We start from the raw sequence: 72,089 nt of genomic DNA, 5'->3' as shown, positions 1-72,089 counted from the left end.
CTTCTATGAATAAAATTCTAGACATTCTAACAATTAAAGAAAAAGAAACAAGTACCATAAATAATGGAAAGAAAAAACAAATCTATTATTATTTTCAGATTATTATTATTATTTATTACATAAACATCTATGTAGGAAAAGCATAGTTAAATCTGCTTCCAAATATTAAAACTAATAGGAATCAGCCAGTTACAAAACAAAAATACAAAAATCAACAGTACCCCATTAATCAAGAATTAACTGCTAGAAAATATAGGGTTAACAAAAGATCCTAGTAACAATTCCAATAACAACAAAAACAAAATAATTTCTGGGGAGGAACTCCGTAAGAAACTTGGGCAAAGATCTATATGGAAGAAAATTATTAAAGTACAATGTTAAACATTAAACAAATATTGAGTTGAGAGATATTTCATGTTCTTAAAGAGGCATAATGTAAATTAATGCATAAATCCAAGGCAGTTCTAATCAAAACACCTTTAGAAATTTGTTGAAACTTGAGAAATTAATGAATAAACAAGGAGAGTTAGGATAGTATTGGGGGAAAAGTATAATAATTATAATAGTAAGGGGTAGGTCATATTTCCAGATGTTAAAACATGTAAATTCAGGCTCAGTTGTGACTCTTTATGACCCCGTGGACTGCAGCCCACCAGATTCCTCTGTCCCTGGGATTCTCCAGGCAAGAATACTGGAGTGGGTTGCCATTTCCTCCTTCAGGGAATCTTCCCGACCCAGGGATGGAACTGGAGTCTCTGTGGCTCTTGCATCGGTAGGCGGATTCTTTTATCACTGAGCTACCTAGGGAGCCCCGTTAAGACATAGAGTATAAAAATATAAACAGTGTTTATGCCCAGATTTGTGAATGCTTTTTCCTATGCTTTTTTTTTTTTGGCATTTTAAAAATTTTACTCAAGTATTTATAAACAAGAGAGTCTTTGAAAATGTAAGCTGTATACAAAATCCTAAACCTCTCTCACTGTGTGCCCTGCTTGAGGCTCCCACTCACTCCCTTCTATTCACCCTCTGCTCACTCACCTCTCAGCCTCTCCCTCATTCCGGCTTTATGCCCTGGCTCCAGTTTGATAAGGGGTCACATTTCCCAGAAAGTTCTCCCGGCCCTCCTATCCCCCATCCTCACTGCTCTTCTCATGTCACATTAAAATCATGTGTAAATAAGAGAACTGATAAAAGAAAAAACACTCAGATTGAAGCTGGTATTTCCCTGGATGAAGGAGGTATACTTTATCTTATGCGGAAAACTCTTCCGCTTATTTCTTAATCAGATTATTTTCAAGATTGGTTGTCTCATTCGTGTTCTAATCTTGAAAGGGAAGAAAAATAATGCTCCTTCTACGCCTCTGGGTTCTGTAACCGAGTGTCCCCAACCACCCTGACACACACACAAAAAGATTCACAACAGAAAAACAAACTAAAGTTGAATAACACGCACACCTTCTGTCTGTATGGGTGGTACCCAGGAAATCTTAGTAAAGTCCCTGAAATGACCCAAGTTGCCATGGTAAATACCACCTCCAGCTCAAGACACAAGAAAGATGTTGAGGGTGGGGGACAGTTATGGGAAGTTATCAGTAAGTGGACAACGAAAAAGGGTAAGGCTGGTAGGCAGATATGACCAGGTGCCTTTGCCCTCGAGCAGTTTCTCGTGATGTACAGTCACCTTCTTTCTGGTACTGAGGGTAGATTTACAAATGGAGACTTCCTTTATGAATGTAAATTTCTCTTTGCTGCTAAGTCACTTCAGTCATGTCCGACTCTGTGTGACCCCATAGACGGCAGCCCACCAGGCTCCCCTGTCCCTGGGATCCTCCAGGCAAGAACACTGGAGTGGGTTGCCGTTTCCTTCTCCAATGCATGAAAACGAAAAGTGGAAGTGAAGTCGCTCAGTCGCATCCGACTTAGTGAGCCCATGAACTGCAGCCCACCAGGCTCCCCCATCCATGGGATTTTCCAGGCAAGAGTACTGGAGTGGATTGCCAGAAAAGGCTAATTTCTACTCTGCTCAGAGCCTCTCCTATATTGCCATGACTTAAAAATAATCTGCTCAAAATATATTCTCCTTAAGCCAAACAGGCAGGTTTTGAGATGGTATATTTTGCTCCTCTCCAACCCTGGGACTTAAAACTAGCTTATCATTCTCAATCAAAGTATCTTTTTTAAACACGAAGTGGTAATGTGACAAGGGATGTTTCTAGCTCTGTTTTTTGGGCAGATTTGTTGTCTGTTTGGAAATAGGTACAGAGAAACTTAAACTAGAGAGGTGTTTAAAGTCTTTATAAAATAACCCTTTGTTGAGATCTCTAAGGAAGGCAGAAACAGTTCCCATCGCAGCCTTCACTAATTTTCATGTTTTACTGTTCAAAAACTCTCTGGTCTCTGCCCATTCTGTTTATGTTTTACCCTTTCACATCAATGATCCAAATCTCTTTCTGATCTTGGGTGGTTTCCTTTTGAACGTCCGCCCATCAGTGGGGATCTTACAATTCTTCTTTCTTCTCTACAATATTTGCTTGTTAGTTTTTTGTTTGTTTTCCTCTTTTAAAAAAAAGCATCATATTAGTAAGCCCAGCCTGGGAGCAAAACATAAACCAACTCTTTTGTTCAGGAACAACTAGGAGTAAGCAGACTTGTCTTTTCACCTGTGAATTCACACAAGGTAGAGGTGATGAGCTGGTAAATGAATCAGAGCTTCCTGGCCAGAGAAAACAACTGCATGTTTTTCTGTAGAATATATCTCTGCAGTTTATCCTGTACATGGTAGGGAGCAACATCAGAGAAAGAGAGACAGAGAAAAGAAGATGAAAAAGACAAAAGATGAGTAGGAGGAGGAGAAAAGAAGGAGAAAGAAAGAAAGGAAGGAAAGGAGGGTAGAGAGGGAGAAGGAAAGAAAGGAAGGAAGAAAAGAAACTGCATCGTGCCCTGCTAATTCTATCTCACGGTTTCAGCTAAAATAAAAGGCACAGTTATCAAAGCCATCGCAGACAGCAGCTCCCTTAAGCTCCCCTCCTTGAAACAACCCGAACAAAAGCCAGCACACCAAGCCATTGGCATGATCAGCGCCCGATTCATTCTGGCAGGTCACCGCTGCATGACGCCCTATCTAAAGCCCATGATTTAAGTGGTCTTTACATCAGGCATTGGGGAAAATACAGAGAGAGGGAGAGAAAGAGGCTTCATCTCTCTATTTGGTTGGGTCAAGTATAAAAAGGAAAATCCAAGAGCCCGGCTAGCTCAGTCGGTAGAGCATGAGACTCTTAAAAAGGAAAATCCTTCAGCATCCCAACTGGCCCAGTTGGCACCAAGATGGAAAGGGCTCACAGCTGGGACATTCCTCTTTGGGACCTGTGAGCTGGCCTGGCCTGTGATGACAGTCATGCCTCTTACAGTAAAGCCTCCCTGTGCTCAGCCCTCATTTCCGTGGCTGATTGCCTGTTGCCATTCGGAAGCTGCGGCATTTGATGCATGCTTGTCCTCCTGTCTTGCAGCATCATTTGGACCGCCCAAATATAGCGGTGACAGTGCTATTTCTCTCCTGGGTGTGCTGTCCCTTACTTGCCGGCCAGCTGCCCAGAGAAGACCCACTAATAAAAGACCCATCTGCTGCAAGCTGCTGGATGAGTAGCAAGGACCAGCTCTTACTCATTCACTCCTGACTTGTGGTGGGAAGGCATACTGAAGGAGGGCCAGGGAAGCATGCCATTGGAGGCTCAGCTTTCATCTCATTTTACTAACTATCAAAAGCATTTATGAGGTTTTCTGTTGTTGTTGTTGTTCTTTAGCTGCTCAATCACGTCCAGCTCTTTTGTAACGCTATGGACTATAGCCCGCCCAGCTCCTCTGTCCAGGGGATTTCCCAGGCAAAAATACTGGAGTGGGTTGTCATCTCCTTCTCCAGGGGATTTTCCCAACTCGGGGATCAAACCTACATCTCCTGCATTGGCAGGTGGATTCTTTATCACTGAGGCACCCGAAAAGCCTATTTATTTGGCTAGCATCACTATGAACAAAGCTAGTGGAGGTGATGGAATTCCAGTTGAGCTGTTTCAAATCCTGAAAGATGATGCTGTGAAAGTGCTGCACTCAATATGCCAGTAAATTTGGAAAACTCAGCAGTGGCCACAGGACTGGAAAAGGTCAGTTTTCATTCCAATCCCAAAGAAAGGCAATGCCACAGAATGCTCAAACTACCGCACAATTGCACTCATTTCACATGCTAGTAAAGTAATGCTCAAAATTCTCCAAGCCAGACTTCAGCAATATGTGAACCGTGAACCTCCAGATGTTCAAGCTGGTTTTAGAAAAGGCAGAGGAACCAGAGATCAAATTGCCAACATCTGGTGGATTATGGAAAAAGCAAGAGAGTTCCAGAAAAACATCCATTTCTGCTTTATTGACTATGCCAAAGCCTTTGACTTTGTGGATCACAAATCTGTGGAAAATTCTGAGAGAGATGGGAATACCAGACCACCTGACCTGCCTCTTGAGAAATCTGTATGCAGGTCAAGAAGCAACAGTTAGAACTGGACATGGAACAACAGACTGGTTCCAAATAGGAAAAGGAGTACGTCAAGGCTGTATATTGTCACCCTGCTTATTTAACTTACATGCAGAGTACATCATGAGAAACGCTGGACTGGAAGAAACACAAGCTGGAATCGAGATTGCTGGGAGAAATATTGATAACCTCAGATATGCAGATGACACCACCCTTATGGCAGAAAGTGAAGAGGAACTCAAAAGCCTCTTGATGAAAGTGAAAGAGGAGAGTGAAAAAGTTGGCTTAAAGCTCAACATTCAGAAAATGAAGATCATGGCATCTGGTCCCATCACTTCATGGGAAATAGATGGGGAAACAGTGTCAGACTTTATTTTGGGGGGCTCCAAAATCACTGCAGATGGTGATTGCAGCCATGAAATTGAAAGATGCTTACTCCTTGGAAGAAAAGTTATGACCAACCTAGATAGTATATTCAAAAGCAGAGACATTACTTTGCCAACAAAGGTCCATCTAGTCAAGGCTATGGTTTTTCCTGTGGTCATGTATGGATGTGAGAGTTGGACTGTGAAGAAAGCTGAGTGCCAAAGAATTGATGCTTTTGAACTGTGGTGTTGGAGAAGACTCTTGAGAGTCCCTTGGACTGCAAGGAGATCCAACCAGTCCATTCTGAAGGAGATCAGCCCTAGGATTTCTTTGGAAGGAATGATGCCAAAGCTGAAGCTCCAATACTTTGGCCACCTCATGCAAAGGGTTGACTCATTGGAAAAGACTTTGATGCTGGGAGGGATTGGGGGCAGGAAGAGAAGGGGACGACCGAGGATGAGATGGCTGGATGCATCACTGACTCGATGGACGTGAGTCTGAGTGAACTCTGGGAGTTGGTGATGGACAGGCAGGCCTGGCGTGCTGCAGTTCATGGGGTCACAAAGAGTTGGACATGACTGAGCGACTGAACTGAACTGAACTGATACCAAATAGATACATTAAAAATTGCTTCTGAGCCATTGAGTCATTTTATAATGGCTCAAATCCCTTTCATCAAAGGAGATTCAAAGCTAATACAGCTCTTTTATCCTTTTTTTAAATGGAGAAATAGATACTATTCTGTAGGAAAACTTGCATTGCTTGCGGTTGATATCAATAAAAACATCTGAAGAAAAAGGTGAAAATATTGAGGAGGCTTATATTTGTCAGAATTTTTTCAATTGCAAGAAACAGACATCCACCTTAAGCAGAAAGGAGGAACATCTAATTCCTGAACTTGAGCATTCTAGGGAATTCAGGTGCGGCAGGATCCAGCATCTCCAACAAGGTCATGAGTCAGGCTTTCTCTTTCCAGCTCTCTTTCTCCTTCTCTGATTCTGCCTATCTCTGTAGCTCTTCACTTTGGGCATTATTCTTTCTTAATTCTGACAATTTCTATGTTTATGGGAAGAAAATTTGCTCCTGGCAATCCACTTCCAAGAGAGAAAGAAAGGTGGAGAGAGACAGAGAAGAAAGCAGACAATTTTCCCCCACTTATTCCAGCTGAAAAGAACCATGGAGGATTCTGGTTCACCCATCCTGGGTCTCAAGACTGTCTCCAAACTGTGCAGACAATGGTTTATTAGGATTGCCTGAGCCTGGATCATAGACCACAGGGTCCAGTTACATACAAGTGGGAGTTTCTCAATGGGATCAAAAGAAGGGTGAGGAAATGTATAGAAATGCATAGACCCAAAGTGTGGTCCACCACAAACCCAGGTCCTGTGTAGGAACAAGAAATAAAACAGGAGGAAAACCATCATTTAGTGACATCATGGCATATTGAAGTCTTAAGTCAACCAACACTGCATTCAAATACTGTTGTGTATTTAGGAAAAATATTTAAACTTTGAAGCTCAGTTTTAGCATCTGCAAAATGTACCTCACAAGAATGGTGTGAGCTAAGTGACTGGAACATGGAAGATACTCACTGAAACTTAACCCCCACAGTCATTGAAGTTACCAGGTGTGCCCTGCGACATGTTTACGTGTTTTTACAAACACCCAGTCATTTAACTTTTCCCTTCCTCTTATCTGCAAACAGCATATACTGCACCCCAGAGTGGTGCCATGATACCATCTCCCCACAGCAGCCCACACTGAATGTCGGTCCCTTGTCCCTTTCCAGTAGCCAGTCTCCCCTTTTAGAGCTCTGCTCCTTCTCAGCCACTCGTCCCATTGTGACACAATCAGCTAACTTTCCCCCTGCACGTGTGTGAATCAAGCCCCTGGGGACATCTTATTTTAAAGAACCATTCTTCTTTACACTGCATGCGTGGGTGCATGCTAAGTCACTTCAGTCGTGTCCGACTCTTTGTGACCCTATGAACCGTAGCCCACCAGGCTCCTCTGTCTGTGGGATTCTCCAGGCAAGAATACTGGAGTGGTTTGCCATGCTGTCCTCCAGAGGATCTTCCCCACCCAGGGATCAAACCTGTGCCTCTTATGTCTCCTGCACTGTCTGGCAGATTCTAAAACCACCGTGCCACCACAGAAGCCCAAATTCATTCTTTTTAAACTGGGAATAAGACTTGATCTGGGGAGAACATACTACAGCTTTGGTGTTCTCCTATATGTGTGAATATTTCGTTTGTTCCCGAATTTCCATTCTTACAAACAATGCAACAACAAGTATTCTTTTAACGGGGGAAGGGTTAATTTTAAATTTACACTGGCTCTACTTCTGAGCCTTTAACCCTTTTTTGTTTTCATAAGCCTACATAATGGCCTGCCTTGGGGAGATAACCTGAGCTGCCCACCTGTGAAGGACTGTACGGAAGCGAAACTAACACCTTGCCCAGCCTGAGGCTTGCCCTTCTAGGGGATATTTGCAAGATTGAATAGTCTTTTTACATTGTTTCCTCCCCTCCCCTCCTCCCATTTCTGATCCATAAAAGAGCCTGGCAACCAGACCCTGACAAGATGGTTATTTTCAGGTGCCTTCTTCTCAGTCAGCTGGCTTCCCAAGTAAAGGCTCTTCCTCGCCTCAACCCCTTGTCTCTGATTCATTGGCCTGTCATACGTTGAGCAGAGCGCCCTTGGACTCGGTAACAGTCTCACACGTGGGTCTTTGTTCACACATGAGAATTTCTTTAGGTCATACCTGAGACAGCTATGCTGGCTTTTACCAAACTCTCTCCACGGTGATCTCAACCAGTTTGCAGCATCATCAGAAGTGGAGGAGCACTCCCTTCCCCCAGCATCTTGCCAATGTTGTCAGACTGTTGGCGCTTTGCCAGTCTGTTGGCTATAAGGCAACATCTCGCCATTTCATGCGTTTCCCTCACTGCTGTTGAGACTGGGCTTCCCTGTGGGTCTGGGCCGTTTCATTTCCTGTCCTGGTTTGGTTTTCCTGTTTATATCACCTTTCTATTTTTTTTCCCTCTCTCTCTCTTTAATATTTAGGATTTCTTTTCATAGTTCGGATATTTATCTTCTGTTATTTTGTGCAAATAGAACCCGCCTGCCAATGCAGGAGACACAAGAGATGTGGGTTCGATCCGTGGGTTGGGAAGATCCCCTGGGGGAGGAAATGGCACCCTACTCCAGTACTCTTGCCTGGGAAATCCCATGGACAGAGGAGCCTGGTGGGCTACAGTCCGTGGGGTTGCAAAGAGTCTGGCACAACCGAGCACACAAGCACGGATCTTCTTTGATAGTTAAATTTCTAAAATGTTTCATTTAGAAGTCTTCCTCCTGATCAGTAATTTTTAATATACTTTGTAATATAATTTTATATTGTAATGTAATTTTAATTTTAAGGACTTTGGGGAAATTTTCTATGAAAGTCGACTTTTCCTTTGGATGACGTTGCAAAGATCAGTAACATTTTCCACCAAGCGTCCTTTGTCCTTTCAATTATGGGTGCTAAAGCTAATCTTCCCAGGGCGCTGCAGGGTGACACATTTGTCCCGCTGTTACAGATGGGGAGACCAGTGCTCAGTTTTGATAAATGATTTGTCCAAGGTCACAAGGCTAAGTGACCACCCAGAAGACAGATCCGAGACTGTGTTTCTGTAACTTGAAAGTCAGATGCTTGCCATTCACAAGCTCTTCACTTTGTCTTTTTAAGAGCTCTCTCCCATTTGAGCCTGTTCCAATCCGTGTCAGGAAGACCCCGGATCTGACTTTGCCTCTGACACTCCTTCTCTCTACCCTTTCCGTCTCCTTTCTTCCCCCAACACTGATTCACAGAGCTGAGTGAACAGAGGGAATGGGCTGCCTCCAGGTCCATGCCTCAGGGCAGTAGGGCGAGGGTGGGTGGGGGGGTGGTGATTCTGGAAAGAGCGCTGGATCAACAGACCTAGGTGCGGCCTCGGCACCTGAAACATTTTATCTTCCTTGTCTGAAAATCTCTGCCAAAGGGAATCTAAGCAGGATCTTTTCTCCTGTCTCCAATTTTCAACTGAGCCTGAGACGGAGGGAAGAATGTGCTTAGTTCGCCCTAACCTAAGTGCAGACAGTTACAGCCATGGGACCACGGAGAGGCAGGGGTGCTGCAGGGGACGTAGCCTTGTTGCTGGCCAAACTCTTGGCCTCCTCTGCCCACCAAAGCCAGATGAAAAATACGGAGACAGAGTTTGGAGGAGATAGAAAGGTGGCTTTCTTAGCCAGCAGAGAGGGGAACACATAGGCTTGTGCTACAAGAACTGGACCCCTCCCTTGAGGAGTCTAGGGGTGTACATGAGGGCTGGCAGTCAGGTGTTGGTGATGAGGAACAAAGGGGATAGGATCTTGATTTTTTCTCTTGCATTGTTTCAAAGACAGTTGTTGAGGCCTGATAGAGGCCGTGACTAAAATAGGCTGGAGCAAGCATCCCGGAAACAGCTGAGACACTGCCCAGGCGGGATCAAAATTAATTACCCCCGACGGGAGGACTCAGCCTGTCAGCATGCTCCCCGTAGCCTGGTCTGTGCCAATCGGGACGAGGAGAGATATCTCCTAAGAAAGCCCGAACGTGTGAAAATCTAGCCAATTAGTAGATGCAAAGAAACCCTTGTAACCAATCCAACCTTGCCAATTCCCTTTGTCCTAAACCTATAAATACAACTGTAATCCAGGGCTCGGGGCTCTGGCTCTATTCCACTGTGCTGGATGTGGCCAGGGCCCTGGCTCGAGCCAGCAATAAATTCCCTTTTTGCGTTTGCATTGCCGTGGATGTCTTGTTTTCTCAGCTGTGGGGACTTGGACTGCAGGCATAACACAGTCATAGGCTGGAGTCAGTAACCCAGTAATCGTGTCTGGCAGTCCGGTGGCTCTGGGGCCTACTTTCTGACATGTAACTACAAGGGGAAGGGCGTTGTAAAGCTAAACACCAAATACAGGATGTATCAGCCATAGAGTCCAAGGATAATAGGTGAAAAGTGCAGCTCCTGCAGAGTTGAGGGGCAGAAAAGCAAACTCAGTTACAGACATGGAGAGTTAGGAGCAGTTAAAGTAAAAAATATAAAAATAAAAAAACTAGGAATGGTCAGGCCTGTTCAATGTTCTCTTTATCTTCTTTGTTCTTGGGGAAGGGACAGAAAAAAAAAAAACTCCTTCTTTAAAAAAAATCTTCTTTTTCCTTTTCACTGCAACAGCCTGACCGCTTTCCTCCCCACTCCCCACCCCAAGGAGCAACCACCCCAAGTCTGAAGAGACTCCATGGGCCACCTCTGCTAAGAGTATTTGCTTCATGGAAAGAGCCTATTCCTTCTCCACTCTCCTGGTGGGGGGAAGCCCAAGAGAATTGTCCCTGAGTGAACTGTCAGACCCGACTGAGCAACAGAAGCATGAGATGTTTATTGCTTTGTGTCAAATCAACATTATAATTCTTCACAGAAACCCTTTGAAATGGAATTTTTTAAAATGCCAGGTCTCCCCCTGCAGGACATTTGGAGCAACCACCGATGCTTCGAGGGCAGCCTGCACCAGCCCCAGGTTTGAGGTGTGGGTATATTCCGGCTGCTTGTCTGTGTACTGTCCTGTGCTTAGGCACTTCAGTCGTGTCTGACTCTTCAGTCGTGTGACCCCATGGACTGTAGCCCGCCAGGCTCCTCTGTCTGTGGGATTCTCCAGACAAGAATACTGGAGTGGGTTGCTATGCCCTCCTCCAGGGGATCTCCCCCACCCAGGAATTGAACTGGGGTCTCCTGCACGGCAGGAGGATTCTTTTCCAGCTGAGCTACCAGGAAAGCCCTTGTCTGTCTGCTGCTGCTGCTGTTAAGTCACTTCAGTTGTGTCCGACTCTGTGTGACCCCACAGACGGCAGCCCATTAGCCTCCCCCATCCCTGGGATTCTCCAGGCAAGAACACTGGAGTGGGTTGCTATTGTCTGTCTACAGGGGTGTTTAAAGTCAGTTCTGGTTCTTGAGTGCAGACAAGGGAGGTTCACAGAGAGACTGTGCCCCAGTGGCCTGCCAGCCGTGATTGGGGGCGGGACAGGGGGCTGGGGGTCGCCCTGGGATGGGGACAGCAGCCCTGAGGACAAGTCATTCTCTTCCAGATTCTCTGTCATCAGCAAAGCGGAACCTTCCCCCGATCTGGGACCACCACCCTCCATCCGAGTCAGAATGTGGATGCTTTCTTTTCACCCTGAATGAGATGGACAGAGCCTGCCTCTCTCTCATTCAGTCGTGTGTGGGGATTTTCCCAGCTGACTGATGTTATCCGAAATGGAAAAGATGGAAACCTCAGAAGGGAATGGTTTTCAAACACGGAGGCCAGGAGTACATGTCCTGCTACTTTCCACCCACCCCAGGAAAGGATTTTGCACTGTTGACTTACTCCAACAAGCAGATTTTTAAAAATTAATTTGTATTGGAGTAGACTTGCTTTACACCATTGTATACATTTCTACCGTACAGCAAAATGAATCAATCATACATACACATATATGCCCTCCTGTCCAGACTTCCCCATTCAGGCGACCACAGAGCATTAATAGAGCTCCCTGTGCTCTACAGTATGTTCGTATTAGTCACCTACTGTATGTGCCAAGTCACTTCAGTCGTGTCCAACTCTGTGTGACCCCATGGACTGTGGCTCGCCAGGCTCCTCTGTCCATGGGATGCTCCAGGCAAGAACACTGGAGCGGGTTGCCACGCCCTCTTCCAGGGGACCTTCCAGACCCAGGGATCGAACTCACAGCTCCTGAGGCTTCTGCATTGGCAGATGGACTTTTTTTTTTTTTTCTTTGTTTTACCACCGAGCTACCTGGGAAGCCCTGTCTATTGTATACACAGTATCAATAGTGAATATGTGTGAATCTCAATCTCCCAGTTCCTTCTATCCCTCTTTCCTGCTTGGTGTTCAAACACTTGTTTTCTATATCTGTGTGTCTATTTCTGCTTTGCAAATAGGATCACCTGTACCATTTCTCTAGATTCCACATCTGTGTGTCAATATATGATATTTTTTTCTCTTTCTGACTTCATTCTGTATGACAGTCTCTGGGTCCAGCCACATTTCTACGAATGACCCAGCTTCCCAACAAACTGATGTTAATACCTACGCACAAGACCTATAGCCTCCCCAAGCGTCTCTTCTCAGGAATATCTGTGCCTGTCACCTGTGCTATGCGAAATTAACTCAGAGCGAGTGACATCAGAGCAGGGCAGGGACATCCTCCAATCACAAGCCTCCTCTTAATTTTAGGGGATCACAGTCCTCACAGGGGAGCAGCTCTCCATGGCAACCCATCTGACTCACCTTGGTCCTCTTCTCTTAAAACCAAAAGCATCGGCCTCTTTCACCTGGGCCGCAGAGGGAAAGGAGAGAACACAATAGAGCTGTGACATGGCTGTTGTGTAAGTAACTTACTCTACTGGGGTGGGTAGCAGGCAGACTAGATGCCTGGCTGCCTCTCCCCATCATTTGTTTGGAGCCCTGCACTTCTCCTCGTCTCTATACTACGGGTTGTCAAGGTTTTAGGACGCAACTGGATGGGGCAGCAAGAGAGCCCAGACCTGCAGGAGTGGCCCCGCCACCAAGTCAAGGTACTGCTGGAGACCGCGCCCCCCAGGACCACCAGCATCAGCGTGCACACAAACCCACAGGTGCACGCACCAGGGAGACAGACCTGTGCTGGACTGCAAGGAGGTCCAGCCGGGCCATTCTGAAGCAGACCAGCCCTGGGATTTCTTTGCAGGGAATAATGCTGAAGCTGAAACTCCAGTACTTTGGCCACCTCGTGCAAAGAGTTGACTCATTGGAAAAGACTCTGATGCTGGGAGGGATTGGGGGCAGGAGGAGAAGAGGACGACAGAGGATCAGATGGCTGGATGGCATCACTGACTCGATGGACGTGAATCTGAGTGAACTCCGGGAGTTGGTGATGGACAGGGAGGCCTGGTGTGCTGCAATTCATGGGGTCGCAAAGAGTTGGACATGACTGAGCGACTGAACTGAACTCCTTTACACAGGTTACACACTTCCTTTACACAGGTTACACACTTCCCCCACCCCGAGAGGTGTGTAACCTGGCCCTTCAAGACCCCAAATATCCCACCCCATCTTGTTGATCATCTCTTTTGAAGCATACACAAATGTATGAAACAAGAAATTTTCCATTGCTATGACCAAAATAACAATTCAAACATGAGCCTGAGATTCTTCACCTATGAATAAAGATTTCACTCTCTGGTATCTTCAACCAGTATGGTATGAGTCACAACCACAAGCTTTCTGAAGGGGAATTTGGAAGGATGTTTCAGATGTCTTAACTGGGAAATTCTATTTCCAGTCACCTATCCAAGGCAAATCACCAGATGAATGCACCACATTTGCAAAAGAAACAAATTGGAAAAAACCTAAAGACCCTTTTTTTGTAAAATTTTTTAAAATATTTTTTTAATGGACCATTTTTTAAAGTCTTTATTGAATGTGTTACAGTATTGCTTTGTTTTATGTTTTGGATTTTTAGCCATGAGGCATGTAGAATCTTAGCTCCCTGACCAGGAATCGAACCCCCATCCCCTGCGCTGGGAGGTGAAGTCTTAACCACAGGACCACCATGGAAGTCCTGAAAGATCCTTAAATCAAGGATTAGTTTAAAAATTATAATACTTCCATCCAATGGGATGTTAGTGTTAGTTGCTCAGTTGTGTCCAACTATTTGCAACCCCCTGGATTGTGGCCCTCCAGCCTCCTAAGTACTAGCGTGGGTTGCCATTTCCTTCTCCAGGGGATCTTCCTGACCACGGATCCAACCCAGGTCTCCTGAATGGCAGGCAGATTCTTTACTTTCTGAGCAATGAGGGCATTCCTATAGGATGCTAGGCAACCATTCAAACTGGTGGGTGGGGAATATAGTTAATAATCCTGTGTTGTATGTTTGAAAGGTGCCAAGAAAGGTGATCTTGAAAATTCTCATTACAGGAAGAAAAATGGCAACTATGTATGATGAGGGATGTTAACCAGACTTACTGTGGGGAGCGTGTCACAATAATACAAATATCAAATCATTATGTCGTAACCTGAAACTTGTATAGTTATATGTTAATTATATCTCAACAAAAACCATGTAGTTCTATCTTATTGGACTGTAATTATGTCCACGATATGCTGGCATGCTGATATATTAGTCTGTTATTGGGGAACAATTAGGTACAGATTGTGAGATCAGATCTATATAAATATTCATATATACACAAAATATTAATAAATATTTTTAATAATTTCATATTTTTACAAATGTTTCCAATGGGCAAATAATCAGGAAAAGGAAAAGCTCTTTATATTTTTGAAAATAAAAGAAAACCACATGCCTTTTCCCTTAGCTAGAAAAACAAATCTTTTTCTTTTTTCATAGGCAAATTTGCTCAAGTGTCTGAGAGATAGTTGTTTTTTTTTTTTAATCTCCTTTTAACCTACTGGAATGTTCAAACTTATTTTGGAGAAAAGTTCACATATATACAAAAATAGAGAGAATAATACCATGGGCCCCCATGAACATCATTCACGGTCATCTTTTTTCACCCATTCTCTAAAGGGTTCCTCCTCTGTCTATGCTGAATTATTTTGAGGCTAATCTCTGACATCCTGGTATTTCATCCATAAATGCTTCATTATATCCCATCCAAAACGCAAGGACTCTTTTGGAAACATAACAATGCTATTATTATCACATCAAGACATTTAAGGGCAAAGCTACAGTATCATTAAACACTTAGTGATGCATTTCCCTAGGGCCATTTCTTGCAGCTGCTTACTCCTGGGTGACCTCTTATATCCTTAACTTCTTCATTTTTAATGTGGAGAAAATACAAGGTCACTGACAGTAGTAAATGAGAGATTATATTAAAGAGGTTAGTATAGGAGTCTGGCACACTGTAAGTGTCCTAAACTTGTAGCAACAGGTGACTTGCCATATTTTCCATTTTCTCTTCTACTAGGCATTTGTAGGCATTTGCCCTTATTTTATGAATTTCCTGTTCCTATCTTCTGGCCCTTTTTCTAGTGGGCATTAAGAATAGCAATCCTTATCTTTCTTATTCTTGCTCACATTTTTTTCAGTTTATTCTATGCTTTTCTATTTTACTTACAATTGTGTGGGAAAATATGTCCTTCCTTTCCTTTGTTTGGATCCAATATAATATATATCTATATTTTTTCAGTGTTTTGTGTTTTTACATTTTTTAATTTGGTTCATATAAACTTTGAGAGTCACTCACTAAAGGAGCCTCATAACCTATTTTCACTAAAAAAGCAAAAATATTGGGTTGGTCAAAAGCTCACTCACGTTTTTTCTGTAAGATGTTATGGGAAACATTGAATAAACATCTTAGCCAACCCAATATAATCACTCACTGAATTCATGAGCTTATTTTTTATATATGTAAAATCAGGTTTTTCATAAGGTGGAACTACTCTGTGAACTCAATTATATACAGTAGTCTTGGGTAAACTATATTCACAGTAATACTGATTAGCAGTTGTGTGTAGGACTTCCAGCCCTTTCCACATATTGCACTTAATATTTACCAGTCCCTATCAAGAAAGTATTACCATCACCTGGATTCTAGAGATGGCTCACTGGGCTAATGGAACTGAGAGACTAGCCACCCGGAACCCAGGTTCTCTGCCTCCCAAGCCCCTCTAACACCAGACCAAGCCTCCTTCCTCACTTGCAAAGTGGAAATCCTTAGGGTGCCACCTCGCAGCGCTGATGATGAGCCATTATGTACAAAGCACGTAGAAAAATGTCTGAAATGTTGTGAGTGCTCCATAAATGTTACTTATTGCTGTTATCATTAGTGTGGCAACAAAATTAATAACTGCAAAATAATGGCTATAGTAAAAATGACGTCACAGTAAAAATAATATGAATTATTATTGGTGTTGTTTAGTCACTGAGTCATGTCCGACTCTCTTGTGACCCCATGGACTGTAGCCCGCCAGGCTGCTCTGTCCATGGGATTTCCCAGGCAAGAATACTGGAGTGGGTTGCCATGCCCTCTCCAGGGGATCTTTCTGACCCAGAGATGGAACCTGTGCCTTATGCATTGCCAGCTGAGCTACCAGGGAAGCCCATGAATTATTGTAACAATGTAAGAATATTAAAAGCCAGCGTTCACTGAGGTCTCACTAGGCACCAGTTTTACTGGCTGGTTGTTCTGCAGTATTGATACTTGTATTTCTTTCTTTCTTTCTTTCTTTACAGAGGAAGAAACGAAAACAGAATATGTGACTTGCCTTGAGGGACTAAGAAGTCACAGATTTAGCAAATGAACTCAATTAGTAGGTGTGGAGTGTGGTTGGAACCCAGGCAGTATGTGGCAGGGCAATCTTTCAGGAACCACCACCTCAGACCCCTGCCTGTAGGCATAAAAGCGCAGCCTCCTGGTCCTCATCACAACTCGTGGACTGCAGGCTTGGAAGCCCAGGGTTAGAAACTCAGTGGCAAGCTTAGAAAATGGCCCTCTCTCAACCTTTCCCACAGCCTAAGAAGGAGGAGACAAAATGGCTTTAAGGTGGAGACCCCGACAGGCTGCACGGGCACCTGCGAGGGTAAGGATGCTGCGTTCTCAGTCCGGGATGCTGCAGGCTCCCACGCAAGGGGCGCATTCACTCGGATTCGCCAGCAGAGGGCGCAGTAGCGCCGCGGGGAGACCGTTGATGTCTCCAGGCTGGGGCGTTAACCTCCGTTCCCCCTGTTTCAAGAGAGGAAATGCTTTTCTCTTTCACAAGATCCTTCACCCACGGGGCTACTTTCTTTCCCTCTTGATGTCATCCTGTTACACAGGCAGGAAGTTCTGTTGGCTCAAGACTTGGCTATAGGGAAGACTTCTGCTGCCCTGCGGTCACAGAAGAACAAAGTCCTTTGACCCAGACGTTATGCAACCCAAGAGGAGCCAGACTCACCACTTGATACAGCCTGTTGATGGGGGTGAAAGGGGAGAGTGAAAAGGCTGGCTTAAAACTCAACATTCAAAAAATGAAGATCATGGCATCCATTCCCATAACTTCATGGCAAATGGGGGGAAAGGTGGAAACAGGGACAGATTTTACTCTTTTAGTCCCCAGAGTCTCTGCGGACAGTGGCTGAAAAGTGAAAGTGTTAGCTGCTCAGTCGGGTCTGACTCTTTGTGGCCCCGTGAACTGTAGCCTTGCCAGGCTCCTCTGTCCATAGGCTTCCCCAGGCAAAAATACTGCAGTGGGTTGCCATGCCCTGACCCAGGGATCAAACTCGCACCTCCTGCATTGGCAGGCAAATTCTTTATTGTCTGAGCCACCAGAAAAGCCTTGCAGATGGTAACTGCAGCCATGAAATTAAAAGTCACTTGCTTAAAAGCTATAGTAAACCTTGACAATGTATTAGAAAGCAGAGATGTGACTTTGCCAACAAAGGTCCGTATAGTCAAAGCTATGGTGTTTCCAGTAGTCACGTATGGATGTGAGTTAGATCATAAAGAAGGCTGAGCACCGAAGAATTGATGCTTTAGAACTGCGATGCTGGAGAAGACCCTTGAGAGTCCCTTGGACAGCAAGATCAAACCAGTCAATCCTAAAGGAAACCAACACTGAATATTCATTGGAAGGACTGATGCTGAAGCTGAAGCTTCAGTACTTTGGCCACCTGATGCAAAGAGCTAACTCACTGGAAAAGACCCTGATGCTGGGAAAGATTGAGGGCAGGTAGGGGATGAGAGAGGATGAGATGGTTGGATGGTATCACCGACTCAATGGTCATGAGTTTGAGCAAGCTCTGGGAGATAGTGAAGGACAGGGAAGCCTGGTGTGCTGCAGTCCATGAGGTCGCAGAGTCGGGCACAACTGAGTGACTGAACAACACTATTTCATTGTGGACAGAGGGGGGTCAGGGGTACACAGTCTTCAGGCACAGGCTTTGAGTCCACCGGGACCGCTAGCTCTCACCCCATCCAGCTCTCCTCTGTGGCAGAGCTCAGGTGGGTCTAAGAATCCCACCCCAGCGCCTCCTGCATCAGGAAACTGGAGGCAGGCAGGGAAGAGGAGACAGAGCAAACCACAGCAGGAGCTGCCCCGTGAAACATTTTAGTGCCACCGTTTCAGCTGACGTGAGTGCAGCCCTGTTCCCCCACAGCCCCATTCTGCACCTGCGTTCAGAAAAGATGCGCTTTCTGCTCTTCCCAGGGGCTGGGAGGTGGGGGCTGGGCAGCCTCCTGGTAAAGACAAGAAAACCACCTGAGGGCCTGTCCTCTGATGAGTCTCCCTGTGGATTCCATTCTCCTGCTCGCCCTTCTCCTTCAGTAAAGTCGCTGAGGTCTTTGCAGATCAACATCTGCTGTGCTCCTAGGAACAGTCAGATCAGAGCATCAGAGGGGGGGCGTGGCAGTTGTTGTTAATAAGAGAGCCTCTGATCAAGACAGCTTAAAATGCAAACCCTCCCAAAGCAGTCGAGAAAGGCGGGAAAACCAAACAACCACGTGCCATATTAAAGCAGCTTGTTTATATCCTGCCAAAGTAGCAAAAAGCTAATTTTTGTGTTTTGTCAGACTGTTCCTGAAAGGCGTGGTGTGGGTCTGACTGCTCGATGCCCAAAAGCCAATAAACAGGCCAAGTTGGTGGAAAGGAAAGTTTGCTTTATTTCAGATGCCAGCAACTTGGGGGTAAGGGCAGACATCTGTCCAAAAGCCAACTTCCCCCACAGAAGTTTTAGAGGCTGGGGTTGGGGATGCATGCAGAACAGCCGAGTCAGCTTGGCAGTCATCTTCAGGTTGTCACTGGTGGCCTGACCAGTGCCATCTTGACTGTTTTAGGTACAGTTAATCTTCAGTGCCAGGGTCCGTTTGTTTCCATTTCTCTGAGGCCAGTTCTTGGATTTGTGGCAGCTTATGGCCTCTGTACGATCTTTTCTTCATGTAGTTAACTTCTCCCATCTGCTGTTTCAGTATCTATAAGACAGCTCACGGGATACAGCTGAGAATATTATCTCTAGCCCTTGACAAGAAACTAAAGATCCTTGACTGCGCTTAACAACTACTTCATTATTATTCACTTTCCTCTGACTGTTTCCCTTTGTTTCTGCATTTCTCATTTCTCTGATTAAACTTATTCATTGACTAAAGTTTTCCACGGACAGAGGGGAGGCAGAGGACCTGCTGGGGGAAGGACCATAACGTCCTCTGTTTCAAGAGTTTGAGTCAATGGTAGACCAGAACCAACAGATTATTTAGGGAAAAGCAGACACATTCCTGAAAAATCTACCTAAACAGATTGGCAAACGTGCAGGTCTCGGAATCTGTGTTTCCCTTTACAACTCACAGGCAGGAACTGTACTGGCTTTCTCGATTTTGTGGATTTGATTTTAAAAATTAAGAAGAATAAAAGAGCCTCTGGGGAGAGGTGACTCACGAGGGCAAGAGCCAGAGCTCACAGTCTGCTTCCGCCTTCCTCTAGGAGGAAGAAGAGGAGGGTGAAGTTTCAGTTTGACTGCAACCAACACCAGCGTCCCTTAGAAGCTGCCTGGGCTTGGCAGGGGAAGAGGGACAGAGGCACAGTTTCATCCTCCATCACTCAAGGGCCCTAGGAGAATTCTGTTTGAGGTGTGTGGCCTCCAGGACTTCGTCCCAACGTCCTGCAACTCTGAGGGCTCCCCAACCCCCATCATTTATTCCAGATGTTGTGGGCTCGTCATCTGTAGAGAAGTCTCTAAGAAGGAAACCAAGGAGGAATTTTCCACTCTCTGAACTTTGCACACACACACACGCTGGATAAATCAACCACAGGAATGAGCGTGGAAGGAAAGTTTATAACTGTGAAGTGGGATGGAGTTCTGGGGAAAGGTCAGCTGCCTGGGGCCAGCAGGAAGCCTCTGAGTCACTGTGGGGGGCAGGGGGATGGAGGCGGTGCCAGGAGGCACTGAGGAACCGGCCCTGCCACCCACTCCCTGTTGGTCAGACAGCTCCTCGTCGGACCTCAGAGCGTGCCAAGCACTTTCACGTGTGTGTCTGCGTCTCAGTCTTTTGGGGAAAGACCAGCCCTCTCTGGACCCTTTGTTTGACATGACTCAGCCTTGAGGCTGCCCTTTCTCGGGGACAGATGCATGGTGTTCGAAGGGAGAGACCAAAGGAAGTGGGTTTTGTGGGCGACTTAGTCATTACAGGAATGAACCAGAAGCTAGAGGGGTGTAGCACCTGCATGTCACCTTGACTGACCTCTTCACCTCTCACTGCAAGGGAGCAGGACCCCGTGGGGCCTTCCCCTGTTTCCTCCGCTTGACCTCCTCGCTGAAGCACCTGGATGACAGTATTTGGTGCACATTTCCTGAGGTTTTTTGTAGATAAAATAAAAATCTCCCTCTTCAACAAATGGAAAATGCTAACTACTTGACAACCAGCCCCAGGCCTCTTGGAGCCTAAGGACTGATAATGTTTTGTTTTTAAATATTTATTTTTCTGCTCCAGGTTTTAAGTTGCAGTGGCACATGGAATCCAGTTCCCTGACCAGGGATTGAACCCTGGGTCCCGTGCCCTGGGACTGATGATGCTTGCCCCTATGACATCACCTGCTGCCTCACCATCAGCCAATCAGAGTCGTGCTCGAGCTGATCACACATCTGTGATCTTCCTCTCTCATCAGGCTTTTAAAAGGATTTTGTTGAAACCCTCAGGGAGTTCGGGGCTTCTTAGGGCACGAGCCACCCATTCTCCTTGCATGACCCTGAAATACACCTTTCTCTGGCCCAGTCTCTGATGGTTCAGCTTGTTTGACCTCACTGTGCACCAGGCGCATGAACTTGTGTTAACATCACCCCTACCTCCAGGCCAGCTTCTGTCCCCTGAGGTTCGCCCAGGTGACATGGGACCCACCCCCAAGGACGGGGGACACAGCGCCTTTCACCTCACCAAGCCCAGCTGCTGAAATGGATGAATGAACCAGGCCTTCAGCTCTCCTGCAACCTGCCTTTTTTTTTTTTTTTTTTAAATTTTATTTTTTTTTATTTTTTATTTATTTATTTATTTTTAATTTTTACTTTACAATTCTGTATTGGTTTAACCTGCCTTTTTTAACCTTCTGTTTTATGCACATTGAGTGTGAGCTCTTGTCAGCTGAGTTGCTTCTCTGATGGCTCAGAGTTAAAGAATCCATCTGCAATGCAGGGTTCAATCCCTGAGTCAGGGAGAACCCCCGGAGTAGGAAACGGAAACCCGCTTCAGTATTCTTACCAGGGAAATCCCATGGACAGAGGAGCCTGGAGGCCACAGTCCATGGGGTCGCAGAGTCGACACCACTGAGCGACTACATACACCCGCACGCACGCCTTGTCAGCTAACAAATGAACATTCTCAGCCCTTTACCGGCCAACCTACATTTCAGGGGCAAAGCCGGTCTAACTGAATTATTTGTCTTTTCACCTTTTGCTTTCCTACAATTTCATTAAAAAAATGAGTGGAAATTAAAAATGAAAGTGCTGCGGCTGCTAGTAATAAAATAGAGAGAATTTGAGAATTCTTGGGTATTCACAATGGCAGATATTTCACTTGAGGTTTATGCTTTGTGATCTTTAGCAGCTTAGAGATGTGTTCAGCTGCTGAGATAAAATATTAAAGGATGCCCCCAAACTAGTGAAAATGCACACATTAAGGACTGCCCACAGGCCGACCCCCTCCAGCCTCTATGATGCTTCCTCAGGGCCATATTCTCGTCTGCTTGGCTGCTGTAACAAAATACTATAGACTGGGAGGCTTATAAGCAACAGAAATTTATTTCTCAGTGTTCTAGAGGCTGGGAGTCTGAGACCAGGGTGCCAGCATGGCTGAGTTGGGGTGTCCCCTTTCCAGGTGGCAGATTTCTTATATTCTCACGTGGCAGAAGGGGCAAAGGAGCTGTCTGGGGTCTCTTTTATTTTGAGCACTGATTCTACCCACCCAGGCTCCACCCTCAGGACCCAGTCTCCTCTCAAAGGCTCCACCTCCTAAAAGTATGACGCCAGGAGTTGCTGTTTTTTAACCGCTCAGTCATGTCCGAGTCTTTGCAAGCCCATGGACTGCAGCACGCCAGGCTTCCCTGTCCTTCATTGTCTCCTAGCACTTGCTCAAACTCATGTCCATTGAGTCGGTGATGCCATCCAACCAGGGCATCCTCTGTCGTCCCCTTCTCCTCCTGCCCTCAATCTTTCCCAGCATCAGGGTCTTTTCCAATGAGTCAGCTCTTCACATCAGGTGGCCAAAGTACTTGAGCTTCAGCATCAGTCTTTCTAATGAATATTCAGGGTTGGTTTCCTTTAGGACTGACTGGTCTGATCTCCTTGCAGTCCAAGGGACACTCAAGAGTCTTCTCCAACACCGTAGTTCAGGTGTTAGCATTCAAATATATGACTTTGGGGGACAGGAAATCTCCAAGCACAGCAGCCACCTTTGCAGGCTGCTGTTGTCAACCACAGTCTGGAGAAGGCAATGGCACCCCACTCCAGTACTCTTGCCTGGAAAATCCCATGGATGGAGGAGCCTGTAGGCTGCAGTCCATGGGGTCTCGAAGAGTCGGACACGACTGAGCGACTTCACTTTCACTTTTTACTTTCGTGCATTGGAGAAGGAAATGGCAACCCACTCCAGTGTTCTTGCCTGGAGAATCCTAGGGATGGGGGAGCCTGGTGGGCTGCTGTCTATGGGGTCACACAGAGTCAGACATGACTGAAGTGACTTAGCAGCTTAGCAGTTGTCAACCACAGAATAAGAGCTGGACTGTATCTAAGCTCCTCCATGTCAGGGTTTGAAACTACTGATAAGGCTTTATAGTCGATTTTAACATCAATGACCCTTCTGAGTTGTTCACTCATGAACTGACCTGTGAAGAAGGCACGCTGGCTGGGTGACTTTGTCTGCTCAGAATGGAGCTCCATCCTCTTGGTGTGGTGACTGTGTCCACCACAGGTGGCTCAGAGTTCTGGCTTCCAGAGGCCAACTGGGAAAAATAAGGGCCTCGTGACTTGTTTTGGTTGGACAGGCAAAGCAGGAGGCCCACCAGCGGGGGGATTCACTGGCAACCAGAGTTGGTCCCCACAGGTCTAGGTGACTTCCAAGTTGCTTCCAGTGTCAAGGTGCCCAGACTGCAGTGTCACAACTGTTTATTTGCACAAGAGGAGTGAGAGGGGCTGAGGACAGGGCCCCAGCAGACTGGTCAGGCGTAGCCTCTGCCAGCCCTCCCCAAGCCCACAGCGTCCCCCTGTGGATCTGACCACCCAGGCTCGCGTCTCCAGCCCCATGGGGGTCAGACCATGTGCCAAACCTCCTGACAGCTGAACCACAACTCTCAAACCCTCCAAGGCTCCTCCCCAGGGGCTCAAAGGCTACTCCTCCATGTTCACAAGTCTTTATGAGTGCTCAGAGCCAGCCAGTTAATGAGGGCTTCTCGAGAGGTGCTGTCTCCCCCTAAAGAAATAGCTCTGAGCAAAGGCAGCAGATAAACCCAGGTCTTTCCATAAGGACACAACAAGAAACAGTAAGCTTCAAGCAAACAGCCCAGATGCAAGGCTTCCTTGTCTAACTGTGCACAACCCTTGGGATGATATTCTTTCCATCAGGGGAGATGAACCCCGCATGGGCCTCCGACTTGCTGGCTGTGAGGTCAAAGGGCGTGTGCTTCAGCAGCTGGACAAGAAGGCGGCCACCTCTTGGGAGGCATGCGATATCTCACTTTTTTCCAGAACTTGGTCTTCACGCACTGGGACTGTTCTGTGAAGTCTCCACTCCACTGGACGGCCCCGTGCTTCTGTTTGATATACTGAATGGACTCCGGCAAGGCAGTGTAGTCCTTGACCTTCCCCAGTTCAATCAGGATGACCTTTATCCCATCCTGGATGAGGGCACTGTAGATGGCAATTTGTTCTTCCGACAGGTTCTTTAATAGGTCAAAGCTCAGCTCATCGGGATCGATAATGATGATCAGTCTTCTGCACAGCCTAATATTTTCATCGATGACATTGACCACAGCTGGAAATTAAGAAAAAAGATGTAAAACAGCTCACAGTGAAAGCAGCCCCACAGGGACTTTCCTGGTGGTCCTGTGATTAAGAATCTGCTTTGCAATGCAGGGAACAATGCCTGGTTGGTGAACTAAGATCCCAAATGCCTGGAGCAACTAGGTCCGCGAGCCACAACTCGAGAGTCCATGCGCTTTAACAGAAGATCCCACATGACCAAATGCAGCCAAATCAATAAATTTTAGAACTAATAATAAAATAGTAAATGAAAAAAAAAACAGCCACTAGTTATGAACTACTCAGAACAAGGATCTTATTATGTCTGTTTTTTTTTTTTTAAGGTTTCTGTCTTTTTTATTTCCCCAAAACAGCATTCCTATGGGAAGTACAGGGCTTCTAGAATTTTCTCCACCTGAATAAATAAATTTTTAGTAAAGTGTTTTCTTTATTGACTAAGATCCATAATATCTAGAATCCACTGTCTGAATTAAGTATTCTGGTGAAAAGTCTATTATTGTCTGTTTTATAGGAAACCACTGGGATCTTTAAATTTTCTGGATTAATACAAAACTTATTAAGCTCATAGTATATAATTTACTTGTGTATGTATAAATATTCAGTATTTGTTATAATTCCCATTTTTATCATGTCTGACTTTGTATATCGAAACTTAGCTAAAAGTCTGGTATATATTAGAGGATAAATGCTTTTCTTTTTTTAAATAACAGACTTTTAAAGGATAGGACATATGTACTCAGTTCAAATGTACTAATCTTATTTGTGTTTCCCTCTTGTGCTTCGTGGCTATTTAAATGCCCAGGACTTACAGGACTAACTTGAAACCAAATAACATATTCTGCTGACTTGGGGAAGGGAGATAAACTTGGGATCTTTTAGAAATAAAGACCAAGTTTTATATCTTCCTTATCCTTAGGATATAAGAACAGACTGTAACCTCCCCAAGAGCATGTCCTTCTTCTCTTTGGTTTATTTTATTTTTATTTATTTATCTTTTTGATCTTTGGTTAATTTTAATATTTCTAGTGCCTACAACATTGCCTGGCACACAGCAGGGGCTCAATAAATGTTTGTTGAAGAAGTGAATGAATGAACCGTTATTGAAACATGAGCTCTTCTGCATGTTTGTAACAAGCCCTGGATCACACTTTCATTTCTTTCTGGAGAAGGATTTCATAACTTGAAAAGATGTGATAAGCTGTGGATAGGAGCAGCCTATGAAACCAAGGTACTTAGAAACCTTTTATTTATTTATTTAAATTTTATTACATATTTTTGTCTGGGCTAGGTCTTTGTTGCTGCAGGGGTTTTCCTCTGGTTGCAGCAAGCGGGGGCTACTGTCTAGTTGCGGGGCCTGGGCTTCTCATTTCGGGGGCTGCTCTTATTGTGGGGCACGGGCAGTAGGGCACAGGCCCAGTGATTGTGGCACATGGGCACGGCGGCTCGGTGGCATGCGGGATCTTCCCAGACCAGGGATTGAGCTGTGTCTCCTACATCGCAGGTGGATTCTTCTACCACTGAGCCAACAGGGAAGAAGCCCTATTCATTTTTTATCAAATTATTTATTTATTTGGCTGTGCCAGGTCTTAATTGTGGCACATCGGATATTTGATATTTGTTCTCACATGTAAGACTTTTAGTTGAGACAAACTATTTGATCCTAAAGGAAACCAACCCTGGATATTCATTGAAAAGACTGTTGCTGAAGCTGAAGCTCCAATACTCTGGCCACCTGATGCAAAGAGCTGACTCACTAGAAAAGACCCTGATGCTGGGAAAGATTGAAGGCGAAAGGAGAAAGGGGCAGCAGAGGATGAGATGGTTAGATAGCATCACCGACTCAATGGACATCAATTTGAGCAAGCTCTGAAAGATAGTGGAGGAGAGAGGAGCCTGGCGTGATGCAGCCCATGAAGTCGGAGTTGAACACAACTTATTGACTGAATGGCAACAACAAGGGGAGGACTGGAGGAGACTGAAGCTCATAAAAACCAGCTTTAAACATGTATTCATGTACATATTCAAACCAACAGAAAATACTCAGTGATTAGTCTCAAGGATTCCACAGCCAATGACCAGTTGTCTGTTTTGGGTCTCTTGGTCAAGGCTAGGGTCATACAAATGCATCAACCATATCCATACCCAACCAGGAATCACAGTTATCCTGTCAGAGGAATGAACCTAAAGAAAGAAGAGAGATTGATCCTCACCTCCTCAGCTTGGGGGCTGTGGGCAGAGGAGGTGAAGGGCTCCCTGTGGTTCCAGATGGAAGGCAATCATACTTCCCGCCATTTGTGAAGTAAAGGAAGAGAGAGATCCCTTTTCATTTTCTTTTTCTTTTTTTTTTAAATTGAGTCTCAGCATGATGGATCTTAGTTCCTGGACCAGGAATAGAATCCATGCCCCCTTGCAGTGGAAGTGAGGAATTCTAACCCCCGGACCACCAGGGAATTCTGATTCCTTTTCATTTTCTTCATTTCTTATTTTTATACCTCACTGAAAACATACCTTCTCCAGGAAACTCATCCCTGCCAAATATGAATAATTTGTATCCACACTGCTTCTCCAGCACCTCAGGAAGAATTTTCAACACCAGCGTGTCCACATCATGACTCTGGCTTTCTCTCTGAGGCTTAGGATATAAAACATAAGCATCGTACAGCTTCCCATCTGAAAAGGAAACAGAGCAAGCTCGTGAAATTATTCCTACCAAATTGTGTGTATGTGAGTTGCTCAGTTCTGTCCAACTCTTTGCAATCCCATGGACTATAGCCCACCAGCCTCCTCTGTCCATGGACTTCTCCAGGCAAGAATAATGGAGTGGGTTGCCATTTCCTCGTCCAGGGGATCTTCCTGACACAGGGATAAAACCCCTGTCTCCTGCATCGGCAGGCAGGTTCTTTACCACTGAGCCACCTGGGACACCTCCCTAATGCAAGCAGCTTCTTGAAGATATAAAATATTGATAGATGACTAATGAGAACCCACTGTACGGCACAGGGAACTCTACTCAGTGCTCTGTGGTGACCTCAACGGGAAGGAAATCCAAAAATCTTGCAGGAGGCCCTTTTGTCCTGTCACTCAGCAAAGCTATATTTCAATTTAATCTTTACATCAGGCTCCTCCGTCCTTAACTCATCTCTGTCTGAAGCACACCTTTCAAATATTTGGATCACATAATACCTGCCTAACCTGTTGACTCCTTTCTTAGATTAAAGAAGCTAAAATGAAGAATAAGTAATTTGAGATGACCAGATCTCTTCCCCAGCTTCCCCTTCAGTCAGCTCACAAGTTCACTGTGTGAACAAGAGAGCTTCTAAAGAAAGACCCCAAGGAGTCAAGGAGCCTGCCTGCAGTGGGAGATGGCAACCAGCCTGGCCCCCATCTTGATGATTAACTAAAATTACTTCTCCTTTTCCCTTTAGAAACGTTCACGGCCAAGCAGAATCTTAGGAAGTAGTTTTGGGACATTAGTCCACCCTCTCCCAGGTTGCCGGCCTCCTGAATAAAGTAGCCTTTCACTTTCCAACCAATCCCAGTCTCCTGAATAGTGGCTTTTGAGAGGTGAGCAGTTGGAGCTGAGTCTGGTTACACGATTGCTACTAGGGCTTCTCCGGTGGGTGAGACAGTAAAGAATCTGTCCGCAGTGTAGGAGACCCGGGTTCAGTCCCTGGGTTGGGAAGATCCCCTGGAGAATGGAATGGCTACCCACTCCAGTATTCTTGCCTGGAGAATTCCAAGGACAGAGGAGCCTGGAGGGCTACAGTCCATGGGGTCGCAGAGCCAGACAGGACTGAGTGACTAACACAGCACAATAACAGGCTACCAGTCACAAGTCCAGAGGGTCCCCTTTGCTCCTGACCACCCAGCTATAAACGAGATTCCCATGACCCCCGCCTTGGGTTTGATTATTTTGCTAGAATAACGCGCAGACTCAGAGAAACATGCTACTATTAATAACGATATCACTGATTTATTATAAAAGGGTTTTTAAAGGATCTGAATCAAAAGGCAGATGAGAAGATGCACGGGGCAAAGAATGGAGAGGCTCAATGCCCTCTCCAGGGCCCCATTCTCCCTAGCGTCTACCTGGTCACCAGCCCAGAAGCTCTCCAAACCCTGTCCTTTAGGGTTTGTATGGAGGCTTTGTTATATAGACTCGTTTGATGAAATTAGGAAACGGAAGCTTTACAAAGTTCATCCCTGAGTCATTATGGGCAGCTGGGTCAGATTGTATTTTCCAAAAATAGCCCCAGAAGTATTTCCAGTCCCGCAGGCTCTTTTCAAACTTCGCCACACCCATAAAGAGAAGGATTCAATTTCCCCTCCCTTAGCATTGGGTAAGACTCTGGAGCCACCTTGATGCATGAATGTGGTAGAACTGACACTAGGAATCCAAGGTCTGAGTCATTTAAAAACTATGTGGGTGAGAGGGGAGGGCTTCCCTGGTAGTCCAGTGGTTAAGAGTCCGCCTGCTGATGCAGGGGACATGGGTTCAATCCCTGGTCCAGGAAAATTCCACGTGCTGCGGGGCACCTACACCCGTGTGCCCGTGGGCCACAACTATTGCGCCCGTGCTCCATAACAGGAGAAGCCACCGCAGTGAGAAGCCTGCGCACTTCAGTGCCCACTCCAGTATCTTGCTGGGAAAATCCCATGGACAGAGGAGCCTGGTGGGCTAGAGTCCATGGGGTCACAAAGAATCGGACACAACTGAAGGGAGTGAGCAGGCACGCATAAAATATTGATCAATAACCAATGAGAACCTACTCTACAGCACAGAGATCTCTACTCAGTGCTCTGTGGTGACAGACCCTAAATGGGAAGGAAATCCAAAAAAGCGGGGATGTATGTACACATATAGCTGATTCACTTTGCTGTACAGTAGAAATGAACACAACATTGTTAAGCAACTGTACGCCAAAAAAAAAATTTTTTTTAACAGACAATACATAGAACTTATGGACTTTAGCCAAGGCCATCCAGAACTACTTAATAAAACTGTGAATTAGACACACCTCACTATGAATCACTTCTGCAGCCTGACTAATCTGCTTGGAATAAACTTATCAGGAGAAGGACACACTTTCTCTTCTTCATTGGTATTTGCTGCCGCTGACTCCGCATGTTCCCAAATAACCAGAGAATGTCCTCAAAGGACACAAAGCTGGGAACAGCATCTGGGTTCACCTCAAGAGTCTCATCACTCACTCACTGTTCAAGTCACACTCAGAGGGGAATCAGCGACTGAGCTGGAGGAAATGTAGCCACAAAGGACGCGTGCACTTTGCTGACTTAAAGAAGAAGAAGAGAACCCCTGGCTGACTGGCCATTCCCGTCTCAAGTCCTCAGCCCACTGGCTCCGATCCTGGTCAGCAGCCCCGTCTGAGCAGAGGGCGGGGCTCCCTGAGTCGCTTGTCTGCCCAGCTTCCGCCGCTCGGGATGAGACACCATACAATTTCTTTTCCTCTTCCTGCTACATCTGACTTCACCCGCAGCAGCTACACCATGCACTTTGCACTCACGCTCCCTGGAATCCCAGTGAGTCACAGAGATGGAGCTCTGGGGACACCCCAACAGGCCCCTGTCCGTCAACACATGAAGCAGCTCTCTGTATCAGGAAAGACAAACAGCTTTGCTGCCCTGAAGCCTCTTCTCAGATGGATGCAGGAGGACCACGGGCAGAGATGGGCTGACACAGAACAGGCTCTCCAGGGACCACAGCCCAGCTCAGCCCAGCCCACTGCCCACAGCGCTAAAAGAGTTTCACGGCATACATAGGGAACAGACGTGAGCACAGAGCTGGGGAAGGAGAGGGTGGGATGAACATGCAAACATACACATTACCATGTGTAAAACAGATAGCCAGTGGGAAACTGCTGTGTGACACAGGAGGCTCAACCCAGTGCCCGTGACAACCTCGAGGGGCGGGGCGGAGTAAGAGGTGGGAGGGAGGTTCAAGAGGGAGGGGATATACGTCTGCCTATGGCTGATTCATGCTAATATATGGCAGAAAATAACACAATACTGTAAAGAAATTAACCTCCAATGAGAAATACATTTAAAAGAAAAATCTTAAGAAAAAAAGAGCTTCAGGTTGCACTGGTCACACACAGCCAATTTCCACAAGTGAATTTTGCTATCAAAAAAGAATTCATTGCTTCCCAGGTTGCTCAATGGCTGCTGATTTTGAATTCTGAAATTTCATTTAAACTCCAAGTTAGTACACCTCTGCTTCATCAAATCTGTGCACAAGCATGTGTTTTTTTTTTTATGCAAAGGCAGGCACTTCATGTGAATATCGCCCTTCTGTGCAACAAGGATTCTTAACGTGTGCCTGGACCCCCCAGCCCCCTGAGTTCCCATCAGCATTGCAAGTCTGTGGACCTGAAAGTGATGCCTCCATGGATCTCCGTGCAGAAAGCTGCACAGACAGACCTCTCTCAGCCGTGTATGCCTTTTCCTATCCAATTAAGAGAGATTAAAGCAGATTTAATGATAATGAAGCTGAAGCTCCAATACTTTGGCCACCTGATGGCCCTGATGCTGGGAAAGACTAAAGGCAAAAGGAGAAGAAGGCAGTAGAGGATGAGATGGTTGGAAGGCATCACCAACTCAATGGACATGAGTTTGAGCAAACTCTGGGAGACAGCAAAGAACAGGGAAGCCTGGTGTGCTGCAGTCCATGGGGGTTGCAAAGAATCGGACATGACTTGGCGACTGAACAATAGCAAGTACACTCACCTTCTATGGGCCCTGCAGAATGGAAGGAACTTCGATACCAAAGTACAATGTCGATCTTAAAAATGTTGTAGATACACATGGCAGACACCACTGCACCAGTCAAGATGAGAAGCCCTCCTATCAAGTAAGCTCGAAAATCTGGAACTGCAAATGACAGCAAAAATAAATTAATAAAAATACTACAAAGAGTCAATTATACACTTTACTTATACGGATCCCATTACTTATGCCAAATAGAAATGTATGGAATGTTAATGAGAATAACACAAAGACTTCTTTACAGTTAAATAATAGGTTTTTGTGATGGCTGTTTAGTCACTCGTCATGCCTGACTCTCTGCGACCCACGGGCTTGACTGTATGTAGCCCACCAGGCTCCTCTGTCCATGGCATTTCCCAGGCAAGAACACTGCAGTGAGTTGCCATTTCCTCCTCCAGGGGATCTTCCCAAGCAAGGGATCAAGCCCACGTCTCCTGCATTGGCAAGAGGATTCTTTACCACTGAGCCACCTGGGAAGCCCAAAAATCTCTTTACGGTTAAATAATAGGTGTGGGGAGCAGATTAACCTGGTCTTGGCCATGAATCTGAGGAATAAATGTGCTCCTAGGAACTTGGAGAGGGAAACTCTGTAGACACCTAGCTCCGGATGGTAGATGCCGTACGGCTCTGACTGCAGAAGACTGCTCACCTGTCAAAGCACACCTGGCCAGGTAACTCCTTACTCATAGCTAGACTCTCCAGAGGCAGAGCCTGAGCACATTTATTGGCAACGTTCTTCAGGTGATTCTGTTGCACAATTTTTTTTTTAAGAAAATGATTTTTTTTAATGTGAACTATCTTTAAAGTTGTTACTGAATTTGTTACAGTATTGCTTCTGCTTTATACATTGGTTCTTTGGCTGCAAGGCAAGTGGGATTTTAGCTCCCCGACCAGGGGTAGAACCCTCACCTCCTGCTTTGGAAGGTGAAGTCTTAGCCACTGGACCGCCAGGGACATCCACTCTTGCACATTCTTCTTATTATTTTTTCTCTTTTAGCTGCTATTGACCATCTTTACCTATTGTTGTTTAATTTAACTTTTTATTTTATTTTAGTTAATCATCGGGCTTCCCAGGTGAAGAACAGGGCAACCTGGTGTGCTGCCGTTCACGGGGTCAGGAAGAGTCAGACACCACTTAGCGGCTGAACCAGGTGGCACTAGTGGGAAGGGATTTGCCTGCCAGTGCAGGAGACACAAGGGACCTGGGCTCGGTCCTGGGTGGGGCAGACGCCCTGGAGCAGGAAATGGCAGCCCACTCGAGCAATCTTGCCTGGAAAATTCCATGGACAGAAAAGCCTGGTCATCTTAGTCCATGAGGCAGCAGAGAGTCAGACAACACGGAGCACATCTATCTATCCATCTATCTACAGCTGATTAACAATGTTGTATTAGCTTCAGGGGGACAGCAGAAGGATTCAGTTACACATACACATGTATCTATTCTTCTTCAAATTCTTTTCCCATTTAGGTTGCTACATAATATTGAGCACATTCTTAATTCTGTTCTATTACTGCTATAATCACCTTCCCAGTGACTCAGAATTGAGCAGCAGGACCCCCATCGTGGGGCATCCCAGGTGGTACTAGTGGTAAAGAACTCGCCTGCAATGCAGGAGACATAAGAGATGTGGGTTCGATCCCTGGGTCGGGAAGATCCCCCTGTAGAAGGAAATGGCAACCCACTCCAGTATTCTTGCCTGGAGAATCCCACGGACAGAGGAGCCTGGCGGGCTATGGTCCATGGGGTAGCACAGAGTCGGACACGACTGAAGTGACTTAGTATGCATGCACACACCCCCATCATAGATGAAGAACCACCAGTTGCCATCCCTGGAAGCCATCCCCATGGCTGCACAAGAGTGGCCAAGAGCCAAAGTCCAGCCTCATCTGCCCTGTTCACCAGCAGCAGCCGGGGAGGCGCCTGTCTGCAAGACACTAGCTCAGGAAGGGCGTTTACACCTGGTTGTGTTTGTGAGCACCTTGCTGAGCAATTAAGGCAAAAAGCAGTGGGCAGATGTCCAAGGAGCAGAACCAGTTTCTCTGGAACTCCAAGTCCCTGAGAACATGCTTCTACGTATCTGAGAAGAGGAACAGCCCACAGCTTTCTGCCTTACCATGGCCCAAAGTTGTGCTGCCAAAGAAGGAGGCTCCAGGAGGGAGAGAATCAGAAAAGAGGAACCAGGAGAGGGGAAGAGAAATTCTGTCCATTCTTAGAATCCACCGCACGTCTACCACTTCCTTCATCCTCCCTGGACCTCTGGTCCCCACTGGAAAGTGTGTGTGGGTAGGGAGTGGGGGTGGGGGAAGGGGAGCTTACTAAAGAGCCAATCACAACCTGCACCAGGCCACACCATGTTGCAAACATTTTGCAAAGAAATCCTTATGCACACTTGTATGTCTTCAAATACATGGCACAATAAAGCATGATAAATAAAAACACCTTCTGTACCCTAAAATCAATCCACTGATGAAGTCCCAGCCCTGCCAAGTGGAGCTGCTCTGCACGCTGGTGCCGTTGGTCCTGACCTCTTGTCTGAGCCTCTAGCTCCTAACTATTCGATGGATTCTCCTCCTCCTCCCTCCCACCACCCCCGATTTCTTCACCCTTTACCAGCTCTTGGACCAACTGTACCACCTGTCTCTTTAGGAACACTGCGTCTGGGGACCTTCACTGTACCGGTCAGGGATATTGGCATTATAAACGATCATGATAAAGAGATCAGGCCCACAATATTTATGAGATTCAAAAAGCCCCCGGTAAAGCAGACAGGAGTGATGCCCTGAAATTCTTGGATCGATCACTCACTGCAATCAGGAGTGTCGATTCCCTCTGCTCTAGAAATGAGCTAAAAGACGATGACATTCAAAACTGGAAACTAATGAATACGTTCAAAGGAAGTATTGGCTTTGAAACTGAAATAAGTGGGAAACTCTCTGTTGAGACATCAGGTATCCGAGTGAAAACTCGGGATTTCTCATTTGGGTCCACATGGCCACCACCAGCCTTAAGCTGAGATGGTAACCCAAGAACAAGCGATTAAAAGAAATTTATAGAAGGGCACACCCAATCCAAACAACTCTCTGGAGATCCTACTTCTCATAAACGAAATCAGATTCACACCTATAGCTGTCTTCAAGAAAAATCAGGAAGTCTAATGGAGAAGCTGTGATCTTACCTCTGGTTTCAAGTAAACCAAGATGAGGCTTGAATTTAAGTTCCTAAGAATTTAGGGAAAACAAAACGGAGTGCACCTGTCCAGAAATACCTTGCATGTGAGATATGAAATAAGCGTTAACAGCAACAGTGATGAATTCAGGAAGTGTAGGTTTCTTAACTACAAAGCGGACAAAGGACCCTTTCCTTCTCCTGTATGATCAAGCAGGCGTTCACAGCTAGCACCATTCATTTGTTTTGAGCCTCAGAATCCTTCTGAACACAGTGCTTCCATGATCAGTATCTATAAGTCAGTATTGACACAGAAATCTCACTGCTCATCCTCAGTCTAGTTGAGGCAGATTTCAGTCATAGCCATTTCAGGTCTTGAGTGAGCTCCAGGGTTTCCCACAGTCAGATTGCCCTCTTTTCTCTGGGCTGGACACTGAGGTACACTGTCCAACAATTCCACTCCTGACGATGGACCACAGAGAAACGCTTCTACAAGAGTACGGCTGCCAAATCAAAGCCTTCTGTCTTGTATGAAGCGATCTGAAAACTAAAGAGTTGATATTAATAGGATTATTTTGTAAAAAGCTGTCCTGGGAAACCACAGGCCAGTCTCCTACAAGGTACTTCAAACCCTGCCTCTGACTTTTCTCCAGATGATTTCACCCTTCACTTTCCACTCTCTGATTCCATTGCCTTCATTAGACGATGAGCACACTCTATACACTGCTAAGTGCACTATCCACACACACACAGGGAGGCAAAGTCCAGGCTCCAGGCAACTAACGATGTTAGCAATTCACCCCTGCTGATGACACAAGAGAAGAGAAGGGTCCTTCCTGCTCGAATACCGGAGTTTGGCCTCTATCGATAATTTTACAAAGCTACATGATAAAAATATACATTGGCATTTTGCATCACATGACTTCTAATAAACAACTGAAAAGCTGAACATCACAAGCACATCATTTTAAAAGTTGAGCAAGTCAGGTGTAATGAAGGAATACCTCTGCTTCCTGGAGTGTTGATGCATAAAATCTCAATGTATGTTCAGAAGGAGCTTTCTAAGGACACTGCAGTGTAAAAACAGCCTGACCCCGAGAGCATTCAGACAGGGTATCAGTTTTTCATTAGATTTCATATTGAGTTTCCTTACTCAAAACCACTCTGCTGTCTCACAGCAAGCATTTAATGCTCTTTCCTGTGTGCTTCCTTGCCATCATCTGGAACTCTCTGGGCAGTCACACCCTAGCAGGACATTACCTGGGAGCTTCAGTATAAAGTAAGCAGCAGACACTCCAGCATGGCACATGAAAGGGTGGCCATAATCTTCCATTTTCACTTCTAAGAAGGTTATGTTCACTGTGTAAAAAATATGTTCTGGAAAAATAGTGTAGTTTCTATAAAAGAAAAGAGCCCATCATTAATACGTACATGAGCTGTCTTTACCCACCAGGTTTTTATGAACTTTTGTCTGGAGGATAAAGTTCTCTCTTGGAGTACACTTGGAACCATTATTTTACCCTGAGAATACCCTGCTGGCTCAATGAGGCAATGGGTTATGTAGCTCCAAATGTAATGTGGATTTTCTCTCAGACAGTGACACAAAAGTGCGCTCCTTCTCATTCGAGACACCGTCCTCAGCCCTAAGGGGTCCTCCCCTGTTCCTCTCCACCCATTCTCACTTATTTACACTGTAACACCCAACACACATTGGTCTGTCCTTTGACTTCATGCACCTTCTTTTCTACCACTCGGCTTAAACCATCATCAGTTGGGTTTGTACCACTCCATTAGCTAATGATCACGCACCATCTCCCCCAAGAATCCCCATGTCACTGTCCACTTCACTGTTTAAGCCTTGAAGGCCCATGGCTCATGATATAACTAAGTAGGAATGAATGAGACTGACTATAAGGCCTAGCTAAGGATGCTTTAAGCCATGCTTGATTTTTTGCCTCCTTTCTCTAAGATGTAAGCAGGATTGGTAGCATGAGCATCTTTTTAAAAATTATTTTTACTACTGATTGATTGGCAGCCCTGCGGGACATGAGGGATCTTAGTTCCCTGACCAGGGATGGAACTCGTGCCCCCTTCGGTGGGAGGTTGGAGTCTTAACCACTGGACCACCAGCAAAGTCTCTGAGCATCTTCTCTGACCCAGATGCTTGGCTCTCTGAAACATACCACCAAAAGGAGTGAGGGAGAGGCTGTGAGAGTCACCTAACAAGCAGTACCAGCACCAGTGTTGTTTAGATGGGGAAATTCGTGCTAGGTTGTAGAGAAGTCAGGAGAGCAAGACACCCACTCAATTCCTTCCTGAGAAGTCAGGAGAGCAAGACACCCACTCAATTCCTTCCTGAATGCGCTTGGATTCCCCGTAGTAGTCATCGACCAGGGTATTGTTGACCCTCCAGCAGCGTGGGTTTGTGTTATCCCGTGTGTCTGTTATGTTGCAGTTGACAATGAGCATGGAGCCTGTACAATCAAATTCAGAAACGCTTAGTGAGATCCCAACCTGCATCACAAAGGCCCCTTGCTTCTGAACCTTGAATAGCTTTCAATTACCAAAAATATCCTCCCTGAGGTCAACATCCATCTGCTTTATTCTTTCCATGGACAGAGATGAGGAGGACACGAAACCATGCAGGATGTGTACTGCACAGACAAGAATAAGCAGCCAGACATCACCAGCTTGGGGCCAGTGTTTGTCACAACATCAGGGGCACAGATACTACTTCTACTCTTAGCAAAGGACATTACAATTTAAAAGGTATTTCACACATGTTTTGGTCTTCATCTCTAAAACACTCCTACAGAGCAGAAAAGGAGTGGTGCTATTATCCCCATCTTACAGATGAGAACATTGAGGTCCAGATAGATCAAGTGACTTGCTCAAGGTCACACATTAGAGGAAAGAGCGAGACATGAACTCTGGTTTTCTAATTCCAAAACCAGTCAGATTAAGCACATTACGTTTCATTTCTAATTTTTAAAGATTTTTATTTTTAAGTAATGAATTCCTAGTTCAAGTTTTCTAAATGACTTTTCGGTATCTATGCAGTAAGTGTATCATTTTTGTTCTCCTTAAGCTCGTTTATGCAAAAGAGGAATTATCAGACTCACGTCCATCGAGTCCGTGATGCCATCCAGCCATCTCATCCTCGGTCGTTCCCTTCTCCTCCTGCCCCCAATCCCTCTCAGCATCAGAGTTTTTCCAATGAGTCAACTCTTCTCATGAGGTGGCCAAAGTACTGGAGCTTCAGCTTTAGCATTATTCCTTCCAAAGAAATCCCAGGGTTGATCTCCTTCAGAATGGACTGGTTGGATCTCCTTGCAGTCCAAGAGACTCTCAAGAATCTTTTGAACTGTGGTGTTGGAGAAGACTCTTGAGAGTTCCTTGGACTGCAAGGAGATCCAACCAGTCCATTCTGAAGGAGATCAGCCCTGGGATTTCCTTGGAAGGAATGATGCTAAAGCTGAAGCACAAGTACTTTGGCCACCTCATGCAAAGAGTTGATTCATTGGAAAAGACTGTGATGCTGGGAGGGATTGGCGGCAGGAGGAGAAGGGGACGACCGAGGATGAGATGGCTGGGTGGCATCACGGACTCGATGGACGTGAGTCTGAGTGAACTCCGGGAGATGGTGATGGACAGGGAGGCCTGGCGTGCTGCGATTCATGGGTTCGCAAGAGTCAGACACGACTGAGTGACTGAACTGAACTGAACTGAACTGAAACAAGTTTGCATTGCTCCATGTAACCCCAGTTTTGCCTTTTACGTACATTGTTAAAATAAATTTGCTCGCAATTTGCTTTACATTTTTCATCTGTATTTATGAATGATTTGGTCTGAAATTTTCCTTTGTAATGATGTCCTTTTTGGGTTTGGGTGTCAAGGTTTTCCTGACCTTCTGAAATGAGATAAGAATTATTTCCTCTTTTTCTTCTCTCTTAAACAATTTGTTGAAAATTGGTGTTAATTCTTTATTAAATATTTTTCAGAATTCACCAGGAAAGCCAAATAAACCCTGATTTCTGTTTGTGGGAAGATTTTAAATTAACTTATATGATTTTTTTGCTCTGCCAAGGCTTATCTTTTCTTTCTTAATTATCTAAGCACAATGACTAGAATTTTCAAAGACAGGAGAGGGGAACAAAGTTAATTGAGAGTTAATAACAACTATACTTATCTTGTCTAGGTGTTTATAAAATCCACAAGAGTATTCACATGGTAAGTGATTTGTAAACAAATATCCTAATTGTTATTATTATTATTGAACTTTCCTTGAAAATTTGAAAGAACTAAAGAACCCTCCTTAAAACATGTGGGTCCAGAGGCTTTTAAGCAAATGGGCTTCCCTGGTGACTCAGATGGTAAAGAATCTGCCTGCAGTGCAAGAGACCTCAGTTTGATTCCTGAGTCAGGAAGATCCCCTGGAGAAGGGAATGGCAAACCACTCCAGTATTCTTGCCTGGAGGATCCCATGAACAGAGGAACCGGTGGACTGTAGTCCATGGGGTCATAAGGAGTTGGATATGACTGAGAGCACACACACATCTGATTTCCTATTTTGCTTTATAAGCTTTCTCATCTCTGTCTTTACCATTTGAGTTTCTCTGCATTTGAGAGATTCAGTTTGCTGGAGCTTCCTCTCCCTCTTTTATTCTGCCCCATACCTGCCCCAAGCCTTCAGCCCTTAGCAACTTCAGAGGCTTCGATAAGTCTACTCACCAAGTTTTACTTCAATTGAATTGTTTTTTGGATAAATGATCTTAGGGATTCTTCCTCCATTCCCCACTTTTTCGGCTAAAAAAATCATAACACATGAGATTGTGTTAGAAACATACTCAACTACTTGAATGCAATCATAACATAAACATGGTAGGCCTTCAATAAACATTGGTCAAGAAAAAACAAAACTCGTAGTGCCACAAAATATCACTCCATAAATGCATATTTTTCAACCAGGTTATCATTGAATTGTTAAGGGAAAAATCTGAAGGCTGTGCTACCAAGAGAAGTCATGTCACTGTTATATATAGGACATAAATATAAACGGATGAGATTGTGTGATAAATTCTCACTGCCTAGTCATCCAATATACTTCCTAAGCAGTGGCAATAAGTGAAGCTCTGACCTGAGTCCTAGACAGGGAGAAATAGTAACCCTAACAATCTATTGCCAATTCCATTATTCCATTCTCCGACTCTGCCCTTCTGTACTCTTCATGCCGTTTGTCCCCTGTGTCCCTCACCTTTTTCATCCCTCTCCCTCACGTTATAACTGTCTTCCTTGTGTTGACTCCCCAACCCTTTGACTTTCTCCATGTCTTCCCTTCTCCATTTGTCTACCATTATCTAGCAATCGGGCCTCAGCGCTAAAGAATTCACCTGCTCAGGCAGGAGACATGGGTTTGATCGCAGGTCCAGGAAAATCGCACATGCCGTGGAGAAACTAAGGCAGTGCGCCACAGCTGCTGAGCCTGTGCTGTGGCAACCATAACTGCCAAAGCCTGCACATCCTAGAGCCTGTGCGCCACAACAAGAGAAACCACTGCGATAAGAAGCCTGCACACTGCACCTAGAGAGTAGTGCCACTCCCCACAACTGGAGAAAAGCCCACGTGCAACAAAGCCCCAGCACAGGCAAAATGAAAGAAGTGAAAAAATTACCCGTCTCATTCGTGAATTGTCTGATTCATCTCTGCCTCTTTCCCGCTCAGACTTCAGGGCTCAGTCAGAGCAGCAGTCACGGCTCTTATCATCATGATCTCCCTGCCCGGCACCGGACCCGACCTTGATGAGTACCCAGCAAAGGGTCCATACATGACTGCCTGAAGAGCAGTCTCCCACCACTTGCAGCCAAGTGCAGACGATCACACCCAGAAGATGCTATGGCAGCTTCCTAAGCGGTCTCTAGATCTCAAGACCCTCTTCAACTCCTTCTCGAACATCTCAGAGCTGATCTTGTCCATCACGAGTGCAGCCTTGGGGCTCTGCACTTGCATGCATTCAAGGACTCCTCAGTGGCAACTTGGTAAAGCCAGTGTATAATCAGCCCCCTTGACCTTGCCCCTCTTTAACTCCCTGACCTCAACTCCCATCACTCCTCAGCTCACACTTCTATATGCCCTAGCAAGATTACTCTTAAAGCCAACATGAACCATGATGGTACACATTCTATGCATTGTCTGAGGCGCTCATCTCTGCCTTTCCCCTCTCTTCTTTTCTTCTGTGAATCCTACTCATCCTTCAAACTTCAGTAGAGAAGATACTTCCTCTTGGAAGCCTTCCAAGACCATTTATTTATTTGCCACCCATGCATCTACTTTTGATTTTTTCCTGCTTCCCCAGACCCTGTCTATAACTCTCTCTTTGCCACGTAATGTTAAGACAATCCATGTATATCTCTAGCTCCACTACAATGGGGCTGATAGCTCCTCAGTAGAAGAAAGAATTTAAATTTTTTTCTTATTATCACATTTTAACAAGTTTTGGCACATAACAGATTACAAGTAAACGTTTATTGCAAAGATGTGACCTATGGATGATTGGACTCAATGATTCCTTAAGGTATTCTTCATTTTGCCTTTGAAATTTCACCTTATAAAGAACTCCCAATGTAATACTAAAGCATAAGAGTGGTCAATCATTCAGTTCATTGATAGATTTGTGTGTAGTCTCAGTCAGGCTCTGGAGTACGTGTTGGGAATTCAGTGCTGAACAAGACAAGGATGGTGCCTTGTTCTGGGGAGACATAGTTGCTGTTGTTCAGTTGCTATCATGTCCCACTCTTGGAGATCCCGTGGACTGCAGCATACCAGTCTTCCCTGTCCATCACTATCTCTCTTGAGTTTGCTCAAACTCATGTCCATTGAGTTGGTGGTGCCATCCAACCAACTGATCCTCTGCTGCCCCCTTCTCCTCTTGCCTTCAATCTTTCCCAGCAACAGGGTCTTTTCTAATGAGTTGGTTCTTCGCATCAGGTGGCCAAAGTATTGGAGCTTCAGCTTCAGCATCAGTCCTTCCAATGAATATTTAGGGTTAATTTCCTTAAGGATTGACTGGTTTGATCTGCTTGTTGTCCAAGAGATTCTCAAGAGTCTTCTCCAGCACCACAGCTCGAAAGCATCAAATCTTTGGCACTCTGCCCTCTTTACAGTCCAACTCTCACCTTTACTGAATATCTATACTTTTTCAGGCACCCCATGAGCTTCTCTATAGACACAATCTCATTTAATTTTCATGTACAAACCAGGAGTTTTGAGTCTTCTATTTTTTCAGATGAGAAAATTAAACTGCTCATGGCCTTTCACCCCACTATCCCTAACCTCTGATCCTAATAAAGACATATTTGAGAGCCTGTTAATCCTCAGGAAAATCAAGATGGAGAAACCTTCTGCCCAAAACCACTCATCTCAAGCAAACCCACGAGCAGTCAAGGTGAAGGGTAAGCGTGTACTTACTGACAGTCACAGAGATGCTGTTGAAAACAGTGTGTTGTTTCTTTGCATGTGTGAGGCTGGCTTGACATTCATAGTTCCCTCTGTCCTCCACCGAGACATTCTTCACTAACAGCTTTTTTCCCCGAGAAATAAACCGTTCTCCTTCTATCTCCATACAGTCCTTAAAAAAAAAAAACACACTTCTTTTCAATTCAAAGAGTATCTTAGGGTATCAGTTACATTCCTAATTAGCATCAGTCCATGAACCATGGGGAGACAAGAAATCTATGTGATCTCTAGACCTTAGGTAATGTATAAGCTAATTGAAGACATGTATATTTATATAGTAAAGCAGCTCAGTAGTGTTTGACTCTTTGTGGCCCCATGGACTGTACAGCCTACCAGATTCCTTCTCCAAGGGATCTTCCTGACCCAGGGATGGAACCTGGGTCTCCTGCCTTGCAGGCAGACAGACATTTTATTGTCTGAGCCACCAGAGAAGCATATATTTATATAAGATATATATTTTATAAGATACATATATATTATCTCCTGGAGAAGGGAATGGCAACCCACTCCAGTATTCTTGCCTGAAAAATTCCATGGACAGAGGAGCCTGGTGTTACAGTTCATGAGGTCACAAAGAGTTGGCCATGACTGAGCATACCAGTATATATATATATATGAAACATATATCCCCAGAAAATTTGACAAAGAGTATTCTACAGGCTAGAGTGAGTGTTATAAATATGAGTTGAGAGAAGAGAAGCCTGCATAGACAGGAAGTAAGACTTCATGGGGAAGGATTACACCTGTTCCATAAAGGAGTTTCGTAGGAGGATGTGATCAAGCAAGAATGTCCTCTACCCACAAGAGCCCAAGTCCCCCAATGCACCACCATCCAATGGCACCAGGTAAGGCTGCAAGCCCAGGTGAGTAAGGAATGCCCCCTCATTCCATCTGCTCTACTTCACACACTATCTCGATGATCCCCACTTCCTAACTCAATTTCTCAAATAGCCTAAAGATCAATGTGGAACCATACTCAAGTCCTTCTGACTGATTCACCAAGCGAGGACTTGACTGAAAAAGCAGGCATCAACAAATGAATGGATAAAGGAGATCTGAGGTATATATCTGCAACTATCTATATTTCAATATCACTCAGTCATAAAAAAAATGAAATAATGCCATCTGAAGCCACAGGGATAGATCTAGAGATTATCATACTGAATGAAGCAAGTCAGACAGAGAAAGACAAATACCATATGATATGACTTATACAGGGAATCTAAAACATGATACAACTACTTATTTATAAAAACAGACTCATGATATATGATTGTCAGAGGAAGGAATAAATTAGGAGTTCGGGACTAGCAGATATAAACTGCCATATATAAAACAAACAACAAAGACCCACTATACAGCACTGGGAACTAGAGTCAATATTTTGTAAGAAACCATAATGGAAAAGAAAAAATACAATAAAAGGCAGGGAGAAGGACATTCATTGCCACATTCCTGTGAGAGAAGAAAACAGAAACAAACTCAATGAATGTGAAATATATAACAGAGACGATCAACAAAGGCGAAGACTGGTTCTTTGAAAGGAGTACTGACAAATCTCTTACAAGACTGAATAAGAGAGAGAGTGTGTGTGAGAGAGACAGACAGAGATACAGAGAAACACAGTGTAGTAGGGAGTAAAGGTAAACCTTACTATAGAAGGGGACATTACAAGCAGAGCATTGAAACTGTTTAGCAATTTCACACCAGAGCATCTGCAACATTTAATGAAAAGAACAACTTCCTAGAAAGCAAAATCTTAGCAAAACCCATTCAAGAATAAGCAAGAAATTTGTATAATCCTATGGCCATTAAATAAATGGAGTCAGTAGATGGAAACATTCCCACAAGAAGAACTTATGACCCAGATGGTTGTACTGGTAAGGGCTAATGGGCAGAGGCAGGGAAAAACTAATTCAAATATTAAGTACTATGCTAGCCTGTCCTCCTGCTTGCCCAGGATTATGCCTTATACATTATTATCTGCCGATACGGTCAAGAAAGGAGAAAGTCTGAAGGTGAAAACACAAGGTGTAGAAGGGTGAGTATATGATGCCCTATTTCCATAACAAAGGAAGGACTAGGGCATATGGCGACCTTCTCCAAAAGGACTTAAGCCAGCATGCTGAGCCTCCCAGGACGGCTGCTACCAGTATGCTTGCATGGGATTACACAAGGATGATGCAAAGCCTGCAAGGAACTAATGATAGCAGCCAACGAGCCCAGGAAATATGGATCAGAACTGAGAAGGAGACTTTCCAGGTTGTGCCTTCCGATACTTTGTGATTCTTGAATCCTATGCGTGGACTGTGCATGCAAAGAAACCATTATCCATTCAGTGAAACGACTTAATTAATCTTAATGAAAAAGAATAATGAAGGATAGTCTGAGAAGCAAGAATAACTGGGGGAGGGGTGGATACAAATAAGCAATTACCAAGCTCTAATAACTATAAATTAAAAATAAGTAATTTGAAGGGTTAAATTATCAGTTGCAATTAGGTCACAAATCTCTCTCTTTAGCAATTTTGCTTTAGAAGGTACAACGTAGGGTTTCCCTGGTGGGAAGACCTGGGTTCGATCCTTGGGTTGGGAAGACCTGAAGGAGTGCACAGCAATCCACTCCAGTATTCTTTCTTGGAGAATCCCCATGGACAGAGGAGACTGGTGGCTACAGTCTATGGGGTCGACAAGAGCCAGACATGACTTATCAACTAAGTACAGCACAACACAGGGCTTCCCTGGTGGCTCAGTGGTAAAGAATCCACCTGCCAACGCAGGAGACATGGGTTCAATCCCTGGTCTGGGAAGACCCCACATGCCACAGAGCAACTAAGCCAGAGCACCCCAACTACTGAGCCCACACACCCCAGAGTCCATGCTCTTCAACAAGAGAAGCCACCGCAATGAGAAGCCTGAGGACCACACTGAGAGTGTATCCCCTGTAGCCACAACCAGAGAAAAGCCCACGCAGTGGCAAAGACCCAGGACAGCCAACGAATAAAGTTATTTAAAAAAAAAAGTAACTTTAAAAAAACAAACAAAAAAAACCCCCGAGGTTTTAAAGAATAGGAAGGAAAATATCATCAGGATTTTTTTTTTTTTTACCTTATACCACTTTACTGAATTCAAATAAAAATTGTTTGGGAAGTTGAGATGACATATAAGGATGTCATCTCTTCCGGCCTGCAGAATCTGCTTGTACTCATGAGGCATGTTCAGTTGACTGTTTCTGGAAGCATCACACCAATATTTTTCAAACACAGTGAGGTTGACTCGCATTCTGGGACAGATGTCCGTATCACTGTAAGAAAACAACAGGTTGTAACTTCAGGAACTCAGACAGTCACAGAACCAAATGATTCCGTCCATCTCCAAAACTTTCCTGATCCTCTTCCAGGCACTGTGCCCAACCCTTTACCTCAACAAGACAACATACATCTCACAAGTCATTCATTACAGATGGAAAAAAAAAGTATTTGGATTGTAGAAACATGGGAGGACACCTTATCCAAATAATCAAAATGAACATCCCCAAGAACAAGCACGTGAACAAGAAGCACCTCTGAGTATGCTGCCGGAAAAGAACGCAAACCACTTCCATAGCGTTCCAGCCAAGGAGGCTCAGCCTGAACTGACTGAGGAAGAAATATATGGCAAACCCAAATTAAGAGATGCAATATAAAATAACTGCCTATACTGCTTAAGAATGTCAACATCACACACACACACACACACACACACACACACACACACACAACAAGCTGAAGATCTTTTCCCAATGAAAAGAGATTAAAAATAAATAAGTCCATTCTATTCATCTGAGTCTCTATTCCACAAATAGATTCATCAGTACCATTTTTCTAGATTCCATGCTGCTGCTGCTGCTGCTAAGTCGTTTCAGTCGTGTCCGACTCTGTGCGACCCTATAGATGGCAGCCCACTAGGCTCCCCCGTCCCTGGGATTCTCCAGGCAAGAACACTGGAGTGGGTTGCCATTGCCTTCTCCAATGCATGAAAGTGAAAAGTGAAAGTGAAGTCGTTCAGTCGTGTCCGACTCTTAGCAACCCCATGGACTGCAGCCCACCGGGCTCCTCTGTCCATGGGATTTTCCAGGCAAGAGTACTGGAGTGGGTTGCCATTGCCTTCTCCGACTAGATTCCATATGCATGCATTAATATACAATATTCATTTTTCTTTTTCTGACTTCACTTCTGGATATAGCTGGGAAGGAGAGGGTGGGACGAATTGAAAGAGTAACACTGACATATTCAGATACCATGTGTGAAATAGACAGCTGGCACGAAGCAGCTTTATAGCACCAGGAGCTCAGCTCAGGGTTCTGTGATGATCAAGAGGGGTGGGATGTGGGGTTGTGGGAGCGAGGCTTACCAGGAGGGGACACATGTATACTTATAGCTGATGCACACTGTCGTACAGCAGAAACCAACAAAGTGTGTGTGTGTGCTCAGTTGCTTCAGTCATGTTTGACTCTTCGTGACCCCACAGACTGTAGCCCGTCAGGCTTCTCTGTCCGTGGGATTCTACAGGCAAAAAATACTGGAGCGGGTTGCCATGCTCTCCTCTTGGGAATTTTCCCTTCCCAGGAATCGAACCCGTGTCTGCCTGCGGTCGTCTCCTGCATTGTGGGTGGATTCTTTACCCACTGAGCCAGCAAGGAAACCCACCAACACAACACTGTAAACCAATTATCCTCCAGTTTAAAAAAAACAAAGAATACAGCTAACTGCAATGCAATGATCCTGAATTGGATCCTCTACAGGAAAAGGAAGAAAAACACTTATAAAAGTCATCCTGTAGAAGACAGATAAAACTACTATATGAATCGGGGAGTAGATAAAAGTATTGTGTTGGTTAAATTTCCTGAATGTGATAACTATTTGGTGATGATGTAAGAGAATATTCTTGTTGAGAGAAAATACATATTGAAATGAGAGAAATACATCAGGGTCCCTGATATCTCAGAAGTTAAAGAATCTGCCTGTAATTCAGGAGACCAAGATTTGATCCCTGGGTCAGGAAGGTCCCCTGGAAAGGGGAATGGCAACCCACTCCAGTATTCTTGCCAGAGGAACCTGACGGGTTACAGTCAATGGGGTCGCAAAGAGTCAGACACGACTGAGCAAATAAAACTTTCACTTTTCATATGTATATGTATGACTGAATCACTTTGCTCTATACCTGAAACTAACACAACATTGTGAATCAATTATCCTCCAACAAAAATAAAGAAAACTAAAGCCCCAGTTAGAGTAGAAAATGAATAAATCCAGACTGGACAGCCAGATTCACGTGACATAAAATCTCCAACTCCAGTTAATTAATAACCTAGAGGAAACGGGAAATCAGACCCCATAAGACAAGGGCGGCTGGTCTGCAGAGAGTGAAATTGTGGGGATGGGACTACCGGCCCTTGCACGTGTGTTACTGAGTAACAGCATACCCTGAGTCAGTCACACGGAAATGAGGAATCTGGCAGGAATCAGAGAGGCATGTGGTCATCTGGAAACGCAGAAAAGGACCTAGAGACCCTAGGGACCATGAGAGAGGAGAGATGCAACTGCATTTCTGGGGTACTTCACTTGAGATCTGGGGTAATGTTTACTTCAATCCTATCTGGCCTGATTTCCACTTTACAGATAAGAAAGCCAGGCTCGTGGAGGTCAAATAATTCATTCGGGTCATGCCCATTGGCTGCTGCTGCTGCTAAGTCACTTCCGTCTGTGTGACCCCATAGACGGGGGCCCACCAGGCTGCCCCGTCTCTGGGAGTCTCCAGGCAAGAACACTGAAGTGAGTTGCCATTTCCTTCTCCAATGCATGAAAGTGAAAAGTGAAAGTGAAGTCGCTCAGTCATGTCCAACTCTTCGAAACCCCGTGGACTGTAGCCTTCCAGGCTCCTCCGTCCATGGGATTTTCCAGGCAAGAGTACTGGAGTGGGGTGCCATTGCCTTCTCTGGCCTGTTGGCAAAGGAGGACAACAAACTGGGACCCTCAGCCAAAATTAGGTCTGCAGAAGTGCTTTAAAATTGACACACATACAAAGCTTATTGGAAAGGTAACCACATACACACTCATTCTAATTTCCAGATTACCTTGACAATTTGGAAGATGTCCTTGAACTGAATGAGTATGTGTGTTAGTCACTCAGTTGTGTCTCACTCTTTGAGACCCCAAGGACTATAGCCTGCCAGGCTCCTCTGTCCATGGGATCCTCCAGGCAAGAATACTGGAGTGGGTTGCCATTCCCTTCTCCAAGTCATCTTCCCAATTCAGGGATCTGGGTCTCCTGCATTGCAAGTGGATTCTTTACTGCCTGTGCCACCACTGAACTGAATAGTTTGCCGATTTTGGTGAGGCATATGTTTTTCTGTTCACCGCAGTCCCCGCCAGACTCAATTACCTCCCACCAGATCACTCACTCACGTTACTTCCTAGCACAAGCCTTAGCGTGAGGTCTGGAACACACCTGATACTTGGACACTGTTAAATTCCTACAACAGATTCCTTACAAGAAAGGGGCTTAAAGAAGGCATATACCTATCTGGATGAGCTTCCAGTCACAAAAACTTTTATTTCAAGAAAGAAGGCAGCGATCATATTGGGTAAATAGGCTTTATAAGCTGGGCTGATCTTGGGCAGCATTTCAATGAGAAAAGATGCATTTCCTGTTTCAGCAGCTGATTTACAAATCTCTTCTGTTTAAAAGCCTGTTCATTGAAACCATCTCATAACAATCACAAAAACTATATTGTTCTCATTGAGTTTTTTACATTGATTAAGAGTTTATCAAGAATTTTTCTAAAAGAATTATACCCATATGTATATACACATATATACACAGGGTTTCCCCGATGGCTCAGTGGTAAGAATATGTCTGCCAATGCAGGACACTTGGGTTCAATCCCTGGGTCAGGAAGATCTCCTGGAGAAGGAGATGGCTACCCACTGCAGTATTCTTACCTAGGAAATCCCATGGACAGAGGAGTCTTGTGGGCTACAGCTCATGAAGTTGCAAAAGAGTTGTACACAACTTAGCGACTACTCAACAACAACAGCATATATACACATACATATATGAGTAAGAGAGAGCTCCATTTTGAATGAGGAACTTACTTTGTATAACACTGGTAGATCCCAGAGTCCTCCCCTTTCACGGGGAGAAACAAAATCCAGTTTTGGTTCTGGTAAATTCTAGACTGTGTGTTTTTGGATATTGGGATTTTGCTAGGATATTTATACCATGTTGCATTTACTTTCCCCGATGTTGGCAGAGAGTCGATGCAATTAAAAGCTGTAGGCTGGTCTACTGATGCCATATCTTGCAGAGTCAAGTCCTCGCAAGCATCTAGGGAAGGAAAGGGAAAAAATAATCACCACTGAGAGTGCTGGTGTTGGTTTTTATTTATTTGAACAAACACCTCAATTTTCTCGCTGATTTGAAATTGTATTTATAAATTTTCTCAGCATGAGAGTTTCCTAAAAACAGTCTGCTGATGTGGAAGTATAACCCAGACTCCTTCCATCTGTCCCTAAGAGGGAATTTACTGAGTCCAATCCTCCCCCCACCCCCAAATCATCTTTCCCATTTGGAATGATTGTCTCTTTCCCTACTATTCCCTTGTGGCTCAGCTGGTAAAGAATCTGCCTGCAATGCGGGAGACCTGGGTTCAGTCCCTGGGTTGGGAGGATCCCCTGGAGAAGGGAAAGGCTACCCACTCCAGTATTCTGGCCTGGAGAAGTCCCTGGACTGTATTGTTCATGGGGTCTCAAAGAGTAGGACACGACTGAGCAACTTTCACTTTCTTCACACTTTTTCTAAGACCCTAACTGTCATCCTCCTCCTTCAGAGAAAACGTTCCTATTCTGAGCCCCATTTGACCTGTTTTTCTTCAGCACTGCCTTCCAGTTAATTCAATCTGTCCCAAATAAAACCTGTAAGTATTTTGTTCCACAAAGGATTGTTAAACAATTCCCTCACATTAAAGTTCATTTCTAACACATTGCTTAGATTTTCTTAGAAGTAATTTGTTCCATTGCTAGTTTCTTTGCTTTTTACCTTGGTCTAAAACGTCCCTTTGACATATAAAACAGAGGCATCATCATCTCTTTGTGCATTTTAACTCGAGTCTTGACTTGCAACTTTGCCCAACTCCTCCCCGCTTCAAGTCACTTCAACGCTCAAAGGTGACATTCCGCGCAGGGCATCAGACACTGCGAGCTGAAACCTGCAGTTTCCCCATCCCGCGGGATTCTGCCTGGACCACTGGGGGCAAGAGTCACCGCACGCGATGCTCCAGGGTTCGAGAGGGGGCTCGCACAGAGATCGGGAGGGAGGGCAGCCGCTGAGACCCGAACTAACCGGACGTACCTGCTCTGATAAAGCGCGGAAGAGCGATGGACACGACGGAGAGGAGCAAGGACAGCATTCCCCTATCAGCTGCGAGAAAGAAAGAGGATGGCATGGGAAGGGGCGCAGCGGGCACGGCGCGCGCTCCTCTGGCACAGAGCCTGGGTAGTGAGACCTCTGAATCTCAGAGATCCCAGCCGGGCCACCCACCTTCCCTTCTTCACCCGGAGCCCTCCAATTCTGGCAATCCCGTGTACCCGGACGTGTCACCCAAGACTGCTCCCTCCCCGGCCCCGTTCTCGCTCTGAGCGCCCATCTCCAGAATCCGGCATCAGTGGGAGCCTCCACGCCCCGGGAGGCGCCGTGGGGGCCTCGGGGTAGGTCCCTTCTTCCAGGCTGCCCAGTCCTCCCTTGGGGGCTCAGCGACATCCCCTCTGTCACCCTTCGTCCCCTGCTCCCCGTGGTGGCGCCCGGGTCCCCACCAGCGCGTCGCGCGAAGACTCCCCTGCGGGCCCTTGACCTCGGGGATCCTTCTGGGCCAGGCAGTCTACAGGGAAACTCCAAACACTCACTCCGGAGAAGCCAACTTAGGCCTACTTGGCAAAGGCCGGCAGGAACAAAGGCAGGAAGACGCACGGGCAATGGACAGGTGCTCCACACCTTCGTCCAGAGACGGAGTTGTCTCCCCCAAGGTCGCCCAGCCGGACAGGGGCCTCCCGGGAGTGCAGATCGCCGCCCCCCGCCCCAGTCGAGCGCATTTTCGCCACCTCCTTCCCTGAGCACCTTTCCAGTGCCTGGAGCCCGGCCCGCGCGCTGCTCACCGCCGACCTCAATTGGGTGTGTACCTGCCCGACTGGATGGGCGCGCAGGATCGCACAGCAAGTGCAGACTGACAGCCCGGGGTTGAGCCCTGTGGTGGCATTTCCATACCAGGCTAGTTCCTCACCACCGTGGGCGGGGCAGGCCTGCCTTCCCAGTGGGAGTTAAGGAGAAGACTGCCATCACACTAGGAAGTGGCTTTGAAGGGTTTTGGCCAGATTGTCTGGCAGCTGAAAAGTCCTCCATACCCAGTAGTGTTAGTCGCTCAGTCGCGTGTGACTCTCTGTGACCCCATGGACTGTAGCCCACCAGGTTCCTCTGTCCATAGGATCCTCCAGGCAAGAACACTGGAGGGGGTAGCCATTCTCTTCTCCAGGGGGTCTTCCTGACCCAGGGACCAAATCCAGGTCTCCAGCATTACAGGTGGATTCTTCACCATTTGAGACACCAGGGAAGAATCCCCATCCCCAGAAATGTCTGCTGAAATCTATTCTAAATTATTCCAGCAAATGAACTATTCCTTCCTTTCTGAGGTCCGTTTGAGCAATTATTACATGCATTGGCCTGTGTAGGATGCTCCCAAAGTGGAGGCCAACTCAGATGGCTTTTAAGGAATTTCATTTGTTAATATCTTTCGGAGTCATGTTGGTTAACTTTTGTAAAGCAGACATCCCACTGTTGCCTAGTTCAGGCTGATTTGATAGGTGCAGGACAGGTGAATGAATTCCCCGAGACAAGGAATATGACTTTATTTGGAAAGCTGACTGACTGAGAAAATGGCAGACTAATGTCTTGAGATAATCATCTTGTTCGGGGTCTGGATGCCAGGTTATTTTATGGCTCAGAAATGGGCAGAGGAGGTCAGGAAACAAAGTAAAAAGGACATTAATCTTGCACATACCTCCTAGAATGACCTGCCTCAGGCAGGGGGGTTTATTTCTTCCTTCCTGCCATCTATAGGTGGACAGAATCCTGAAAAAAGGCACTTTAACACTCAGGGAGACGGGCAGGGGAAGAGCCAACTCATTGGAAAAGATCTTGATGCTGGGAAAGATTGAGGGCAGGAGAAAAACTGGGCAACAGAGGACAAAATGGTTGGATGGCATCGACTCAATGGACATGAGTTTGAGCAAACTCTGTTTGTGATGGGATATATATCATCGATATATATTTATGTATAATTATGTGTAACAAAAGCAATGGAAAGCAAAGAAACAGTTCCAAGGTGGAGTCAGAATTGGCTTTTCCCTGCAACACCTCCGGAATTTTAGATACCACAAGCAAGTTAGACTGCTCCAGTCTGAAACTTCCAGCTATGATGATATGAGGATGAGATGGTTAGATAGCATCATAGACTCAATGGACATGAGTTTGAGCAAACTCCAGGAGACAGTGAAGGAGAGAAGTGCCTGGCGTGCTGCAGTCCATGGGGTTGCAAAGAGTCAGACACAACTTAGGGACTGAACAGCAACAAATAATGATATCCACAGGGACTCGTTGCCCTGATCATCAGGAGATACCCAGACACATCCCTGAGGGCTCTGAGACTTAGAAAAAATATATAAAATGTAAGAATTGATGCTTTTGAACTGTGGTGTTGGAGAAGACTCTTGAGAGTCCCTTGGACTGCAAAGAGATCCAAGCAGTCCATTCTGAAGGAGATCAACCCTGGGATTTCTTTGGAAGGAATGATGCTCAAGCTGAAACTCCAGTACTTTGGCCACCTCATGCAAAGAGTTGACTCATTGGAAAAGACTCTGATGCTGGGAGGGATTGGGGGAAGGAGAAGGGGACAACCGAGGATGAGATGGCAGGATGGCATCACTGACTCGATGGACGTGAGTCTGAGTGAACTCTGGGAGTTGGTGATGGACAGGGAGGCCTGGCGTGCTGTGATTCATGGGGTCGCAAAGAGTCGGACACGACTGAGCGACTGAACTGAACTGAACTGAACTGAACTGAAATCTCCTTTCAGAACTGGCCAAGCCAGTTTTGGTGGTCCTTTTGCCATTCCAGTGAGACAAATACCATAGTACCAAAGGGAGATGCCAGCAAAGCTTTCTGTCATAAACTGGGAGCCAGTTTGCAAACGTCTACATTTTTAAAAAGTGATTAAGGATTCCAAAGTGCTTTTAGTTATGTCTGTCAGTATTTACTATGTTAGAAATTAAGATGGTGAGTGTTTTAAACATTTATTTTCTTATTTTATTGTTAAAGATTTCATGTGGACCATTTTTTAAAAGCCTATTGAACCTGTTATAATATTGTTTCTGTTCTATTTTTTGTTATTTTGGCTGCAAGACACGTGGGATACCAGTCCCCCAACCAGGGATCTAATGCGTGCCTTCCTGCCTTGGAAGGCAAAGTGTCTCTTCTTATTTTAAATAATGTCAATAAACTGTCTATGTATTAATATAAATACCATATATTTTATGGAAAATAACTCTACTTTCCAAAACAAACAGACATTGAGAACAGTGGTATTATTCTACATAGCACTACATATCCATACTTAGAGTTTGGAAATGTCTAACTTAACAAGAAAGTTGAATTCTCATATCCAGTCTCTTAGGAGAAGGCAATGGCACCCCACTCCAGTACTTTTGCTTGGAAAATCCCGTGGACGGAGGAGCCTGGTGGGCTGCAGTCCATGGGGTCTTGAAGAGTCAGACACGACTGAGCGACTTAACTTTTACTTTTCACTTTCATGCATTGGAGAAGGAAATGGCAACCCACTCCAGTGTTCTTGCCTGGAAAATTCCAGGGACGGCAGAGCCCGTTGGACTGTCATCTATGGGGTCCCACAGAGTCGGACACGACTGAAGCAACTTAGCATAGCAGCATCCAGTCTCTTATGATGTAACATGTCATATAACCTCTGAGAATGTCCACTGTCCACAAGTCAGAGAACAAGTATAAAAAGACAAAGAAAGTCTTAATATTACAATGCAAATGACTGACTTCAGAGATCTTTTTAAAGGCTCTTGGGGATGCCCTGGGGCTCTCTGCTCCAAGGTCCCCTAGGTAAGCCAGAAGTGGAGATCTTTATTACTTTTCCCCTGGCATCAGCATTAAGTGAGGTTCCTCTGTATTAAGAGCAAAGAGTGGGACACAACTTAGCGACTAAACAACAAACAACAACACATTATCATTTTAAGCAGTTGACACCAAAATTATATACCCTCCTTTTCCTTCACTCTTCCAAACCTCAGAATTTGAAAAAGATTCATTCTTGATTAAATAAATAAGTTCTTTATTTGTACAGATCAAGAGATATAATTAAGAACATATATTTTGAGTCTCCATCTCTGCTGTTGCTAAGTCGCTTCAGTCGTGTCCGACTGTGTGCAGCCCCATAGATGGCAGCCCACCAGGTTCCCCCGTCCCTGGGATTCTCCAGGCAAGAACACTGGAGTGGGTTGCCATTTCCTTCTTCAATGCATGAAAGTGAAAAGTGAAAGTGAAGTCGCTCAGTCGTGTCCGACTCTTCGAGACCCCATGGACTGCAACCTACCAGACTCCTCCGTCCATGGGATTTTCCAGGCAAGAGTACTGGAGTGGGTGCCATTGGATTCCATCTCAGATACTGACAAAAACTTTTTGTAGTAGGGAAAAACTTTGAATTCTGTTACAAACTAATCACTAAAGGGATGTTGCCTGTAAGCTTTAATTCGACATAATGGCCCATCTCTGAGACCCCTACAGCCCAGGTAATGATCATTAAGCCAAAACGACCTCAGATTAGCTCCCCGGAGAGAGCTGGATGAGGTTCACCTGTGACTGACTGCAGAGAGGAAGAAATTCACAGGTCCCCTCCAGAGGCTGAGGTGAACCAGGAAGTGTTTGACTTATTTCCGCCCTCCCTTCCCCGCCTCCCTGCCCCGCCCCCCTGAGTATAAAAGAAGCCAGAATTCTAACTCAGGCAAGATGGCTCCTTGAGGGGGTGGTGGTCTGTTTTATTTTTGGTCTGCTGTCTTTCTCAATAAAGTCCTTATTCCTTTCCCCAGCAACTTGCCTCTGGTCTATTATGTGGCGAGGAGTATAAAATTAGACTTGGTAACAAGTTTTGACGAAACCTGCCAGGAGCGTTCGGGCTCATGGCCAGCCATCCTGGTTGGGGAATATTCGGAAAAGGCACTGACAGTTGCCAAGACCACTTGGCCAAGGAGCTTCTCTTCAGAGTTCTGGCTGCCTCAGCACCGGGCAGCTGAAGCAAGGAATCAACATTTAGGAGCTGAAGTGCTGCCCCCATAGATAAGGTAGTCCCTCTGGTGTGTACAGCCAGAAACTTTATTTCCTTTTGTTTGGAGCTTTTTTGTTTTTTCTTCTGTGAAGTAAGCCAGTTTGTTTTGTGTTTGTTTTGTGAGTGGAGCACCCTGTTAGAGGGAGGAATCACTAGGCGTTTTTTAACCCAATTTCTGTGTCTATCCAGCTGCAATTCCTGATGTGCTTAGGACTACCCCTCCTTTTTAAAGATTTATTCATTCAGCTGTGCTGGGTCTTTGTTGCATCGAGGGCTTTCTCTAGCGGTGAGCAGGGGCTACCCTCTAGTCGTGGTATGCAGGCTTCTCCTTGCAGCTTCTCATGCTGCGGAGCACAGGCGCTAGGGTACACAAGATTCAGTAACTGTGAGGAAGGAAAGAAGCAGGTTACGGTGACTGGAGAGACTCCATTTTAAAAGAAAGGCAACTCCATCTTACACTCTCGGTGAACTTTGGACTATGTATCTGGGAGGCCATGGAGATAAAACACCAACAACCAGCAGGCCTCCCGGGAACCTGGAAACCAGACCAGGCTGACCCCATACCTAGACTTCCCAGAGCCAAAAGGAATGCAGTGACTTCTATGTAATCATTCACTATCTGTAATCTTAATAATACCCATTGATGTAAGTTAGACTGCATGACCAAGAATGTAAATTAATGGGTGTTACCTGATTGTATCTTGTACTAACATTGTCCAGGGTGGCCTTTAAAGAATTTGGGGGTTGTGGGCTTGGGCATGAATGCTTTGGGTATAAAAGGTTGTCACACAAATCAGTTAGGGTCCCTGGCTAGAGAGGAAGCTCTGCCTTGGACCCACTGGTGTAATAAACTGCACTCCACTATCCACACTGTCCTTTTGAGTGAGTTTGCTTCCCAGAGCATTTGCCTATAAAAGTTGTGGCTCCCAGGCTCTAGAGCACAGGCTTAGTCATTGTCCTTAGTTGTGCCACAGCATGTGGGATCTTCTAGGACCAGGAATTGAACCTGTGTCTCCTGCATTGGTGAGTGGATTCTGAACCCACTGAGCCAGCAGGGAAGCCCAGGACTATCCCTCCTCATAGGAATCAATTAGAAAATCCAGTGTTAGTTCCTGGGGCACAGGAACTTGGCCTGGTATTGCCATCTAAGACCCAACAGGGCCCCCAATTTGAGTCAGAAACCACTCCCAAGGCAGGCAATTTCTCTTATGTAATCAGCTATGTACTATGTTGCTTCAGTCATGTCTGACTTTCTGTGACCCTGTGGACTATAACCCAGGAGGCTCCTCTATGCATGGGATTCTCCAGGGGAGAATATTCGAGTGCGTTGCCATGCCTTCCTCCAGGGGATCTTTTTAACCCAGGGATCGAACCTGCATCTCTTATGTTTCCTTCATTGGCAGGTGGGTTCTTTACCACTCGCCCCACAATCAGCTTTTAGGAGACCTAAATGCAAACAACCAGAGAGGTGGGTTTCTCAGACTCCTTTAATTGGAAAGATTGCAACCCTCCTTACAGAGAGGATCTGTTCCACTTGAAGCCCTCTTGGCAGCACCTGCAGCTGAACCACACTGGGACCCCGGTGAGGGGGGATGCCCTTATCAGAGCACTCCCAAACGTGCAAGCTGATGGGGGTCTTTGAAAAAGGGAATGAAAGCAAAGCAACTTGAACAAAATACAAGAAATTCATAATAAATACTCCTTTGAATTCTTGGAAAAGCTTTATTGGGCCTACAGACATAATAATGCAGGTCCCAATTCAGTTCAGTTGCTCAGTCGTGTCCAACTCTTTGCGACCCCATGAATTGCAGCATGCCAGGCCTCCCTGTCCATCACCAACTCCCGGAGTTCACTCAGACTCACGTCCATTGAGTCTGTGATGCCACCCAGCCATCTCATCCTCTGTTGTCCCCTTCTCCTGCCCCCAGTCTCTCCCAGCATCAGAGTCTTTTCCAATGAGTCAACTCTTCGCATGAGGTGTCCAAAGTACTGGAGCTTCAGCTTGAGCATCATTCCTTCCAAAGAAATCCCAGGGTTGATCTCCTTCAGAATGGACTGCTTGGATCTCCTTGCAGTCCAAGGGACTCTCAAGAGTCTTCTCCAACACCACAGTTCAAAAGCATCAATTCTTCTGTGCTCAGCCTTCTTCACAGTCCAACTCTCACATCCATACATGACCACAAGTCCCCTGAAAATATTAGAATGGTAAATTTGGCCTTTTTTGAAGAGAAAGGGTACAAAGTGTGTCATATTAGGAGAAAAATTGCCAAAATGAATGCATTTGGAATGAACCTAGTGCATTTTCTGAATTGGTAGATGTTGCTCTTAAAGTGTTCAGTTTTGGAGAACAAACACAGAAGATAAATATGCAAAACAAAAATGTCATTTTTTTGGCAGTGGTATTGGATTCCTGGGAGGCAAGTAACCCAAAGAAGTTAAGCCACCATTGGGGAAGGAACAATGCCCTACTGTCAGGAGGAATAACATTGGAACACAGAATGTTGTTCAGTCACTAAGTTGTGTCCAACTCTTTGTGACCCCATGGACTGCAGCACACCAGACTTGTCCATCACCAACTCCCCAACTTGCTCAAACTCATGTTCATTGACTCAGTGATGCCATCCAACCATCTCACCCTCTGTCAACCTCTTCCTCTCCTGCTTTCAATCTTTCCTAGCACCAGGGTCTTTTCCAATGAGTCAGTTCTTTGAATCAGGTGGCCAAAGTATTGAAGCTTTAGCATCAGTCCTTCCAATGAATATTCAGGGTTGATTTCCTTTAGGGTTGACTCTTTTTATCTCCTTGCAGTCCAAGGAAAACAGGTTGCACTAAGCTAAAACTTAAGAGGAAAATTTTTTCTAAATGCACAATGTGAGAGTTGCGAATTAATTTTTATTTGGAGCAAAATGAGGATTCTATGGTCCAAGGGATGGCATCTCAGATAGTTCTGAGAAAATATTCCAAAGACGCAGGGGAACGTCAGTATATATGTGATTTTGGTGAAGAAGTGCATGCCATCTGCACATATATTTTCACATAAGGTTTCTACTAGTCAAGAGGAGCAGTTGTCACCATGAAGGATTTTAGTGTTTTTCTAAATAGGAGGGGCTTCCCTGGTGGCTCAGTCAGTAAAGAACCTGCCTGCCAACGCAGGAGACTCAGGTTTGATCCCTGGGTAGGGAAGATCCCCTGAAGAAGGAAATAGCAACCCCTTCCAGTATTCTTGCCTTGGGAATCCCATGGACACAGGAGCCTGGCTGGCTACAGTCTATGGAGGTGCAAAGAGTTGGACATGACTGAGTTACTTTGCTGACTAAGGTCCATCTAGTCAAGGCTATGGTTTTTCCAGTGGTCATGTATGGATGTGAGAGTTGGACTGTGAAGAAGGCTGAGCGCCGGAGAATTGATGCTTTTGAACTGTGGTGTTGGAGAAGACTCTTGAGAGTCCCTTGGACTGCAAGGAGATCCAACCAGTCCATCCTAAAGGAGATCAGCCCTGGGATTTCTTTGGAAGGAATGATGCTAAAGCTGAAACTCCAGTACTTTGGCCACCTCATGCAAAGAGTTAACTCACTGGAAAAGACTCTGATGCTGGGAGGGATTGGGGGCAGGAGGAGAAGGGGACGACAGAGGATGAGATGGCTGGATGGCATCACTGACTCGATGGACGTGAGTCTGAGTGAACTCCGGGAGTTGGTGATGGACAGGGAGGCTTCGTGTGCTGTGATTCATGGGGTTGCAAAGGGTCGGACACGACTGAGCGACTGAACTTAACTGAGTGATTAAGCAACAACAGATATGAAGAGTTTGGGCTCCCCCTCCTCACCCGAGCACAGAATGCTGCATTTCTGCTCTCCACCCTGAACTCCTTTTAGGGAGTGTTGAAAATCAGTAGCTGCAGCAGCACCTGATTTAATCCTTGTAGAGGAAGATGGCAAGTGCCAATTTGTAGTTGACACAGCAAAAGAGGAGGCCTCTATCATGGTAGAAAGAAGGGAACACTTGGTAGAAAGAAGAGTGAACAGGGAGTCCAGGGGCTCCCACAGACCTGAGGTGCCTAATTCCCCACCCACAGGAACCCAGGTAAAAGGTAACAGTGGGGGGAATGAGCTGGTGAACTTTCTGGTAGACCTCACCCTGAAGTTTTTCACCAGAACATGTTTTCAGCCTGCAGATGGTGCTCATGAACACCCCAGCCAAAGAGACACACAGCTCCATCCCTGCTGAAGGTCGATGAAAAGACCAGAAGTGTGTGTAGGCTCGTATGCAGTCTTCTGAGTGTCTGGTGATCTTTTTTCTTTAGATACTCTCTTGTTAACGCAGTTTGTTCATGAGATTACTGAAAAGGGATCTAGAAGTAATAGAGCTATTAATAGCAGGATTAGTAAGGTCATATGTGTGTTCAGTTAGTTGCTCAGTCATGTCCGATGAGACCCCATAGATTGTAGCCTGCCAGGCTCCTCTGTCCATTGGATTTTCCAGGAAAGAATACTGTAGTAAGTTGCCTTTTTCTTTCTAGGGGATCTTCCCAATCCAGGGATCGAACTTGCACGTCCTGCACTGGCAGGTTGGTTCTTTGCCATGAGCCACCTGGGACGCCCCAGTAAGATCATAAGTAACAAGTTATAAAGTTCCACTAGGTGCAGCCCAGTATACCCCAGGTCATCTGACTTAGTCTATACCAATTCTTATCTTCAAGGGAAATTATCTATTGGCATTGTCCATAAGACACCCAGCCCAATTTCCTAGTGTTGCTAGGCTTAGTATTTAATTGTTCCCAACAAAAGGGAGTTTTTAAGCTTAAATGACCAATAGCCTGATGTTAATCACAAGAATCCATCCACAAAATTTTGGCTAAATTTTTTCTTGTTTCCTTGATTGAGCTTGAGTAACTTTAGAGGAAAATTCATATTTATGGTCAAGGTCAGAGCAATATTACTGATAGGCTAAGTGAGGGAAATCCACCTAGTAATGTCAATAGTCTCCGAAACAGACAATGGTTTCTTTCCTCTAGAATAAATGTCCTAAGAGCCAACCAATAAGGGCCATGGAGTGGAGAAATCCACCAAAGTAACCCAAGAATATTGGGTATAGGTGTGTGTATTAGTAGCTCAGTTGTGTTCAACTCTTTGTGATACCATGGACTGTAGCCCAACAGCCTCTTCTATCCATGGAATTCTCCAGGCAAGAATCCTGGAGTGGGTAGCCATTCCCTTCTCCAGGGGATCTTCCCAGCCCAGGGATTGAACCCATGTCTCTCACATTGCAGGCAGATTCTTTACTGTCTGAGCCTCAGGGAAGCCCACTGTGTATAGGTAACTGACCATAAACCAAGCAGTTGGGTTAACTTAACTCTGCATAAGAGCATGAAATACAGTTGGTTCCTAAACAAACATGTAAGCAGTTATCAAAGTGACTGGTATGCATGTCTGGTCCAGCATCTTGGGTCAGCTCTCCACTTCAGATGTCATCTTCTCCTTAACCTGATCTGGTAGCTTTTTCTCTGAGTAGTGTTTTAAGATGATTATGAGGTCAGTAGTCCTCTATATAGACAAGTGCAGTGCCCTAAGTGGAAATATTAATCCAAGAGTCAAATCCCATCACTTTTGCTGTAGAGGAGATAGTTCAGAGTAGCTAATAAAGGTCCTCCATCTTAATTGGAGACAAGCCTTTTAATTACGTATGATCTTCTGGTTGTAGGTCATTGGACATCTGATCTCTATCCAATGATTACTGAAATAAGCATTAAAAACTCAGAGTATACTTTTAATAAATTAGTTAAACATTGAAACAATATAACATAACAGCAAAGAACTATCTGGGAACTGAGCCTTAGTCAATACACCTCAATTAACAAAACTAGACTTTAATATCTTCTGAAACATTCTTTTTCTCTCTAAAATTACACTTCTACCAAATACAGCCAAATAAAGACTAAGCTTTTTTTTTTTTTCCTTTCAAAATGAGCTCTGGTTCTTTATCACATAGGCTCTTTTTTTGTTTGTTTTATTTTTTAAACGTACTCTTTGGTTACTTTATTTTAAACAACAAAGCACTATTCGGGGAAATCTCATTAGCCCTCCTTGACTCAATGTTAGTTTCAGATGTTTAAAGGGATTACCTACCAGAAATGGGGAAAAAAAGGCAAGGAAGTTTGACAGGGATTTAGCATTTATTCTGGGGGTTAGGACCTCATAGTTATCATGTAGGCTCCTTTAATCTGGACCTACCAGAAATTTCCACAAAGAATCTTGATATTAAACCTTTTATTTTTTATTGAAGTATAGTTTATTTACAATATGGTGTTAGTTTCAGGTGTACAGCAAAGTGATTCTGTTATACACTTCTATATCTACTCTTTTTTAGATTCTTTTCCCTTATCAGTTCAAATGCTCAGTTGTGTCCAACTCTTCGTGACCCCATGAACCCGCAGCATGCCAGGCCTCCCTGTCATCACCAACTCCTGAAGTCCACCCAAACCCAAGCCCATCGAGTCGGTGATGCCATCCAACCATCTCATCCTCTGTTGTCCCCTTCTCCTCCTGCCTTCTATCTTTCCCAGCATCAGGGTCTTTTCCAATGAGTCAGCTCTTCACATCAGGTGGCCAAAGTATTGGAGTTTCAGCTTCAACATCAGTCCTTCCAATGAACAACAAGGACTGACTTCCTTTAGGATGGACTGGTTAGATCTCCTTGCAGTCCAAGGGACTCTCAAGAGTCTTCTCCAACACCACAGTTCAAAAGCATCATTCTTCAGTGCTCAGCTTTCTTTATAGTCCAACTCTCACATCCATACATGACCACTGGAGAAATCATAGCCTTGACTAGATGAACCTTTGTTGACAAAGTAATGTCTCTGCTTTTTAATATGCTGTCTAGGTTGGTCATAACTTTCCTTCCAAGGAGTAAGCGTCTTTTAATTTCGTGGCTGCAATACCATCTGCAGTGATTTTGGAGCCCAAAAAAGTCAGCCACTGTTTCCATTGTTTCCCTTATAGGTTATTACAAAATAGTAGAGTTCCCTGTGCTGTACATGAGATCCTTGTAATCTATTTTATATATAGTAATGTGTACTTGTTAATCACAAATTCTTAATTTACCCCTCCTCACTTTCCCCTATGTTAACTGGAAGTTGGTTTTCTATATGAGTATATTTATGCTTTGTACATAGGTTTATTTGCATAATTTCTTTTAGATTCAACATATAAATGGTATCATATGATATTTTTCTTTGTCTGGCTTCACTTCTCTAGGTCCATCCATGCTGCAGCAATTGGCATTGTTTCATTCTTTTCTATGGTTAAGTAGTATTCTATTGTATCTGTGCACCACATCTTTATCCATTTGTCTGTCAATGGACATTTAGGTTGCGTCCATGCCTTGGCTATTGTAAACAGTGCTACAGTGAACTATGGGGTGCATATATCTTTTTGAGTTAGAATTTTTGTCTTTCCTGGCTGGATATATGCCCACGAGTGGGATTGTAGGGTCATATGAGAGCTGTAATTTTTTAAAGGAATTTTCATACTGTTATCCATAGGGGTATGCCATTTCTCCAGGCCTTTCTTTCTTCTTCTGGAACCCCATTATTGCACCAATAATGCAAACATTGGTGTATTTGATGTTATTCCATAGGTCTCTTAAACTGTCCTCATTTTCTTTCATTCTTTTTTTTTTTTCCCATTCCATGGCAGTGATATCCACCACTCTGTCTTCTCACTTAACTTCTGCCTAGTTTTTCTCCTATTGATTTCTTCTCATGCATTGTCATTTCAGTAACTGTAGCCTTCAGCTCTGCTGGGTGGTTCTTTATAATTTCTAAAACTCTTTTTTAAAAGTTCCTTTAATTTCTCTTGCTGTTTCTCCATTCTATTCCTGAGTTCTTGAATCATCTTTACAATCATTGCTCTGAACCCTTTCTCAGGTAAATTGCCTTCTCCACTTATTCTTCTGGGGTTTTATTTTGTTCCATCTTGTAAAACACTGGGTTTCCCTGGTGGCTCAGTCATTACAGGTGGCTCTCCGGTAATGCAGAAGACTTGGGTTCAATGCCTGGGTCAGAAAGATCCCCTCAAGAAGGGTATGGTAACCCACTCTAGGATTCTTGCCTGGAGAATCCCATGGACAGAGGAACCTGGGGGGCTACAGTCCATGGGGTCACAAGAGTTGGACATGACATAGTGACTAAACCACCACTGAAATGTGTTCCTTTGCTATCTCATTTTGTGTCAATTTCTATGTGTATTTTTATGCATGTGGAAGGTTAGTTAAGTTTCTTGACCTTGGAGAAGTGGCCTCTGTTGGGAATGTCCTGTTGCCCCATCAGTAACACCTCCCTCTCATCACCCAGGGGCCAGCTGGTCCCAGGGTAGGTTCTGATCTGTGTTAGCAGACTCATCTCTGCAGGCTGTAGGACTGTAATTTTCTTGCTTCTGGTATCTACACCCTAGTGCATGAGACTGTCTAGAGGCTTGTTTGGGTGTCCTGGTGGGAGGGTGCTGGTGCTGGCCCACCCGTGGGTAGAGCTGGGTCTTGGCGCTCTGGTGGGTAGAGTCCTGTCAAGTGGTGCATCTAGCGGTGGGTGCTGTGGGCTCAGGAAGTCTTCAGGCTGTCTGCTCATGGGTAGGACTGGGTTCCCTCCCTGTTGGTTGCTTGGCCTGAGGCATTGCATCACTGGAGCCTACAGGATGTTGGTGGGGTCAGGTCTTGGTGCCAAAATGCAGCTGTCCAGAAGAGCTCATGCTGATGAATGCTCCCTGATACTTCTGCCCCCAGTGTCCTTCCGCCAGAATGAGCCACAGTCACCCCACCCCCCCCATCCTTAGGAGACCCTGCAGAGCAGCAGGTAGGCATGGCCCAGCCCTCTAGGAAGCCGCTACTTCTGCCTTGGGTCGTGGGCACCCTCCATGGCTCTAGTGTCTGTTTCCCCCAGTCCCATGGGGCGCCCACAGTCAAGCCCTGCTGACCTTCAAATCAAATGCTCTGGGGGCTTCTCCTCCCAATGCCAAACTCCCTGGCTGATGTGGGACTCAGAACTCTCACTTGTGTGGGAGAACCTCTGCAAAATAATTATTCTCCAGTTTATGAGTCACTGACCCATGTGGTAGGAGATTTGATTATCTAGGCAGTGTATCACCTCCTACCATCTCATTGTGGTTTCTTCTGTGTCTTTGGGAGTAGAATATCTTGTTTGCAGCAGAGGATGACAGAGGATGAGATGGTTAGATAGCATCACCAACTCAATGGATATGAACTTGAGCAAACTCCAGAAGATAGTGAAGGACAAGGAGCTTAGTGTGCTGCCATCCATGGTGTTGCAAAGAGTGTGGCTCAACTTAGGTGACTGAATAACAACAACTTGTTTGCTAGGCTTCAGTTTGTTTTATTGATGGTTAAGCAGTTGTGGTTTTGCTGTGCTCATAAGAGGAGGTGAGCTCAAGGTCTTCTACTACATTATCATCTTTCCAGAATTCTCTTGCAAACCCACTGGAGAGCTTGTCTAGTGAGGGGACAAAACTGGATCACTGGGTAGACACGTCTTCAACTGTATTAGGTGATCCCTAGCTTTCTCCACATTAGTATCTTTTAGAGCAGGGGTCCCCAACCTCCGGAGTCTAATGCCTGATGATCTGAGGTGGGGCTGATGTAATAATAAGAGAGATGAAGTGCACGATAAACATAATGTGCTTGAAAGATCCTGAAACCATTGCTCCCACCCCAGTCCATGGAAAATTTGTCTTCCATGAAACCGATCTCTGCTGCCAAAAAAAGTTAGGGACCACTGCTTTACAGGCCCTTTTCTTGCTCCATGTTCCTACCAACATCTGGGACATTTTACATTGTGCCAGTTTTTGCCAGTCCAGTGATATAAAGGTTATCATGTGGTTTTATTTTACATTCTCTAATTACTAGGAAGGTGGGCTATCCTTGCTCGTGTTCATCCTGTGTCCTCTGTGTGAAATTCTTTCTTTCTCATTTTTTTTCCCATTTTATCCACCTGGTTGTTTGTCTTCCTCTCATTGATTTGTAGTGAGTAAGTGAGTGAAGTTGCTTAGTCATGTCCGACTCTTGCGATACCATGAACCACTACCATGGACTGTAGCCCACCAGGCTCCTCTGTCTGTGGGATTCTCCCGGCAAGAATACTGGTGTGGGTTGCAACTTACTTCTCCAGGGGATCTTCCTGACCCAGGGATCGAACACATGTCTCCTGCACTGGCAGGCAGATTCTTGACCACTGAACCACCTGAGAAAGTCCTCCTTGACTTTTACTCTGAGTAAATGAATCTCAGGCTTCTCTTGTGGCTCAACTGGTAAAGAATCTGCCTGCAATGTGGGAGACCTGGGTTCGATCCCTGGGTTGGGAAGATCTCCTGGAGAAGGGAAAGGCTACCCACTCCAGGATTCCATGCTGGAGAATTCTGTGGACTGTCTAGTACTATGGACTGCATAGTACATAGGGTCACAAAGAGTTGGATGCAACTGAGAAGCTCCAGGGAGACGGTACATGCTGGAGTGGTGGCTGCGTGGCGCCGGAGTGAGTGTGAGGAGATACCCCATATCCAAGGGCAAAGGAGAAGCCTCAGCAAGATGGTAAGAGGGGCGAATTCATGTTTAGAATCAAACCCCATTCCTTCCAGAGACCCTCAGAAGGCTCAAATAAACATTGTGTGCACCAGGACCCAGAGACCCCACAGAGACTGAGCCAGAACTGTGTTTGGGTGTCTCCTGAGGAGGTATGGGTCAGCAGTGGACTGCTGCAGGGCCAGAGGCTCTGGGTGCAGCAGACTTGGGTATGGCATAAGCCCTCTTGGAGGAGGTCACCATTAACCCCATCATAGAGCTGCTGGAACTTACACAGGACTGGGAAACAGACTCTTGGATGGCACAACAGAACCTTGTGCACACCAGGACCCAGGAGAAAGGAGCAGTGACCCCACAAGAGACTGACTCAGACTTGCCCAGGAGTGTCCAGGAGTCTCTGGTGGTGGCATGGGTCAGCGGTGGCTGCTGCAGGGCTGGGGGCACTGAGTGTAGCAGTGTGCGCATGGGACTTTTTGAAGGAGGTCGCCATTATCTCCACCATAGTTCAGTTCAGTTCAGTCGCTCAGTTGTGTCTGACTCTTTGCAACCCCAAGAACTGCAGCACGCCAGGCCTCCCTGTCCATCACTAACTCCTGAAGTCCACCCAAACCCATGTCCATTGAGTCGGTGATGCCATCCAACCATCTCATCCTCTGTTGTCCCTTTCTCCTCCTGCCCTCAATCTTTCCCAGCATCAGGGTCATTTCCAATGAGTCAGCTCTTCGCATCAGGTGGCCAAAGTACTGGAGTTTCAGCTTCAGCATCAGTCCTTCCAATGAACACCCAGGACTGATCTCCTTTAGGATGGACTGGTTGGATCTCCTTTCAGTCCAAGGGACACTCAAGAGTCTTCTCCAACACCACAGTTCAAAAGCATCATTCTTCAGTGCTCAGCTTTCTTTATAGTCCAACTCTCACATCCCTACGTGACCACTGGAAAAACCATAACCTTGACTAGACGGACCTTTCTTGGCAAAGTAATGTCTCTGCTTTTTAATATGCTGTCTAGGTTGGTCATAACCTTCCTTCCAAGGAGTAAGCGTCTTTTAATTTCATGGCTGCAGTCACCATCTGCAGTTTGGCCTCAGGTAAATAACAGGGAGGGAACACAGCTCCATCCATCAACAGAAAATTGGATTAAAGATTTACTGAGCATGGCCCCGCCCATCAAAACAAAACCCAGTTTCCCCCTCAGTCAGTCTCTCCCATCAGGAAGCATCCATAAGCCTCTTAGCCTTCTCCATCAGAAGGTAGACTGAAAGCCACAATCACAGAAAACTAAGCAATCTGATCACATGGTCCACAGCCTTGTCTAATTCAATGAAACTATGAGCCATGCAGTGCATGGCCACCCAAGATGGGTCATGGTGGAAAGTTCTGACAAAATGTGGTCCACTGGAGAAGGGAATGGCAAACCACTTCAGTATTCTTGCCTTGAGAACCCCATGAACAGTACGAAAAGGCAAAAAGATAGGATCATGAAAGTTGAACTCCCCAGGTCGATAGGTGCCCAATATGCTCCTGGAGATCAGTGGAGAAATAACTCCAGAAAGAATGAAGAGATGGAGCCCAAGCATAAACAACACCCAGTTTTGGATGTGACTGGTGATAGAAGTAACGTCTGATGCTGTAGAGAGTAATATTGCATAGGAACCTGGAATGTTAGGTCCATGAATCAAGGCAAATTGGAAGTGGTCAAGGAGATGGCAAGAGTGAACATTAACATTCTAGGAATCAGCGAACTAAAATGGACCGGAATGGGTGAATTTAACTCAGATGACCATTATATCTACTCTTATGGGCAAGAATCCCTTAGAAGAAATGGAGTAGCCATCAGAGTCAACAAAAGAGTCTGAAATGCAGTATTTGGATGCAACCTTAAAAACGACAGAATGATTTCTGTCATTTCCATGGCAAACCATTCAATATCACAGTAATCCAAATCTATGCCCCAATCAGTAATGCTGAAGAAGCTGAAGTTGAACAGTTCTATGAAGACCTACGAAATTTTCTAGAACTAACACCCAATGTCCTTTTCATTATAGGGGACTGGAATGCAAAAGTAGGAAGTTAAGAAACACTTGGGATGACAGGAAAATTTGGCCTTGGAGTACAAAATGAAGCAGGGCAAAGGCTAGTAGAGTTTTGCCAAGAGAATGCACAGGTCATAGCAAACACCCTCTTCCAACAACACAAGAGAAGACTCTATACATGGATACCACCAGATGGTCAATACCAAAATCAGATTGATTATATTCTTAGCAGCCAAAGATGGAGAAGCTTTATAAGGTCAGCAAAAACAAGACTGGGAGCTGACTGTGGCTCAGATCATGAACTCCTTATTCCCAAATTCAATATTAAGTTGAAAAGTAGGGAAAACCACTAGACCATCAGGCATGACCTAAATCAAATCCTTTATGATTATACAGTGGAAGTAACAAATAGATTTAAGGGATTAGATCTGATAACAGAGTGCCTGAAAAACTATGGACAGAGGTTCATGACATTGTACAGGGAACAGGGATCAAGGCCATTCCCAAGAAAAACGCAAAAATGCCAAATGGCTGTCTGAGGAGGCCTTACAAATAGCTGTGAAATGAAGAGAAGCAAAAAGCAAAGGAGAAAAGGAATGATACACCCATTTGAATGCAGAGTTCCAAGGAGAGATAAGAAAGCCTTCCTCAGTGATCAGTGCAAAGAAATAAAGGAAAACAATAGAATAAGAAAGATCGGAGATCTCTTCAAGAAAATTAGAAATACCAAGGGAACTATGGACAGAGGTTCATGACATTATACAGGAGACAGGGATCAAGAGCATCCCCATGGAAAAGAAATGCAAAAAAAGCAAAATGGCTGTCTGTGGAGGCCTTACAAATAGCTGTGAAAAGAAGAGAAGCAAAAAGCAAAGGAGAAAAGGAAAGATATAAGCATCTGAATGCAGAGTTCCAAAGAATAGCAAGGAGAGATAAGAAAGCCTTCCTCAGGGATGAGTGCAAAGAAATAGAGGAAAACAACAGAATGGGAAAGACTAGAGATCTCTTCAAGAAAATTAGAGATACCAAGGGAACATTTCATGCAAAGATGGGCTCAATAAAGGACAGAAATGGTATGGACCTAACAGTAGCAGAAGATATTAAGAAGAGGTGGCAAGAATACACAGAAGAACTGTACAAAAAATATCTTCATGACCAAGATAATCACGATGGTGTGATCACTCACCTAGAGCCAGACATCCTGGAATGTGAGGTCAAGTGGGCCTTAGGAAGCATCACTACAAGCAAAGCTAGTGGAGGTGATGGAATTTCAGTTGAGCTATTTCAAATCCTGAAAGATGATGCTGTGAAAGTGCTGCACTCAATATGCCAGCAAATTTGGGAAACTCAGCAGTGGCCACAGGACTGGAAAAGTCAGTTTTCATTCCAACCCCAAAGAAAGGCAATGCCAAAGAATGCTCAAACTACCGCACAATTGCATTCATCTCACACGCTAGCAAAGTAATGCTCAAAATTCTCCAAGCCCGGCTTCAGCAATATGTGAACTGTGAACTTCCAGATGTTCAAGCTGGTTTTAGAAAAGGCAGAGGAACCAGAGATCAAATTGCCAACCTCCATTGGATCATCGAAAAAGCAAGAGAGTTCCAGAAAAAACATCTACTTCTGCTTTATTGACTATGCCAAAGCCTTTGACTGTGTGGATCACAATAAACTGTGGAAAATTCTGAGAGAGATGGGAATACCAGACCACCTGACCTGCCTCTTGAGAAATCTGTATGCAAGTCAGGAAGCAACAGAATTGGACGTGGAACAACAGACTGGTTCCAAATTGGGAAAGGAGTATTTAAGGCTGTATATCATCACCCTGCTTATTTAACGTATATGCTGAATACATCATATGAAATACTGGGCTGGATGAAGCACAAGCTGGAATCAAGATTGCCGGGAGAAATGTCAATAACCTCAGATATGCAGATGACACCACCCTTATGGCAGAAAGTGAAGAACTAAGAGCTTCTTGATGAAAGTGAAAGAGGAGAGTGGAAAAGTTGGCTTAAAGCTCAATATTCAGAAAACTAAGATCATGGCATCTGGTCCCATCACTCCATGGCAAATAGATGGGAAAACACTGACAGACTTTATATTTTGGGGCTCCAAAATCACTGCAGATGGTGACTACAGCCATGAAATTAAAAGAACCTTGCTCTTTGGAAGGAAAGTTAAGACCAACCTAGAAGGCACATTTAAAAGCAGAGGCATTACTTTGCCAACAAAGGTCCATCTAGTCAAAGCTATGGTTTTTCCAGTAGTCATGTATGGATGTGAGAAATCAAGTAAGCTGAATGCTGAAGAATTGATGCTTTTGAACTGTGATGTTGGAGAAGACTCTTGAAAGTCCCTTGGACTGCAAAGAGATTCAACCAGTCCATCCTAAAGGAAATCAGTCCTGAATATTCATTGGAAGGACTGATCCTGAAGCTGAAACTCCATTACTTTGGCCACCTGATGTGAAGAGCTGACTCACTGGAAAGACCCTGATGCTGGGAAAGATTGAAGGCAGAAGGAGAAGGCAGTGACAGAGGATGAGATGGTTGGATGGCATCACCGACTCAATGGACATGAGTTTGAGCAAACTCTGGGAGTTGGTGATGGACAGGGAGGCCTAGCGTGCTGCAGTCCATGGGGCTGCAAAGAGTTGGACAGGACTGAGCGACTGAACTGAAATGAACTGAAATGAATCTCCCCCTGGTTGAGCCTGAAGTAAGTCAACAGGATCCTGTTAGTCTTGTTGATTCAGGTGGTCCAAGCTCAGTTTCCCTTGTGGCTCAGCTGGTAAAGAATCCACATGCAATGTGGGAGACCTGGGTTCAAACCCTGGTTGGGAAGATCCCCTGGAGAAGTGAAAGGCTACCCACTCCAGTATTCTGGCCTAGAGAATTCCATGGACTATAGTCCATGGAGTCACAGAGAGTCAGACAGGACTGATGGACTTTCACTTTTCATACCAAAAATGTCCTTCTCAGATGAACATTTTTTGAACATGAACATTTTTTCATGCATTACCTATTTTTCCCTATCTTTTAAATTCTTGCTGCTCTCATGATTCACTCATGTATTTTATTTTAGTAAAAATAAAATTCCCCTTTGAATCTCAGATCCTTCTCTTTCCTACCTGCTACCCTCTCTGGGGCCTCCACATTAAGTCAAACTCAGCACACACACAAAGATTCTTGCCTCAACATTAAAAAGATTTCCTTCTGACAAAATCACCTATGGAAATCTCTGGTTTCCCAACTGTATGCTATTTATAATTAGGCTTCAATTAATGTTTTGGAAACCTACTGTATCAAAAACACCAAGCCAGATCCCCAAACCTAGAACCAATAATCCTAAAATATACATGAAATGATACATGACCCAGAATTCCTAAAGCAATTGTGACAACGAAGAACAAAGTAGGAGACATAACCCTCCCAGACATCACACAATGCCTTGTAAGCTACAGAACTCAAAACAAAGAGATCCTGGCACAAAAACAGATGTGTAAAACAAACATTCTGCTAAAATTGGGTTAAATGGATGCTATTGTCATTTTAGGGCTTTCCGGGAAACTCAGCAGATAAAGAATCCACATGCAATGAAGGAGACCCCAGTTTCGTTGTGGGTTGGGAAGATCCCCTGGAGAAGGGATAGACTACCCACTCCACTATTCTTGGGCTTCCCTGGTGGCTCAGCTGGTAAAGAATCCACCTTCAATGTGGGAGACCTGAGTTTGATCCTTGGGTTGGGGAGATCCCCTGGAGAAGGGAAAGGCTACCCGCTCCAGTATTCTGGCCTGGAGAATCCCCATGGACTATAGCTCACCAGGCTCCTCTATCCATGGGGATTGTCCAGGAATCCTGTAGCCTGCCAGGCTCCTTTGTCCGTGGGGTCACAGAGTCAGACATGACTGAAGCAACTTAGCAGGCACACACCAACAGTGTAGGAGGGTTCCCTTTTTTCCACACCCTCTCCAGAGTTTATTATTTGTGTAGATTTGTTCATGTCCACATTTATTATTTGTGTAGACTTTTTCATGAGGGCCATTCTGATGGGTGTGAGGTGTTACAAATCAAAACCACGTTATGGTTTTGGTTTGCATTTCTCTAATCAGTATGGATGTTGAGCATCTTTTCATGTTGGCCAGCTGTAAGTCTTTGGGGAATTATATTGTTACATCTTCTGCCCAACTCCTGATTCAGTTGTTTGTGCTTTTCGCATTTGAGCTGAATGAGCTGGAGATGAGTGCCTTATCTGTCACATCATTTCCAGACATCTCCTGCCATTCCATAGATACTTTTTCATTTTGTTTATGGCTTCCTTTGCTGTGCAAAAAGCTCATGAGTTGATTAGGTTGCATTTGTTTATTTATTTGTTTTATATTGGGAGAATTGATCTAAGAAAAAAATGGTAATGATTGCTGTCAGAGAATGTTTTGCCTATGTTTTTCTCTATGAGCGCATGGTATGATGTTTCCTGTTTAAGTCCTCAAGCTGTTTTGGGTTGCTTTTCATTGAAGGGTGTGTATGTGGTTCCACTTTCAGGAATTTACTGTGGCTGGCCAGCACCATGTTCTGAGGAACCTGTCTTTTCCCCTTTGTGTATTCCTGCTTCCTCTGTCAAAGATTGGCCATG

General features: G+C 45.0%; 1 protein-coding gene across 1 annotated transcript; it reads right to left on the bottom strand.

The window, feature by feature from the left end:
* Positions 1-22,589: 22,589 nt before the first annotated feature.
* On the bottom strand, positions 22,590-50,147 carry IL1RL2 (interleukin 1 receptor like 2). Its single transcript, XM_040223815.1, is given in 11 exon segments — positions 22,590-23,604; positions 23,606-23,937; positions 26,454-26,615; positions 30,690-30,833; positions 35,155-35,291; positions 36,239-36,368; positions 38,626-38,700; positions 41,359-41,518; positions 44,514-44,709; positions 48,542-48,773; positions 49,797-50,147. Coding segments are annotated over 11 exon segments (1,779 nt in total). The 5' UTR covers positions 49,891-50,147; the 3' UTR covers positions 22,590-23,487.
* Positions 50,148-72,089: the final 21,942 nt, after the last annotated feature.

This window comes from Oryx dammah, unplaced genomic scaffold (genome assembly GCF_014754425.2).
Source record: "Oryx dammah isolate SB20612 unplaced genomic scaffold, SCBI_Odam_1.1 HiC_scaffold_25, whole genome shotgun sequence".
NCBI lineage: Eukaryota > Metazoa > Chordata > Mammalia > Artiodactyla > Bovidae > Oryx > Oryx dammah.
Note: the sequence above shows the minus strand (reverse complement) of the source record. Positions and strands in the feature narration are given on the sequence as shown.